Genomic DNA, 72089 nt, shown 5'->3' with positions numbered 1-72089 from the left:
AGGGTGAGGGTGAGTGAGGGTGAGGGTGAGTGAGGGTGAGGGTGAGTGAGGGTGAGGGTGAGTGAGGGTGAGTGGTTGAGGGTGAGTGAGGGTGAGGGTGAGTGAGGGTGAGGGTGAGTGAGGGTGAGTGAGGGTGAGGGTGAGTGAGGGTGAGTGAGTGGTTGAGGGTGAGTGAGGGTGAGGGTGAGTGAGGGTGAGGGGTTGAGGGTGAGTGAGGGTGAGTGAGGGTGAGGGGTTGAGGGTGAGTGAGGGTGAGTGAGGGTGAGGGGTTGAGGGTGAGTGAGGGTGAGTGAGGGTGAGGGGTTGAGGGTGAGTGAGGGTGAGTGAGGGTGAGGGGTTGAGGGTGAGTGAGGGTGAGGGTGAGGGTTGAGGGTGAGTGAGGGTGAGGGGTTGAGGGTGAGTGAGGGTGAGGGTGAGTGAGGGTGAGGGTGAGTGAGGGTGAGGGTGAGGGTTGAGGGTGAGTGAGGGTGAGGGGTTGAGGGTGGGTGAGGGTGAGTGAGGGTGAGGGTGAGTGAGGGTGAGGGAGGGTGAGGGTGAGTGAGGGTGAGTGAGGGTGAGTGAGGGTGAGGGTGGGTGAGGGTGAGTGAGGGTGAGGGGTTGAGGGTGAGTGAGGATGAGTGAGGGGTTGAGGGTGAGTGAGGGTGAGGGGTTTAAGGTGAGTGAGGGTGAGTGAGGGTGAGTGAGGGTGAGGGGTTTAAGGTGAGTGAGGGTGAGTGAGGGTGAGGGTGAGTGAGGGTGAGGGGTTTAAGGTGAGTGAGGGTGAGTGAGGGTGAGGGTGAGTGAGGGTGAGGGTGAGTGAGGGTGAGGGAGGGTGAGTGAGGGTGAGTGAGGGTGAGTGAGGGTGAGGGTGGTTGAGGGTGAGTGGTTGAGGGTGAGTGGTTGAGGGTGAGTGGTTGAGGGTGAGTGGTTGAGGGTGAGTGGTTGAGGGTGAGTGGTTGAGGGTGAGTGGTTGAGGGTGAGTGGTTGAGGGTGAGTGGTTGAGGGTGAGTGGTTGAGGGTGAGTGGTTGAGGGCGAGTGGTTGAGGGCGAGTGGTTGAGGGCGAGTGGTTGAGGGCGAGTGGTTGAGGGCGAGTGGTTGAGGGCGAGTGGTTGAGGGCGAGTGGTTGAGGGCGAGTGGTTGAGGGTGAGTGGTTGAGGGTGAGTGGTTGAGGGTGAGTGGTTGAGGGTGAGTGGTTGAGGGTGAGTGGTTGAGGGTGAGTGGTTGAGGGTGAGTGGTTGAGGGTGAGTGGTTGAGGGTGAGTGGTTGAGGGTGAGTGGTTGAGGGTGAGTGGTTGAGGGTGAGTGGTTGAGGGTGAGTGAGGGTGAGGGTGAGTGAGGGTGAGGGGTTGAGGGTGAGTGAGGGTGAGTGAGGGTGAGGGGTTGAGGGTGAGTGAGGGTGAGTGAGGGTGAGGGGTTGAGGGTGAGTGAGGGTGAGGGTGAGGGTTGAGGGTGAGTGAGGGTGAGGGGTTGAGGGTGAGTGAGGGTGAGGGTGAGTGAGGGTGAGTGAGGGTGAGGGAGGGTGAGGGTGAGTGAGGGTGAGTGAGGGTGAGTGAGGGTGAGTGAGGGTGAGGGGTTGAGGTTGAGGGTGAGGTGTTGAGGGTGAGTGAGGTGTTGAGGGTGAGTGAGGTGTTGAGGGTGAGGGAGAGTGAGGGTGAGGGGTTGAGAGTGAGTGAGGGTGGAGGGTGAGGGGGTGAGGGTGAGGGGGTGAGGGTGAGGGTGAGGGGGTGAGGGGGTGAGGGGTTGAGGGTGAGTGAGGGTGAGGGGTTGAGGGTGAGTGAGGATGAGTGCGGGGTTGAGGGTGAGGGGTTGAGGGTGAGGGGTTGAGGGTGAGTGAGGGTGAGGGTGAGGGATTGAGGGTGAGGGGTTGAGGGTGAGTGAGGGTGAGTGAGTGTGAGTGGTTGAGGGGGAGTGAGGGTGAGGGTGAGTGAGGATGAGGTGTTGAGGGTGGGTGAGGGTGAGTGAGGGTGAGTGAGGGTGAGGAGTTGAGGGTGAGTGAGGGTGAGTGAGGGTGAGGGTTTGAGGGTGAGTGAGGGTGAGGGGTTGAGGGTGGGTGAGGGTGAGTGAGGGTGAGGGGTTGAGGGTGAGTGAGGATGAGTGAGGGGTTGAGGGTGAGTGAGGGTGAGGGGTTTAAGGTGAGTGAGGGTGAGTGAGGGTGAGGGTGAGTGAGGGTGAGGGGTTTAAGGTGAGTGAGGGTGAGGGTGAGTGAGGGTGAGGGGTTTAAGGTGAGTGAGGGTGAGGGTGAGTGAGGGTGAGTGAGGGTGGGGGGTTGAGGGTGAGTGAGGGTGAGTGAGGGTGGGTGAGGGTGACTGAGGGTGAGGGTGAGTGAGGGTGAGGGGTTGAGGGTGAGTGGTTGATGGTGAGTGAGGGAGAGGGGTTGAGGGTGAGGGGTTGAGGGTGAGTGAGGGTGAGGGGTTGAGGGTGAGGGAGGGTAAGGGGTTGAGGGTGAGGGAGGGTAAGGGGTTGAGGGTGAGTGAGGGTGAGGGGTTGAGGGTGAGTGAGGGTGAGGGTTGAGGGTGAGTGAGGGTGAGGGGTTGAGGGTGAGTGAGGGTGAGGGGTTGAGGGTGAGTGAGGGTGAGGGGTTGAGGGTGAGTGAGGGTGAGTGAGGGTGAGTGAGGGTGAGGGGTTGAGGGTGAGTGAGGGTGAGTGAGGGTGAGGGGTTGAGGGTGAGTGAGGGTGAGGGGTTGAGGGTGAGTGAGGGTGAGTGAGGGTGAGGGGGTGAGGGTGAGTGAGGGTGAGTGAGGGTGAGTGAGGGTGAGTGAGGGTGAGTGAGGGTGAGTGAGGGTGAGTGAGGGTGAGGGGTTGAGGGTGAGTGAGAGTGAGGGTGAGTGAGGGGTTGAGGGTGAGGGGTTGAGGGTGAGGGGTTGAGGGTGAGTGAGGGTGAGGGGTTGAGGGTGAGTGAGGGTGAGGGTGAGGGGTTGAGGGTGAGGGGTTGAGGGTGAGTGAGGGTGAGGGGTTGAGGGTGAGTGAGGGTGAGGGTGAGTGAGGGTGAGGGTGAGTGAGGGTGAGGGGTTGAGGGTGAGGGGTTGAGGGTGAGGGGTTGAGGGTGAGTGAGGGTGAGGGTGAGGGGTTGAGGGTGAGTGAGGGTGAGTGAGGGTGAGTGAGGGTGAGGGGGTGAGGGTGAGTGAGGGTGAGTGAGGGAGGGTGAGGGGTTGAGGGGGAGGGGTAGAGGGGGAGGGGTCGAGGGTGAGTGAGGGTGAGGGGTTGAGGGTGAGGGGTTGAGGGTGAGGGGTTGAGGGTGAGTGAGGGTGAGTGAGGGTGAGGGGTTGAGGGTGAGTGAGGATGAGTGAGAGTGAGGGTGAGTGAGGGGTTGAGGGTGAGGGGTTGAGGGTGAGTGAGGGTGAGGTGTTGAGGGTGAGTGAGGGTGAGGGTGAGTGAGGGTGAGGGGTTGAGGGTGTGTGTGTGACAGTAACTTGTGTGTGTGAGGGCAGTGTGTGTCAATGCAACGGGGCTCATGTTATCGACCTCAGAAGCATTAAAAGTGTGTGTCTTGGAACGTCTGAGGGCAGCTCGTGTTACATGCTTGCTTTGAAGATGGTCATGCAGTGCTGGGAGTGGAGCAGATGGTCCTGTTTATGACCTGCAGAGCGCGTGTGAAGTGGGCGCGGAGGAAGTGACTGGGGGGTGAGGGGTGTGCAGCCTGGTGTGCTGAAGCCTGGCAGCAGAGGCGGCGCGCGCCAGCAGAGGCGGCGCCTGCATACAAATTGGCTAAGTGGCTAAGTGGCTGGTGGCAAATGGACGCACATCAAAGGAGCCGCGAAAGTAGCATGCAAGCAGAGGGCTTTTTTATTTATTTCCACTCATCTGTACTAGTGTTCGTGCTCAAATGACCCCAGATTACACGTAAATTATACATGATGAAAGGCCAAGAAATGATGTTGGGTTACTCCCACAATATATGTACAGTTCATGAATGTGCAATTTGTTGTTTGCTGATAGCTGGATTAATAAAGCTAGCTCAGAGGGTTAAAGCGCTGACGACCGATCTACCTGTGATATGCAGTTAACACGCTGGAGACCCTTAGGGCCGACGCAGCCTCTCATGTTTCTGCGGTCGATAAAATGAGCAGCTGGGTTTATGTGCACATATAAAATAAATTAGTCTCTATTTTCTTAGTATTATTACAGTTAAAGTGTAGGCTGTTTTTCTGCATTTAGTTCAATATACACTGCTATAACCAGTGTCGCACGTTTAGTTATAATGTTTCTGATTGTCAGTTAGTTTTCGGGTGGATTAACTTTCTTCTTTAATCCTTCAGTGTTGTCTTGTATTGTTTTATACGCATGTCAATGTTTGTTGGTGAGTTTAGTACACAAATTCGGTATGTCTGCATTTGCTACAGTTTTGGGTCTTTCGTGTTTTTTAGAAACGGATGGAAGGCTTCTTTGTGGTGATTGTGAGTTAAACAATTGCCCGTGCGACTGTTCCTTGTGCGTTGTTTCAGAGTCGTAAGAAAGGTAATTTAAAGGGAAAAAAGAAGGAAGAAAAAGAATTACGCATTGAGAGAAGGAAACTGTGGAGTACAGGGAAAGAAGAAGTAAGCCCTGAAGTGAGAGAAGGACTGTCATAGGGAGGATGAGGAAGACGAGGCAGACTGAGGCAGCTGGAGAATAATGGAACGTGAGAGAGTGATGCGTGGGCAGAGAGAAGGCAGGCGCTGGAGAGGGAGGGGGTGGGATGCCTGCGAAAGGGACGACACACAGAGCGAATAGAGGTTACAATGAGGATCAGAGAGAAGAAAGGTAATTTAAAGGGAAATATTAAAATAAAGAAAAATAATGAAGAAAACAGAGCACTAATTAAAAAGGGAGAGATGGGCGAATGAAAGAAACCGTGAAAAGAAATGGAAAGGAAGGAAGCAGTAAGTCGGCCGGCTGGGAAATGCTCTCGGCATTGCGATTTGCAGAAATAGAAGACAGACGCATTTTGTTGACAGTGGTGGGTGCGAAACAAAACCTCTAAAATGTAAAATGTAAGGACTGGAATCCGCAGTTGCACAAAAACAAGTAGGTTAAACACATCATAAGAAGTATTAAGACCTTAAGGTGTAGTAAACCTTTTTAAAGTGGAATTCCCAAAATCCCCAATGTGAACATGTTAAATAAAACACATGAGATAGTAAAAACGTCTGTTAATTATTTTAAAAAAACAACTAATCAGAGCGTAGTGAAACCCTTGTAAAGCATAACCCAAACATTTGGGTCCCCAGTATGAACATGTGAAAAAACATCACAGGGTGAAGTGAAAACAACTGTAAAGTGAAACAGAGACACTGAAGGCTCTCTCTGTAACACCAACATGTGTGATAAGCAAAGTCCCAGAGAGAAGACCTAATAGTAATCGCCTCAACATGAGATTTGCTGATAAGTGAGAGATTTTATAGGGATTATTGGGCATGTCTGAGATGTCAGAGAAGGGGATATTAGTACAAAAACCGCTCTTGGCAAAGTCAATATATCTCGCCCTTGCCCCAATTGACGTTGCTAAGATTGTAAGCCCTGTCGTACAGCATCCCGATTTTGTACAGCGCTTCTTTTTTTTTTTATAACAGGAAAAAGGGTACAAGCAGTCGGCTTTGTAATTTGTAGGCGCAAGCACCAAGCATGCATGCACCTACACACAGGCAGTTTTAAATAAAAAAGATTTTGCTTGCTCGTTTGAGTTTGACTGGTATAGAAAAACAAAACTGTGGAGCGGGAGGAGAGAGCAATAACAATGTGGGGGTTGTAAGGAATCAGAGACAGCATTTTGTAAAACCATATGAGGGCACGGGAGGGGGAAGGAACATAGGTGATGGGTGAAGAACACGTAGAAAGAGTAACGTGAGGGTGAGATCATGTACTGGATAATGGGAGGGTGAGATGCTGCACTGGATAATGTGAGGGTGAGATGCTGCAACTGACGTATTGAGCAGTTGTAGGAAGGGCTACAGCTGCCGTTTTTTGGAACTGTGGAACCAGGCTTTAGTCCTTGCGTCTGTTCAAAACCTGAGATTCTGGGCAAGTCACTTAATTTCCCCGTGCCTAAAGCAAAATGAACGTGCCCTTCTATTATATAAGTGTTGCTTTTGTAAAATCCTTCAATAGCTTCCACTCGAGCTCAGGTACATAGAAAACATAGAAAAAGAAGTAAACATCATGTGAAAACCGACTAAAAACACAGAATAGTTTAAACATACAGATATCACCTGCCACAAAAAGCCGACTCTCTAGTCAGCTAAGCATACCTGTGACTTAGAAGCTGCCCTTAAGAAGAGTGCCGAACAACTCACTCCAAATCAACGATAACAATAAAATACAACACACCAACCCCTCAACTCTGACTCACGCGCTGCACTGCTGGTAATGATTATTGGGCGGCTGGCGAGGCGCTCTACACAGTGTGTTTGCGTGCAGCACATGGTTCCTCCGGTCAGGCTGGAGTATATGTGTTCCTGGCTCTATGTGCGCCCTTTTTTGCAGTGCATTGTTGTGACTTTAAGGCAGCTGCTTATACCATGCCTACCTTCATTGGAGCTGCAGGAAGGGCGCTCTGGAGAAGCCCAAAGCCAGTCAAACAATGGGAGGGAGAACTAGCTTCGGTGGGAGGGGACTCTGAATGCTGGAGCCAGGACTTCTCCAGGAAGTGGTGGTCTGCTTTCCTGGCCGGTGTTTTGGCTCTGGAGCAAATGAATCTGAGGGAGGAGGAGCGCAAAAGGGGAGGCTGAAGCTAGCGGTGACAATGGAAAGCTGCATCTAGTCTCTAATACCTTCCTGTTCAGTATTAACAGAGTGTGGACGGGTTCTCGGTATCAGCTCTCCCCATTGAAAATTAAAAGGAAAAGTGAATGCCTTTGTGTTTTAAAAAAATGCCTTCAGCGGACCACGTTTGTTTTAGAGCCTAGACACACCAATAACCATGTGTTTCTCCCCAAAAAAATAAACGTAAATGCCGAGTGTGAAGAAAAGAGTGTGAAGAAAAAAAACTGCTGGAGCTGGATTGATTTCTAGCCAAGCCAATTAAAGTAAACTGTGTAAACAAAAAATGTTCTTGCGGATTAGCTCAACAAACTCACCCTAGGGATGTATGGAAATACAATTTTAAAAAGTGGACGGAGACACGTATTTGCTCAGTGAGAGTCACAAGAAAGCACGCAACAAATTACCTCAGCACAGAAAGACAGACACAACAACCTGGACAATGTTTGATAGAATTAAAGTTGGCTATTGTGCGCCGGGGTTTACACTACTTCAGTTAGGGCCGCACACTACATGTCAGAGATCCGTGTAACATCCTAACAGAGCAGTTGGTGAATCAATTGGGGCAGAAGTGTTCTAGAAACAAGTTAAACACGTTTTAAAAGTAGATACGGCCTCCGGCCGTGAATAATTAGGGGGTGAGAAATGCGCTGGGAGGGCTGCCTTTGATGTGGGAATGCGAGGCAGGCAGGCAGGCGGCTGGTGGCATTGTGCACGCGCTTCATGCACTGCAAGGAATCGCCAGCCAGTGGTGGTGTGGATAAAGACTGGATAAGCCCCTATAGAGCTTGCCAGCTGTGCTACGCACAACAGGCGAGCCCTAAAAAGACATAGCGTGTAACAACGGAAGTAAAAGGGCCAATCCTCATGAAGACAAGGCGGTACTAAGTAGGGACTAACAAGCTTATTAACAAATCAGAAGCTAGCATTTACGAAGGACAATGACACAAGCCAATGACAAATATTGGCGGAAAGTGGGAGGGGCTTCTATTCCATACTCCAATACAGCATGGCTCACAGAGCAGCGCATGCGCTGCCCAGGCTCGACCTAAAAAATCCAGAAGTCGTTTGAGATTGTGCCTGGAGATGTCTCACCGCCGAAGGTCACCCTCCTAACTACAAAGCAACGCAGTGAAGAGGTTGCACATAAATTCTTGCTTTTCAGCAACTAAAAGAGCCAGTGGTTAGCCATGCTCTGGTCCTAGCAGCTGAATTCCTGAATACTCTGGACACAAAAGAATATTATCCTCTGGGTGTTAACAATGACACGCCACTGTCCAAGAAAGACCCCACAGAAGAAAGAGAAGCTGGCAATTTAATTGTGAATCAATACCAACAATAAATCTTGACTTTCTCCTAAAAGTTTAACTGTTGCACTGATTGAATGAACGGGTACAAGGTCACACGAACCTTCTTTAGAAAAGGTGTGACCTGGATGAGAGCCCGGCTCTGAAAGGTGTGACTAGCCATGACCAAGTCACTGTGGAGAGAGCGTGACGTGTCAACACAAGGGCTTGTTTGTCATCTGGCTCACAGTTTCTTGTACTCCCTTGTAAGGCAGGATTCACCTGAGAAAGTATACAGGATGGACTCCAGTCTCCACCTTGAACACACACACAGACACACAGACACACACCCCTCAGTGAAATGCAAACCACTTGCTCACAGTAAAGACATGTGTCTAGCAAGTATGTGGAGCTGGCAGGTATTTGGAGCAGGGTCCCTTGGCAGGAGGACATGCGTCAGGGAATCAGATGTGTAAGCGAACGCGAGCTCCTGCCATACCTGTGCTCCCTGCCATACCTGTGCTCCCTGTCGTACCTGTGCTCCCTGTCATACCTGTGCTCTATGTCATACCTGTGCTCCCTGCCATACCTGTGCTCCCTGCCATACCTGTGCACCCTTCCATACCTGTGCTCCCTGTCGTACCTGTGCTCCCTGCCATACCTGTGCTCTCTGTCATACCTGTGCTCCCTGCCATACGGTGCTCCCTGCCATACCTGTGCTCCCTGTCGTACCTGTGCTCCCTGTCATAGCTGTGCTCCCTGTCATACCTGTGCTCTATGTCATACCTGTGCTCTATGTCATACCTGTGCTCCCTGCCATACCTGTGCTCCCTGCCATACCTGTGCACCCTTCCATACCTGTGCTCCCTGTCGTACCTGTGCTCCCTGCCATACCTGTGCTCTCTGTCATACCTGTGCTCCCTGCCATACCTGTGCTCCCTGCCATACCTGTGCTCCCTGTCGTACCTGTGCTCCCTGTCATACCTGTGCTCTATGTCATACCTGTGCTCCCTGCCATACCTGTGCTCCCTGCCATACCTGTGCACCCTTCCATACCTGTGCTCCCTGTCGTACCTGTGCTCCCTGCCATACCTGTGCTCTCTGTCATACCTGTGCTCCCTGCCATACGGTGCTCCCTGCCATACCTGTGCACCCTTCCATGCCTGTGCTCCCTGTCGTACCTGAGCTCCCTGCCATACCTGTGCTCCCTGTCATACCTGTGCTCCTTGTCATAACTTTGCTCTGGTCCATACCTGTGCTCCCTGCCATACCTGTGCTCCCTGTCATACCTGTGCTCCTTCTCATACCTGTGCTCCCTGTCATACCTGTGCTCCTTGTCATAACTTTGCTCTGGTCCATACCTGTGCTCCCTGCCATACCTGTGCTCCCTGTCATACCTGTGCTCCTTCTCATATCTGTGCTCCCTTTCATACCTGTGCTCCCTGCCATACCTGTGCTCCCTTCCATACCTGTGCTCCCTGCCATACCTGTGCTCCCTTTCATACCTGTGCTCCCTGCCATACCTGTGCTCCCTTCCATACCTGTGCTCCCTGCCATACCTGTGCTCTCTTTCATACCTGTGCTCCCTGCCATACCTGTGCCCCCTGTCATACCTGTGCTCCTTGTCATAACTTTGCTCTGGTCCATACCTGTGCTCCCTGCCATACCTGTGCTCCCTGTCATACCTGTGCTCCTTCTCATACCTGTGCTCCCTTTCATACCTATACTCCCTGCCATACCTGTGCTCCCTAAATAATCTCTTAAATTGTCAAAACATGCAGACCTGCACCGACACTTAAGAGAGAATTTAAAGACAGATAATGCAGCCTATATCCAGGCTACACTGTCCAATACTTCAACTAGAAATTCCACCAAAATCCACAAACTGCACAGCCTGTCCAGGGTTTTCCACAGAGAAAACCTTGCCTTTAACAGCAAAACCCTCTGGAATGATAGAGAGGAAGAAGTGGACAGACAAGCCCCATAGGCTGCCATTATGTGGCTCAAAACAGGATACTGTGCCTTTAAGACAACTTTCCAGAAGCCTCACAGTATCCCAGAATGCAGTGCAGGTCCCTTTCACCTTCAGTTCTTTTTTCCGGCTCCTGCTAGCAGGACCCTGGAGCATTAGCTCTTCTTTTTTGAGTTTTTTCTTTACAATTTTTGTGATAATTTTGGATTTTTGTAGCTTCACTCGACGTCTTTGGCCTTTATCTACATTCTGCTGTGTTTTTTTGGCAGAATTTCTGCAGTCTTCTTGTCTTTAGACTATTTCTAGTCTTACAAGTGCAGCTGAACTAAAGACCAAAGCTGAAGCTCACAGGGTTTGTACTCTGTGCTTGCCTGTGTTTTTTGACACCTGTCTTCTCTGTACCTTCTTTTCTAGGAGGCTTCGGCTCCCAGGTTTCAAACAGAGGAGTTTGAAGGCATCTTCAGCCTCTGGGTAAGGGAAGGGTAGGTCCTCTACCAAGTCCCATGCTGTGATCTCTGGGGTTCTCCCTAGTAAGGGCACGTCTGAGCTATGACGCGGTTCCGGTCTGCGGGGCCATCATGGAAGGCCTCGACGTCATGGAAGGCCTCGACGTCATGGAGGGCCTCGACGTCATGGAGGGCCTCGACGTCATGGGGTGCCTCAACGTCATGGGGTGCCTCGACGTCATGGAGTGCCTCGATGTCATGGAGTGCCTCGACGTCATGGGGTGCCTCGACGTCATGGGGTGCCTCGACGTCATGGGGTGCCTCAACTTCATGGGGTGCCTCGACGTCATGGGGTGCCTCGACGTCATGGGGTGCCTCAACGTCATGGAGTGCCTCGACGTCATGGAGTGCCTCGACGTCATGGAGTGCCTCGACGTCATGGGGTGTCTCGACGTCATGGGGTGCCTCGACGTCATGGAGCAGTGATGCTTGACGTCATTGAGCAGTGATGCTCGACGTCATGGAGCAGTGATGCTCGACGTCATGGAGCAGTGATGCTCGACGTCTTGGAGCAGTGATGCTCGACGTCATGGAGCAGGGATGCTCGACGTCATGGAGCAGGGATGCTCGACGTCATGGAGCAGGGATGCTCGTCGTCATGAAGCAGGGATGCTCGTCGTCATGGGACGGTGAGGCTCGACGTCATGGAGCGGTGAGGCTCGACGTCATGGAGCGGTGATGCTCAACGTCATGGAGCAGTGTTGCTCCTTTTGGGGCGTTGGTCGCTTGGGCTCTGCTCTCTTCCGTTGGATCCGGACGTCACCGTTAGGGATGGCTCGGCGTCTCCGTGTTTGACACCGTAGTGACATTTTGACGTCTGAGTGTTGGTTGTCGTAGATACAGTCACTGTCTTAGTGATGGTGACGTCGTAGTGAGGTCGACGTCATGGGTTACAGCCGCAGAATACTGCTGGCGCTTGACGCCTGGGTCTTTTTCCAGGCCTCGCTCCGTGGTGAGCCTCTCTTCATAGGAGGGGACTTTGTGTTCCCGGCACCGTCCACTCACGACGCAGAGCAGTTGCTCAGCGTCGAGGAACCTTTCTGATGGGGAGTTTGTGGCTACTCACCACGTGTAAGCGAGGGACGTTGGTCCTTTTGCTTAGTTTTGAGTATTTGCATACCTACTCGTCGGCTAGGTCGCCTCCTGCTCAACCACCACTGGTGAGACCACCGGGGATGTTTCGGAATTCTCTCAGTTCCCTCTCCCGCCCACCACCCCAGGGGCCTTTGGCCCCTCAGTCTGCGATCCCCCGTGCCTTGATGCCAGGGATGCGTCTTCCATGAGTACGGGGAGTCTCTCTCCGACTCTTAACTGGTTGGCAGGACTTAACTTTCGTCCACTACCACCTGACATGAGGTTCTGGCTCCGACCGTGCTCCTGACTTGGTCGCAGGGGTGGCGGCATGTAGACGTCATGCTGTGGCCCGCTGTTGCTGGGCCGTTGTGATGAGATCCCTCTGTGGGGGTGTTTTCTTCACCGATTTGTGGTTCCCCTGCCGAGAGACAGGAGGGAAGTCTTACAAGAGATGGTCTAATGGGCCTGATAGTTTCGGTCGGAGCGGAGTTTTCTCTATTGTGGGTTTGTACTGCGTTGCCATACTTTGTTTCGTCTGACGTCTCTGCAGCCTGCGGCTCAGCAGTGTGCTTCTACTCTCCCGTTCTTTGGGCAACCCTTGGGCTGCCATGAGAGTAGTGTGTGACTCGCATGAAGTCTGAATCGGAGGCTTTTGGACGGCTGTAGGTTTGGGGCGTGGAGAACGGCTTGATGCCTTCTGCCCTTTCTAGCGGCGTTTTTTCTCCCAGGATTTGCCTGTGGTCCCGGGCCGCCATTTAATGCTTTACAAGTATATGGTGCGCATACGCTGGAGAGCTTGTTGCTCCTCGGCGAACAAAGGCCGTCCGGGTCTAAGTCGGTCTTCTGTTCATCGGCCCTCCTCCAGCGATTCCTCCGGTCAGCTCGCGGTTTCAGCTGCGCGAGCTCCAAGCAGAGGCCGATATCTTGTTAAGGAAAAGGGCGATAGAGGACGTACCTCTGTCTCAAAGGGGAAGAGTTCTGTACTCCCGGTTCTTTCTGGTTCGCAAGGAGGACAAGAACGAGTTCAGGCCCATTCTGGATTTGCGACAAGCAAACAAGTGGATTCGCAGAGGGAATTTTGCATGCTGTCGTTGCGTCAGGTTTATACTCAGCTGCAACAGGGAGATTGGCTCTGTGCCATAGATCTACAGGATGCGTACTTCCATGTGCTCATTGCACACAAACACAGGAAGTTCCTGCGCTTCCAAGTCTGCGCCCATCATTATCAGTACACAGTACTGCCAGTCAGGCTGAAGTCTGCGCCCAGAACATTCTCGTAGTGCATGGCGGTGGTCGCTGCACGCCTGAGGAAAAACGAGGTGTTTTCTCTACCCGTACCTGGACGATTGGTTGATCAAGGCCTCCTCCTTCTCGGAAGCTCAGGCACACTTTCAGAGGACATGCGTTCTCTTGAACAAGCTGGGGTTGCACATCAACATGTCCAAGTCTGTTCCGACTCCGGTCCAGGGCGTACAGCACTTGGGAGCCTCCATCAATACGCTGTCAACAGGCGTGTCTCCTTCGGAGGAGAGACGATTTTCACTCCTTAGGAAGGCTCAGGTTCTTGTGACCGCCCCATCTACAACAGTGGGGACGGTGTCTTCTCTACTGGGGTCGATGGCCTCTTGTATCTTCCTCACGCAACACGCACGGCTGCTCATGAGACCTTTGCAGGAGTGCTTGGAGGATCAGTGGGATTAAAGGAAAGGATCTTGGGGCGACAAGATACGACTGTCTCTGCGTGCTCTTCAGTCTCTGAAGTGGTGGTGTTCAGCGGAGATTCTCCTCAGAGGGGTTCCCTTTCTCAAGGACATTTCCACACAGACTATTGTGACGGATGCGTCTCCCCACGGCTTGGGGGCGCTTTCCGAAGACTTGCAGATACAAGGAACGTGGTCCCAGATGGAGTCCACGTATCACATCATTTTCCGGGAACTCAGAGCTGTCCACTTGGCACTAAAGGCGTTTCTTCCGTCCTTCCAAACCAACTCTCTGCTTGTACAGACGGACAATACGACCACAATGTATTACCTCAACAAGTAGGGGGGTTTGCGATCACCCACTCTGTCGCAGGAGGCGTTGGCGATCTGGCGCTGGTTTCTAGCCAGAGGACTGACGATAACGGCTACCCATCTGCCAGGTGTACAGAATGTTCAGGCGGACGCACTGAGCAGACTGTTTCAAGAAAACCACAAATGGGTCATAAACGACGAGGTACTAGGAGAAGTCTTTGCAAGGTGGGGGACACCAGATGTAGATCTGTTCTCCACCGCCGAAAACAGCAAATGCCGAGACTTCGCCTCCAGGAACTACCAGCAGGGGACGCTGGGGAATGCGTTATGGATCAACTGGTCGAACAGCTTTCTGTACGTTTTTCCACCCTTTCCCCTGATTCCGGCGGTGCTCATCCAGCTGTCCCAGTCCAGGGCGCGGATGATCCTGATTGCCCCGGAATGGCCCAGACAGTGGTGGTTCACGGACCTGCTTCACCGGTCTCTCCTTCATCACATATGGCGGCCGTGTAGGCCGGACCTTCTCACGAAGTTCAGGGGGCAGGTGTTGCACCCCAACCTCTCGTCTTTGAGTTTGGCGGCATGGCTCCTGAGATGGTGCAATCTGGCCATTTGACTATACCAGAAGTTTGTATGGACATACTGATGGAGGCTAAGCAACCTTCCACTAGGACTTCTTATGCTTACAAGTGGAAGAGGTTTTGCATCTGGTGCGAGTCCAAGGACCATGACCTGACGACATGTAAGGAAGATGTCATCCTTCCGTACCTGCTACATCTGCCGCAGTCTGGCCTTAATGTCCATTCCATTAAGGTTCATCTTGCTGCGCCGACTGCCTACAGGAAATGCCCTTCACAGACTTCCTTCTTTCAGATCCCTGTGATCAAACATTTTTTGGAAGGCTTGAAGAAAGTGTTCCATCCTGTCCGGCTTCCTTCGCCTTCATGGGAATTGAACGTGGTGCTGTACAGACTGAGGAAGGAGCCTTTTGAACCTTTTCATAAGGCTTCGTTGCAGCACCTGTCCTGGAAGGCGGCGTCCCTCGTGGCCATTACATCGGCCCGCAGGGTGAGGGAAATTCCGGCGTTGTGTTGCTGAGAACCTTATACTGTATTTCATGCTGCTAAGGTTGTTATGCATACTCTCCCTATATTTCGTCCAAAGGTCATGTCTGATTTCCATGGTAACCAGACTATACATTACCTACGTTTTTTTCAGAATCCTTCATCTCCAGAGGAAAGGTCTCTGTTTTCCCTGGATGTTAGGAGGGTGTTGAAATTTTATCTTGATGAAATCAAAGATATTCGTAGGTCAGACCAATTGTTTATCAATTGTGGATCAGTCAGGACCGGTCTTGAGACCTCTAAACAGTCTATCTAGAGGTGGATTGTGTCCTGTATACGATTGTGTTGCCAAAAGGCTGATAAGACCTTAGGCGGTAAACCTAAGGCTCATTCCACCAGGGGCAAAGCTGCCACGACTGCTTTGCTGCGTAATGTTCCAATTGCAGAAATCTGCAAGGCGGCCACTTGGAAGTCGGTCCATACCTTTGTTAAGCATTACTGTCTGGACACTGATGCCAGGGCAGATGCTCAGGTTGGGCAGGCTTCGCTGCAAAATCTGTTCGCACAGTAGTGGTGTTATTTCTTGGTTCTCCACCGCCGCTTTGGTGTGGGGATGTGCTTGCCATTCTATTCACTAGATTATGACTATACACAGAGATCCCCTACTACAGAAGGAGTAGTTTCTGTCCTGTAACTCCAGTTCTGTAGTAGGGGTATCTCTGTTATAGTCATAAGCGCCCGCCCTCCTCCCCGGTGGAGAGAGATATTTACGTAAGGAATGCTACAGGTCTGGCGTGTTACGCCTTCAAAAAGAACTGAAGGTGAAAGGGACCTGCACTGCATTCTGGGATACTGTGAGGCTTCTGGAAGGTTCTCTTAAAGGCACAGTATCCTGTTTTGAGCCACATAATGGCAGTCTATGGGCCTTGTCTGTCCACTTCTTCCTCTCTATCATTCCAGAGGGTTTTGCTGTTAAAGGCAAGGTTTTCTCTGTGGAAAACCCTGAACAGGCTGTGCTGTTTGTGGATTTTGGTGGAATTTCTAGTTGAAGTATTGAACAGTGTAGCCTGTGGATATAGGCTGCATTATCTGTCTTTAAATTCTCTCTTAAGTGTCGGTGCAGGTCTGCATGTTTTGACAATTTAAGAGATTATTTTTGATTGCTCCGGGGTCGGCGCACATGGGCTGGACTATTCACTAGATTATGACTATAACAGCGATACCCCTACTACAGAACTGGAGTTACAGGACAGAAACTACTCCTTCTGCCTCCTATCACCCCGGAAATCTAGAATGAAACAGGCAAAGATCTTACGCACCCATAAAATACCAATGTCATTGGATGCAAAGCAAACACAAGGAGATGATGGACGGAGGGCTGAAACTTTTCAGACACTCACCCCCAGTCACAGATCTGGGTTTAATCCATCGTTCTTTAGCTCACTCGCCACCCCAGATCAGACCCAGCCATATGCAAATCAGTCTTGACCCTGTGCTTCATGGGAACACGCTACCCCTGGTATAATTCAAGACTCCAACATTGATGTTGACGCACAGATTCTGTAGTAGCAAAATATTGGTGGAAATATAATGGAGTCCGAATGTACAACCTGTATTTAACAATTTTTATGTTTTACTTCTTCTGTCTCTAGTCTCAATTGTGCAGGCCATAAGTTGATTGTTTTGTTTCGTTTTATGTATTTTAGATTAGGGCATTAGATTAGTTAGCCCTACATTATTGCTTTTATTTCAATGTATTCATAATAAATGATCTTTTAACTTTCAATCTTTGGTGTATAATATGATTGTACTCTTTGTATTTTGAGGTATGTTTATGTAAACCTGTATTTATTTTGACTCAAGGGAACTCTTGTAATTCCCCTTCATGGGAACAGTCCAACCCGAACTGCCAAGCCATGTCTTCCCTGGACCGGAAACGAGCATCCTGGGACCGGTTTCTGGGTAATACCCCTCATCAGCCAGGCTAGCTTGAATCCAGTAGCAAAGTGAACAAGGGACCCGCATCAGGGCATACCCTGCCAACTTAGGGTGAACAAAGCAAACACAAGGAGATGATGAACGGAGCACTGAAACTTCAGATACTCACCCTCAGTCACAGATCCGGGTTGTCATCAGATGAACACAATTGGATCCTCCGTGTAGCATCCAGACGCAGCATGGAGCTCCAGAAGTCTAGTGCAGATCCCTATGGGCCTTCAGAGTGCCATGCCCTACAGTTTAGCACCCGACATACATTTTGATTTATTTATTGAGGTACTCCAAAAGAGCAGTCTAACTGTGAAATATCAGAACACTGTACAAAGAACAGTTCACACACTTAGCAGAACAAGGATCAATAAATAATGGTAGAGTAGGGGCTTATTGGTTTGCATTCAGCCTTAAAAGGAGGTCTTATATGTGCGTGTATTCATTAAGCATCTTTTTTGCTTGTGAAGAGTCTGCAGAATAACAATTTCTTATTTTTGTGTATGCAAAATTTCCACGTCTTTTCCTCCAAAAACTGGTCAGATTGAACAAGATCTTTCCACTTCTGGACTGCCTTTTGCTAGCAGCAGTTAGGATTTAAAACTTTCGCCAGAGGAATAACCATGTTAGGACTCACGGGCTTTCAGGTGTCGCTTTGCAGGCTAGGTGTTAATCCTCGCTCACAGTGGGGTTCGAATTAGAAGTGTCCCCATCTGTTCCGTGAATCATATAAGTGTCCCTCAATAACGGGTGGAGAAGAAAGACGGTAGACACTGAGGGACAAGCTCTAGTACAAAACTGAAGACCATCAGGTCGCCAGTAGATATGTGGGATGTACCACAAGACTCGGTAACACAACAGCATAAGACAGAAAGCCTCAAGGCAGATAGGGAGTTTCCTAGAGTAGCTGATTAGGGATATGAGATTAGGGATATGCGATAAACAATACTTGGGGTTTATGTTGTGTTCATTGGGAGAAATTATTTATTTATTTGAAAAGGTTTATAAAGCACGAACATGACCTGTACAGGTCTCAGAGCGCTGTACAAAGGAGTGGAAAAGGAGGTGAATGCATGAATACAACACCATAAACGACCGTAACAAGCACAAATACAAAAACAAGAGCAACAACTCATCTTGTGGGACATGTAAAGTACCAGAAGAGCAATAATTCTTATGGAGCACGTGGAGAAGCAAATTTGTAACGCTGAAAGAAGTATCAAAGAGTATCAACAGGAAATAAAAGTTATTTAGTATGGTAATCATTTCACACATACTGTCCTTTGTTAGAGTAACAGTACTGATGAATAGGATATGTATTGGATTAGCATATTATAATAGCTGATTATCGCATACTGCCAAGGTTTGTGACGAAGGTTTGTGTTTTTCCCGATTTCGAGTGAATGTGGTGGGTTAGTGGTAGGAAGGACTCTGAAGTATGTTTCCTTAATTATACGCAACACCCCCCACTGTCTTGTGAGTATTTCCCAATGGAGGGGATGGGACTTACCTGTTAATTGTCCTTTTCTCTGCAGAGGCCAAGGTTGTGTACACTGCTCTGGGGACTAAAGAAATCTGTAGGCATAGGGTGGACCATCTAAAATGAAGAGGTTCATAACACTAGGATTGGGCAATTATCTATTGAATCCCAGTCAACAGGGGCAGTCTTAAGACTTTTGTGAAATGGAAGTCTGATTTCTTCCAGCAGAGCATACAACATTCTTGGGTGCCACATAAGACAATGCTTGATTGAAAGTTTTGTCTTTAGCAGTTCATTGTTCCTCAAGTAGGATCCAAGATTCATAGCTTTTTCTCGGTCCACCTGTAGTAGTTAGTTGTCTCTATAGTTTGGCTGAGCCTTTGTTAGAATTTGGGGTTACTGTTTGGCACAGGTATGCACGTGTGACAAGCAGGGACCCTCTCCTCTAGTCAGGGCAAGGGACCTACTCCTAGAAATAACCCCTGCTCACCCTCTAGGTGGCGTGGCGCGACAAGGCTAATCCCCAGAGCGTTCAGAGTTAAACATTTGTAATAACACACACAGTAACCAGTTGACACACTACAGATCGACACAAGGCTGGCTTTATGTAAAAATATACTTATTTTATATGCAGGCTTAAGTAGGCTTAATGACAAGTTCAATAACTTCAAAAGGTTCCACAATACTAGTTGGCAATAATTAGTTCTTTGGCAATGCTTGTTTAACAGTCTGTGCGCGTCGTAACGCTCCTGTGCGGTGTGTGCGTTGCGAACACGAAGGCCTTGCCAAGTCTCACGTGCCTCGCGGACACTCCTGTCCGAGGTGCGGTGCGTGGTACGAGGCGTACAGCGATGCAGGTTACACAGGGGTGCGAGTCGTAGCACTCCTGTGCGACTCGCACCTCGTTGCGAAGAAAGGCTTGACCAAATTATGCGCGCCTCACGGACACTTCAGTCCGGGGCGTGGCGCACAGTACGGAGCGTTTTGCGCAGTACCATGGTTCTTTGTGAGTTCGAGGCGGACGATGCGTAGGCCGGTCAGACGTCCCACGTCGCGGTGCCTTCCTTGTGTTGCGAGCTACAGCGCGGGGGCTCAGCAGTCACGGTACGTTGGGCAGCGATGCGTTGTGGGGCAAAGGCTCTTCTTGGCAGAGTCCGCTTGGGTCCTGTAGGAGGGAGGTGCGGAAGGTGATGCAAGTGGCGGTGCGATCCTAAGATACGGGACGTACCCAGCCGCACTACGCGCCGCAGCTGCTTCACTTACAGCGGCGGGGTGCTTCGAGCAGGTCGCCTCACGGGGGAAGCGAACACAGGGCAAGTCCGTCTTTAGGTAGCGAGCTACGGCTCGGGGGCCACAGAATCGCGGTGCTTGGACCGGACAGGTCCGTTCTCATGTTGCGAGCTATGGCTCGGCGGGGCAACAGTCACGATGCTCGGGCCAGGCTTGGCTGGTCCTTACTTTGCGAGCTGTGGTGGGGCCAGGCAGAAGTCGCGTTGCTCGGCGGGACAGGTGTGCCCAGGCTCACGGAGTGCGCAACGAAGGTTCACAGCGCACTCAGCTTTCCTCGGTCAGCGCTGCAGGGCCAGGCAGCACCCTCAGTAGTTTTTCCTTCAGGGGGGTAGAGCCCAATGCTCCTGGGGCTCAGTTCAGGGGGCAAGCTCACACGCAAGCCCTTGGAGATCTTTTTCAGAGATTGCACAGGGTTGAAATAAAAAGTCTTTCTCAGTCTTTTCTTCTCTCCTTCTTGCAGCAAGGCACCCACCACAGGCCAGTCTCCCAGGTCAGAGACAGCAGTCCTCCATGCAGCTTTTCCAGGTCCTTCTCTTCGGGCAGAGTTTCTTCTTGGCACAAACAGGATCTAATTTCTTAGGAGCAGGGCTCCTACTTTTATACACCAAATCCTTTGTTCAGGCCAGGAGGGCCTTTGCCTAATCCAGTCCAGTTCCTGAGCACTTTGTTTTGAAGACTCTGGCTTCTCCTTTCAGTGTGCAGGGCAGAGACATCAGACGCTCTCCAGGGGGTGGAGCCAGCATTGAGGTGGCAGAGCACAGCCCTATTCAGAGTCAAGGGGCACTCCTCCCACCCATCCTGGTGTAATCTCTCTATTTACCACCTGGCAGCCCAGACTGTCTCCTGGAATCCCCCAGCCCTGTCACTCACAGAAACCAGACAGCAGATACACATCCTAGCAGAGGCGGGCCGAAATGGTTAGGCAAGCAAATGGTAACTTTCTAAAAGTAGCATTTGCAAACACAGGATATTAAAATAAACTTTACTAAAAGAAGTATTTTATTATTCTGAGTTCAGGCATACTAAACTTGACTTTCTACCATGCTCTCTGAGTCTGTTAGGATTATAGAGTGTAATAATTCCAGCAGCCCATTCTGGCCTATGGAGAGCAGGCAGCCTTACAATAGTGAAAAACGAAAATGACTGTAATTTACTATTAGGACATGCCACACACATCAGGGCTTGTCCTACCTTATGCGTACAATGCACCCTGCCCTTGGGCCTACCATAAGGGTGACTAATATGAAGTTGAGGGAAGGTTTAGGGACTGGCAAGTAGGTGCACTTGCGCAGTCAGCATGACAGTACCAGACTGCACGCAAGTTCTGCAATGGCAGACCTTAGACATATTTTACCAGGCCGCTTCTGTGGGTGGCACAACCAGTGCTGCAAGCCCACCAGCAGCATTTGTATTTACAAGCCCTGGCACTTCTGGTGCACTTTACTGGGCACTGACAGTAAACCAAATAAGCCAATCAAGGAAACCAATCAATGTATACACTTTTCATAGGGAGCACTTGCACTGTGGCACTGATTGGCAGTGGCACAGTGCCCTGAGCAGCTAACACTAGCAAAACAAATGAGGCACATCAGCAAAAAGTGGAAGGGAAACTCACGCTAAGGTGCCAGGTCTAACAGCCTTTTAAATTGATTTATAGGAAATAGAACAGGTATTGAAAGCCATGCATGTTTCAAGGTGAAGCCGCAGGAATCTGACTTCAATTGGTGCTATGTGATTAAGTTATTTGGATCCTCTAAGAGTAAAATGCCACCTGGTACTGGTGGAGGGATCTAAAAAGTTGCTGGGCTCTCAATGTCCCTACACAAAAGCTGTTGGTGAAGAGAGGATGCCACCTGTACTAAACAAGATGCCATTGGCACACCATTCATGGTGGCACAGGCTCACTGGATGGAGAAAAAGCATCGGATGTACCAACTCTCTCAAGCCTGCTACTTTTCTCATTACTTCTAACACATTGCCAGACTGTTAATTATGTCTCCCACTCTCATATCCTGCTCTTGAAGGGCAGATTCCAAAATCTTTTTTTTGATAGGTAAATGTCTCTCACCCTCACTTAAGCTCAGTCGTGATGTTTTAACTTCCATTCCTTCTCCTTTTTCCCCACTTCAGCTATCGAATACTTAGTTTCATCCACAAACCCCGCTTCTCATACTCCAAATTTCACCAATATTCATCCAGTATTCATTTGCTCCTCTTTTCTTCTCCCCAGCTGACTTCCATGCTTCTCTATTCCCCTTTCCTCATTCTCTCTGTTGTTAATACCTCCCATGTTGCTTGTGACCCCCTTACCCTTTGCTCACACTGTTCTGATCACTGCTTCACTTCCATCCACATTGAATCTTCTTTTGCTCTCCCAAAGGGATATGCAAATTCACACACAGGTTTTGTCAAGTTCATGATGTTTTTTAAACTTGCTAGCTTCCCAATGTTGACAAAATTGGAAAAGAAGGTAGGTGTCAAATCCAGTAAAGATTAGATTTTCTTTAGGGAAAAAACATGTGAATCCTCCTCGCAGGTGATTTTTTATCAAGTTTAAAAATTATGTAACACTTCATTTGCAAAAGGATAATGTCCCACACTTAAAGTTTTTTAACACACTATTTCCTTCTTCTGTTGTAATCTTGATTCGGGGGAAATTGGATTCTTTGTTCAAAACAATGATAGAACATATGCAGACGAACTTGCAGTGCACATCAAGTTCACATTTCATCAGGAAAAATCAGGTAAAGTTCCCAGAAAGAAGCAAAATATGTGGAAATTGATGATCAGATCAAAGGACCAGATTTACTATTTTTTCACGCAGTGAGGCAACCAGATTTACGGAACTGCATTACGCAAGAGGGAAAAAACAGCGGAGATCTATATCTACTTGGGGTGGCCTGCAGTTGATGTCTTCCCCGAGCTGCCACTCTAATAAGTCTGCCTTGCTTGATGTATAAGCTTGTGCCATGATCCATAGGTAGTCTGCTCTGTTTAGCATAGGATTTGTACTGGATGTATACATTATCAGTACATATTGCTATGCCAAGAGAACCTCAAGATGATTTAATGCATTGAATGTGTACTGTGCTTGAGCACACATGCAATGCATGGGTTTTGTTTGAGAAATTAACACATATCCCCTTCCTAATATCTGGTTCAAGGAGGTGTTACTTTTTAAATCAAAGCCCCATATGTCTATCTCAGCAGATCAATGCTTGCGTGAAAACATGTGTGTTTGTGTATGCCCCCTCAACACAAAGTAACACACAGCAATTCAAATCTCTTTTTTTGCTGGAAATATGAAACCTTTCCAGCATAAAATACCCTTTGTAATTGGAGAAGTGTAATCTTGATCCCATCTGAGGTACTGTAGGAGTGCATCATAATTAAGGCTCTCGGTTTCATGGTATTTTTTTATTTTTTTATTTCTGTCTGCATTTATCCATATTTGGCCATTTTATCTATATTTATCCATACATATGTTGTGTTTTGCATGTAAATGTAGTTGTAAAACTGTACATTTACATATTTATTTAAATGATAGATGCGCACTCATACTTTGATGTCTGACGTGTTTTAGCAATTTAAGTTGCCAAATATTACATAACAGTACATCTACTGGGAAATATTATCATTATACCACAAATGTATGTTGTCACATGCAGTTATTTAATGAAATGTTATCCTGTTTTTTAATTTCCCACGCTGTCCATCTGCTCAGCTCTTGGGCTATAATTAATGTTACTAAGGAGAATGGAGTATTGCATATTTAAAATATTCCACATGAAGTATTTGTTTATAGAACATGATTATTAAAGGTCGATTTAACATTAATATATTAATGGGGTGGAAGAAGTTAACATAAACCATGTCCCATTGTGAGCTTACCTAATTAGAATTTGTATGTGTAAACTAATGTTTAAACATTTATATGTGTAACAAGAATTAATTTCATCAAGGTGCATTTAGAATGACATTTTCATAATTCTTTACAATTTATACCTGTATTAAGAAGCTGAATTTAGTATGTGTGTAGAAATGTGCACGCATTCTGTAACCTTGTGCACTTTTAAAGTTGACTAGAGTTGGCCCCGGGAAATCAGTTCAGTTCATGGCCACGTATAGAGTCTAAAATATAATTCATATTTAACCTTCAATGCAGAATTCATGTGCTTGTATTTGTGCAGGTATGAACAGAGCCTCATTAGTTAGCATAGAAAGGTTTGTTTTCTTTAGATAGCAAGGTACGAGAAGACGAAGTTGGCAGGCAGAAGCGCGGTAACGAGCAAGGAGGCGAGTTCTCATGGGAGAGGAGAGGAATGACCAAGGACGAACAAAGTTACAACTTATCGATCTGGCAAAGGTTGTACAAGTATCCAGTTGTTCCAGAGCCACAGAAAACTACCAAGGATCGCATGGGATTATTTACTCTGAATGCAATTGATATTTTATGCTGAACCTAGTGAGGGACAAGAGAGTCTCCTTAGGTTTTCACAGAGAGCAGGCCTATGCTTCTGTGGCTTTATGATACTCGACCCATGACTGGAGTGCTGAAGACTCCAACAGCTGACTCCTCTTTGATTTCACCTTTACTAAATGCTTTTTAGTTTAGGGTTGCCCTGTTAAGGTAGAGTAGGGAAAGACAGCTTGCTCATGCATTCTTGCAGAATCATCTGATGCAATTTAATTCTCTGTTCTTTTACCTGATCATCTGTATCATCATCATTGAGTTAGTTGTCTGCTTTATATTACATAGGTTAAATCGCTTCAGGAGATTTGAACTCATCTTGGTCTTTCTGTATTTCTTTATGATTATGTTGAGATTGGTCTACATTGATTTGTTTCTAAATTTATAATTAAACCCTACTTACCTCAGAGCAAGTTGTTGAGAGGGTTATTGTGTGGCCACATTTGGTTACACTGCATTGAGATGATAACAAGTGATAGTTTTCTTCCTTTTCCTCATGCTGTTATAAAGGTCGCCACTCTGGAAATAAATGTTTGAGTGGGCCTAAGCTCCAGCATGCTGTAAAGTATATAATGCATAGCTACGCACGCTGCACTAGTTGTATTTACTGGATGTTCTAATACTCCAGCAAAAAACATGGGACTCAGATTAAGCCCCTCAACTTGCTGAAGAGTCCAAAAGGTGCTACACAAAACTATGAGAGGTAAATAGAAAGTGGCGTAATAAGGGCACCTTTTATCCTAATGCAAGGACAGAAAATGGCCCCCAATCCTACTTAAGTAGTAAAGCACGCCATACTTTGGTTGCAGTGAACCCCTCACACCTATGGGCCCGGTGCCAGGGCATTAGCTGCACCAATGGTAGCGATGCCACCCCAAAGAAACACATTTCATAACACTTTTTCTTGTTTTTCATTAAACAGGACTAAGTTGGTCAAAAATACTGATCTTGAGGTAACAAGTGTGCAATTACTTGAACGCTTAAACGTGGAAATATTTGTTCATATGTTTTATTAGAAATTGTCCTGCCCTCTCAAGTGGAGGAGATATGCCAATGGCCTAGGCACGGTCACTTCTCAGTTGGTGTCGCAGGTGCAGGACTCGCCATAGATACATCTTCTTCCTTCTTCTTTTCTGCTGCGCTCAGTTCCTGATGGAACTTCTTGGCGATGTAGGTCAGGAAGGTGATGTACTCAGAGAAGTCGATCAGGCCATTCTTGCGAGTGTCGATGATATCGATGACCTCAAGGCATTCTGCCTCAGTCACATTTTTCTGCCGTGAAGAGAAAGCAAGATGAGGCAAGTTAAAAAATCAGACTCAGGCATGAAGCCAAAGAGAGGAACCACATTGCATAAACTCAGCGCTTGATTAGTGATGAAATAAGTGCCAGGGCCCTCGTCATGAGGCCACCGCAGCTTGCACCACGCATTGCCCCTGCCAGCGCTGCCAATGATAGTACCAGCACAACTACTAACCATCACACCGCTACAAGAGTGACGGTTCAGACTATTCCAGGTCCCAAAGCTATAAGAAAGGCTTGAGCGGCAGATAATAGTAAATTTTATTGTATATTGAATTAATAAACAACTGCAGGTGTGCTTATCTCTAAATTAGTCAAACACTGCCTCCCTGTGGCAGACTATCAGATTTGCCTGTTTTGACAATAAGCACCGGTGCCAAGCATACTAGTACAAATTAAGCACTGCATAAACTTTGCACTGGTGCAAACATGTAGGGAATGGGCCAAGCATAATGTGCTTTGGTCAATTTTTCAATTTTGGGGGGAAACCTTAGGTCTCTGGCCTTTGTTTTATGCTAAATTAGAAGGTAAAACTGTGTATCACATTTTCTGACTGTACATCAGGCTTTATTAACTGGGGCCGTGCCTTGAAGAGCTGAACTGGCTCGGTGCAAAGCTGAGACCCAGCTAGTATGCAGTTGAGGTGGGTAAAGTTCATACATATAACTCGGAATCTATCTGATTTAATGGATGAAATGCAGACAGTGCTAGTTGGAAAAAATGAGGTATGGACTGTAGTCTGGGGCTGCAGATGTCTACAAGAGCGTACACAAGAACATCTCAGGCACTTATTTTATCAATTCTAAGATGAAATCTGACTGCAGCGGCATGCTTAAAAAGTCAACTTTTGCTTTGCACCAATGGGAAAATCTAAAAAAAAAAACTGACATAGAAGCGAAAATATATCTATGAATCTTGCAAAGTAGAGAGGAGGTGAAGTACCCTTCAGTAGCGGTCACTTGTACAGCGTAGTAGTGTGGCGGGGGCAGGGAGAAATCAAGCAAAATATCTTAAATTGCACTTACGTGCTCTGACGGCTTCCGCCTTGGTCCCCGATCCTCGTTTTTTGCACATACAGGAACTGCTGCACACTGCTCAGGCTCCCAGGTGCCAATCCCAGTGCTGCTCTCATGCTGGGAATACTATTCCCAGCATGAGAGCAGCGCTGGGATTGGTCTGAGCACCCTGATTCGGGACTCAGACAAGGACTGGGAGGATGTGTTGGTTCTCCACCCGGCTGTACAACAGAGCCAGGTGGAGAAAGGCTAAGTGCATGTGATGAGGGGGCCGGCCCCAGGGGGCCGGCAAAACCGTCATGCGCACTTAGCACTGCCCAGCACTCCCCCTCCTCCCTGGTGCTGCAGGACAAAAAATAAAATGATAATAAAAATGTTTTCTCATCATTTACTTTTGTTGTTTGCCACTGCTGGCTTTCAGCAGGCGAGGCAACGCTCATCCCCCATAACGAGGAGCCGCCCCTGGTGATCTTCTTGACTCTGGAAGATGTGGGCACTGTGTACCATGGAGGGCGTGAGGGATACTCCTGCACATGACGAAAGGGGTGCTGAGAGCATGTCAGGGAAGGCGTGGATGAAAAAGCAATACGTGCGTGCCATGGAGGGGTGATGTGGTAGTAGAGCACAGGATTAAAGGGCGATGCGACCGTGGCTGAGATGGTGTGGGGGGCAGCCCGGGTACAGGAAGGAGGAGGAGCTACAAGCAGAGGCCGAGGATAGCAGAAGCGAGAGGAAGTAAGACAAATGACGTGGGTAGACATAGAACGTGGAAGTACCTCCATGGTGTGGTGCTAGGACTGGAGAGAACGAGTAGTACCCAGGTGAATGGTAGGGACAGGCTGAGGGGAAGAAGGGAGCGTGGAAAGATTAAGGGTATGTGCCCGGTGGGTGGTCAGGCAGAGTCATGCGGGAGGAAACAATGAGGGTAGGAGCGAAATGATATGACACGGACTGTGAGATGGAATAACCAACGTAAAAGGGTAGGAGGAAAATGCGGTGCTAAGGACCATGGAAGGCCACATGCACTATGGCATGGTGACGGCAGTGAGTGGACAGGGCAGAGGGAGCAGTCACGGTAGAACGACAAACTGAAACAGAATAAGGGAGTAGGTCTGAGCGACAGGCTGGGAGGAGATAGAAGCAATAGTGCCAGGACAATTTGCAGGGGAGGTGGCCGGGCAATAAACGTGACCTCACTAAATGCAGTGATAGTTGGTTGAAAGCTTTATTTCGATATGCAGAGATATCTTAAAAGCATTACATACATATAAAACTGCAGATCGATAATACGAATGTGTCAAGAATTAAAAAGAGTAAAAAGTACCTTTTATACATACAATACATTAGTTAAAAGTAGATTAAATTGAGATAGACAATCTATTGCAGCTAATCAACCATGTCCATTTTAAAAATTTGGAGATACCAATGCAGTGATAGTAGAAAAGCAGGATACTTCCTAAAGAGTAAGTGTATACTAAGTGGACACACATCATCATTGGAATGGGAGCACTGTGGATGGTCTAATGGTATAAATGTAGGGCTAAATGTAGTGTGGTAAGGTAGGGTCTCCTCCAAATGATCGCACTCTATCGCAGCCTTCACCAGTGATTGGTCTACGTCAATATCGCAAACACTATGCTTCGGACACTAACCTTATGGCAAAGATTTTAGGCCATCTCAACATGAGATTGAAGGCCCAGGCTCAACCTTAAACCAGCGGCAGATGCCCAAACATGATAAGGTAGGTCTCTGCACTAAAGCACTTGCTTGCCACACCAAGTCGCGCGCAGCGGGCGTGCCGATTGTGTGCCGAAGGCGCGCCAAAGGTAAGCCCGTCTGCGCCCGTCCGCGACCGGATCGCGACCAGCGCCAGGACCCCTGGCCCCCGAAGACCCCGACCGACCCGCCTGACGTACTCCGCCGCCACCCTCATCGCTCTCAACTCCGGCCGACTCCCAGAATGCCATCAAGCCACACCACGACGCACCCACGGACCTTTCAGCTGCCACGCCTGCAAGTTCTCCTGCATCCGGACCAGCCTCGCACCAGCACCCGCCAAGCCGAACACCAGCAGCACCCACCTCAAGTGCATCCTGTTCAACACCCGCTCCGTCCACAGACACGCCATCGAACTCTGGAACCTTCTAGACGCCACAGCCCCTGACGTTGCCTTCCTCACGGAGACCTGGATGAACGCCTCCTCAGCTCCCGACATCGCCATCGCTATCCCAGAGGGCTACAAGATCGTCCGGAGGGACCGAAACGCCAACCAGATGGGAGGAGGCATCGCCATCATCCACAGGAACACCATCCGTCTCACGACCAGCACCGACAACACCCTGACCAGCGCCGAACACCTGCATTTCCAGATCCACACCAACCCGAACACCACCCTCAGAGGCACCCTGATCTACCGACCCCCTGGACCACGCACACAATTCAGCGAGGACATCGCCGACTTCGTCAGCCCGCATGCCCTCCCCTCCGCCGACTACATCCTCCTGGGAGACCTCAACTTCCATCTGGAGAACAACAACGACCACAACACCAGCACCCTGCTCGACAACCTCGCCAACCTGGGACTGAAGCAACTGGTGTCCACCCCCACCCACCTCGCCGGACACACACTCGACGCAGTCTTCTCTTCCAGCACAGACATCGACTTCAGCCACGCCACAGAGCTTCAATGGACGGACCACAGCTGCGTCCACTTCACCTTCAAGAGAACGACGACCCACCACCACCAACAACAGGCCGCCCGCAGAAGCTGGAACAAGATCACAGCAGACCAGCTCGCCACCTCCCTGAGCCAGCACCCTCCTGCCAGCTCAGCGGACCCCAGCTAGGCCGCCGACAACCTCACAAAGTGGATCAGCAACTGCGCGGACGAACTCGCCCCACTGAGGACCCCGCCTAGCAGACCCGGCAGCAAGAAGGCTCCATGGTTCACCGACGAACTCAAGAGCTCCAAGAAGAACTGCCGAGCCCTCGAGAAAGTCTGGAGAAGGGAACCAACACCGGACAACAGGACCTCCTTCAAGCTGGCCACCCGGAAACACCACCAGCTGATCCGCGTCGCCAAGAAAACAGCATTCAAGGACAGGTTGGACAACAACGCACACAACTGCAAGGAACTCTTCAACATCGTGAAAGAGCTTTCCAACCCCAGCGCAGGAAACAACGACATCACCCCATCGCAAGACCTCTGCAACTCCCTGGCTTCATACTTCCACAACAAGATCGCGGACATACACAACAGCTTCAACAACCAACCAACGCACACCATGACCGAACAACCACCCCCCACCACCACCCTCCACGCCTGGACCCCGATCAGCACCGAAGACACCATCCGCACGATGAACTCCATCCACTCCGGATCACCGACCGACCCCTGCCCTCACCACGTCTTCAACAAGGCCGACGCTGTCATCGCACCCCACCTGCGAGACATCATCAACACATCCTTCGACACCACCATCTTCCCTGAGAGCTGGAAACACGCCGAACTCAGCGCTCTACTCAAGAAACCAACAGCGGACCCCACCGACCTCAAGAACTACCGCCCCATCTCACTCCTCCCGTTTCCAGCCAAAGTCATCGAGAAGACCGTCAACAAGCAGATGGCCGCCTTCCTCGAGACGAACGGATCCCTCGACCCCTCACAGTCCGGCTTCCGAGCCAATCACAGCACCGAGACCGCCCTCATCGCCGCCACCGATGACATCCGAGCCCTGATGGACAATGGAGAAACAGCGGCCCTCATCCTCCTAGACCTCTCCGCGGCATTCGACACGGTGTGCCACCGCACCCTAGTACGGCGCCTCAGCAACATCGGAATCCAGGACAAGGCGCTGGAATGGATCATCTCCTTCCTCGACGGAAGAACACAGAGAGTCCGCCTACCACCGTACAAGTCAGAGGCCTCCGAAGTCATCTGTGGCGTCCCTCAAGGATCATCTCTGAGCCCCACCCTCTTCAACGTCTACATGAGCCCCCTCGCGGCCATCGTACGCAAACACAACCTCAGCATAATCTCCTACGCCGACGACACCCAGCTGATCCTCTCCCTGACCAACGACCCCACCGCCGCCAGAGCCAACCTGCACGAAGGGATGAAAGAGGTAGCCGAGTGGATGACGACCAGCCGCCTGAAACTGAACTCGGACAAGACGGAGGTCCTCATTCTGGGCCCCTCACCCTCCGCCTGGGACGACTCCTGGTGGCCTCCCGCCCTGGGCACCGCACCCAAACCGACAGACCATGCACGCAACCTGGGCTTCATCCTGGACTCCTCCCTCTCCATGACCAGGCAAGTCAACAACGTCTCCTCGGCGTGCTTCAACATCCTACGCATGCTACGGAAGATCTTCTGGTGGATCCCCACCGAGACCAGGAAGATCGTCACCCAGGCCCTCGTCACCAGCCGACTGGACTACGGCAACGCCCTCTACGCCGGTACCACCGCCAAGCTCCAGAAGAGACTCCAGCGGATCCAGAACGCCTCAGCCAGACTCATCCTCGACATCCCACGAACCAGTCACATCTCCGGACATCTGAGAGACCTTCACTGGCTCCCCGTCAACAAAAGAATCACCTTCCGCCTCCTCACCCACGCACACAAAGCCCTACACGACCAAGGCCCGAGCTACCTCAACAGCCGAGTCAACTTCTACGCTCCCAAACGCCACCTCCGATCAGCCAACCACGCCCTCGCCGCCGTCCCCCGCATCCGAAGAGCGACTACAGGAGGAAGGTCCTTCTCCTACCTGCCTGCCAAGACCTGGAACTCCCTCCCGACCGACCTGCGCCTGACCCAAGACCACCTCTCCTTCAGGAAGAAGCTGAAGACCTGGCTGTTCGAGCAGTAGCCCCCCCCCCCCCCCCCCCACCCCCCCCAGCGCCTTGAGACCCTACGGGTATGTAGAGCGCTTTACAAGTGTCATTGATTGATTGATTGACCATACAGTGTCTCAAAAACAAGCAAAGAGCATGAATACTCCAGTTCAACAACCTAAGGTGCATAGAACACTATTGATCATACAGGAAATTGAATGAAGCACAGTGCTTCTCATCGAGAGAGCAGTGTTAATTCAGAAGGTGAAACCCTTGATCAGAAATACATTTCCACTAGGGCAACCGTCCCAGGGTAGCATTTTGTTGTGCAGAAAGGATACTCCAAAATACGGTTATCACAGGCTTTTATATACTTTACATCCACATTCACTACTAGCATTTGTAGGTGGTATTCAGCAATGTTTTTGCATGCTTTAATGCAATTTGGTCCTGGCGATGATGTGGGAAAAATGTATAATAATATGGTTTTAAGAATGACATCACACTGTGAACAAATGTTAATACACACTGATGTCGGGTCAATATGCATACTGCTCAGCATTTTTTAAAGTGCCATTATCTATGAGGGATGATAAGTAGCATAACTGGACATGCCTGTTGAAGTGGTTACCCTAATATTAGGGGGGAAACAAACTTCATGGTCTAGGTGAAGATAGAATCCTCTGTAGTCACACACTGTAGTGATATAAAATAGTAACGTAAAGATAATCATTTTTTCCACTGAAGAAAATACGAATAGCAAAACTTGTTTAGCATGGTTATTATTCTGATAAGACATCTCTAATTTGGAAGGGTCATTGTTATTGGTAGGCCCTCAACATCTCACATGCAAACCCCATATCAACAGGAAAGTTAGTGGTGATAAGATGGGGGAGCTCTATGTAAAACTGGCAGGACATGTGTATTTTTGATATATAGACAGAAGACTGCCCTTAACATAAATGCTGTGGCTCACACAACAACTTCAAACAACCATATTGCCACCTTATTGATGTTAGTAAAGATAGTATGCTGGTCCCTTCTCAAGGAAGTGATCTACTGATCTTTTCAAAGGACAGTACCTCTGGTGGCCTTTCAAAGGAGGGAGGATTGAATGTTGACTTAGGTCTAAGTCTGGTATTCTTCTCTAATGGTTCAGCCACAGGTTATTTTCCAAAGAAAACGTTCAATCAGATCTTCCGTAGGAATTCTGTTCTCTCCATTTTAAGTTGGAAGATGTTTTCCTAGGGTGTGGGTACAAACCCAATGCCCTTATTGAGAACACTGTGTTGCACTTTGGTAAGAGTTTCTTCACTGTAATTAATGGTGATATCCGGTGTGGGCATTAGGTTGTGCTTGTGCCTGGTATTGCATCCCTCACTGCGGGGGTCCCTTGAGATGTCTCTGTATTTTGACACGTCATTCTTTGATTTTTCCTTTTTCGTCTTCCTCTCCCTCTTTCTAAATTACAAAACACCACAAGAGTATATGTTGGATTGCGCTCAAAATACCCTTAAACATAATTATTTTGAATATTATGGTGAATTATTCCTTCAAGTACACAAGACATCAATGGGGAGTACATTAACTCCAAGTTTTGCGCATTTATATGTACCTGCCTTTGAAACAGAATATGTCCTACACATGTCAAATCCTTTTATAAACCACATTAAGTTGTGGAAATAATATATGGACGATATTCTATTGATCTGGCAAAGCAATGAAGACAAGGCTCTGATCTTTTTGAGATGGCTCAGCTTACTTGATACTTTCTGAACATTCTCTATTACAATGGAGAAAGCAAAGTTGTATCTTCTTAACTTGCTGATTAGTGCTCAGAACGGCTGTCTAAAGACTGAAGCGTTCTGCAAATAAACTGACAGAAAGAATCTCCTTCAGTTTGAAAGTTTTCACCCATGATGCCTAAAGAGCTGGGGTGGACTGCGGATGTAAAGATGAGAATCCTACCCCTAATAACTAACAGGGAAACGCCATACAGGGGTTTTTTAGTCAGGCATCTGGAGCCACTTGTTTCTTGATATTAAAGTCTCAATAAGGGCCTAATAGGGTTGTTACGAGGAACTTTCAGGAACACAGGGTAATAGTTGATGACCTGGGCTGAGACAAATGCAAGGCCATTGAGGACAGTATAATGATGATTGTTAATTGTCTCTCATACTGTGACAATAAAGGTGTGACAGATGTCACACTAAAACACAACACAAGCATTACACATCAGCTAAATAAAAACATGGCAAGTTAATGGCATCTATAGTAATTTCCAATGGTGATTACCCTGTTAGGGAATTAAAGTGTTGTGGGTCTATAACACCTGCCACACCTCCTGTTTGTGGTTTAAAAGCAGTGTTCATTTTAGGTCTGTTGACAAGCAAGCCATTTTGATTTAATCAAATTATATATGTATAACATTCTTACTTATAGAGGCGTTCAGCCAGCACTCTTCACCTATTAGGCTGTTGTTGTGTCATTCATATTTTTCTTCCGCCCACTGCAGCATTCAGCAGGGCTAATGAGTCCGCCTAATTCAGAAACTGACTAACCTGATGGTGAATGACAGCATTCTGCTCTTTTACAAGGACTACATCCACACACAAACTAGTTCATTTCAGTTCCATGGACGGCAACGGCAAAGCATGCTTTGTGATGCCAAAAGCGTATGTTTGCTTTAAGCCAATGTTTATTGTGTAAATTGGCAAGGGCCCGGAAGCTTAAAAAAAGTTTTTTCAAACTTAAGGCGAAACAATACAAGCACTGAAAAAGCATAAAGGGCTGCCATTCAATGCCAGTCCTACTGTGTGTCCTCTTGTAATGCTTTAACTCATTGATTAATCCCAAGGTATCACTTTAATTAAGTCCTTATTATATATCACTGACTGTTCTATTATAATATGAATATTATTCAAACAACTGTAAACCAACAGCTGCCCTGCATAATTGAACATTTGCCTGGCAATTAAATGAGAAAAATGTGGGGCCAGAATAAATCCTCCCTGCCAACAACTCATATCTTGGTTGACATAACTGGAGTTATTATAATTTCTCTGGTTCCAAAGTAAACAAGTGACCTAAGACCTGAATAACGTCAGGAAACTCTTCACAAAAGGGCAAACTAACAAAGACATGTGGGGGCATATTAGCAAGAACCTCGTTAAAATTATCGCCGTTTTAGCTAATATGCGTTATAGAATTCCAAAAGAAGCCCAGGTTAGATGTCCTGCACATCTAACTGCGATCATTTTAACGAGGTTCTTGCTAATATGCCCCGTGGTTCATTGACACTTGGGGTAGCAATGTAGCAACTCCGGTCCATGCACCACCTTTTATGGTTTTAGACAATGAAAGATTGTGTGAGACTTCTGCTTTTCGGACACTTGGCTGCTGGCTGACTTTCCCCATGCTGCATGACTTCTAATACATTTTCTCTTTCATCATTTGTGCTGACGGAGTTTACATTAATGTTTACGTAGGATTCTATACTGCCACTGCCACTTCAACACCGCCTTGCCAAGCTAGCATACTTGGTGACAGCTTCAAATCAAGAGTGACATGACTGGAGCATATCTCCTGCCTCCAAGTACCACACATACTCTTCTCACCCAGGTCGCCTTCCGCCACACACCTCATTAACCCAGTATGCAGATTAAGGCCTGTAACTACTTCACATGTGCCAACAATGCTACAATACCACACCTTTGGCAATTGAATGCTTCACAAGCACTAGAAAACATAATACAAGCAATGACATCCACACGCAAGAATTGTTCTACATGAGCACCTCTTCAATCTAAGGTCATGGACATCACATTTATGAGGTCAGGGAGGGTAGTCACTGCTGCCTTTCACATTTTCTTTGGGGCTCTTGATTTTCTCTTTCTTCCCTAAGGTCTAACCGCCAGATTCATCAAAGAAAATAGCGCTCGCAAAGGGCCAGATTCTGAGAATCTGGCCCTTTGCGAGAGCGATTTTTGCATTTGGGATTCAGCATCCCAAATGTAAAAATCGCTAATTGCGATCTCGCAATTTTGCGAGGAATTACATTTAAGGAATCTCTATTTGAGATTCCTTAAATGCAATTCAACATCCAATTTCATTTTGCGAATTCGCAATTTCTTGCCGCAATTTACCGCGAGGTCAGACCTCGTGGTAAATTGCGAAAACTCAGAAAAATGCATTTAAATGCATTGTTCTGAGTTGCATGTTACACACACACAAGTCCTTTGGACATGTGTGTGTGCAACACATGTGTAAAGTTTCATTTGAGGGGTGCTACAGGGTGTCCTTTGGACACCCCTGGCACCCTTCAAATCGCTATCTTATTTGCGATTAGCAAATTGCTAATCGCAAATAAGGAATACTCCCCATTCATTCCTATGGGCCTTTTGGCCCATAGGAATGAATGGCGAGTTATTCCTTATTTGCGATTAGCAATTTGCTAATCGCAAATAAGGAATATGTAGGAATCGCATTTCTTCATGCAATTTCTACATGAATCCCGTTTTGCGAGTCCTTAATAGCGATTCGCTATGAATCGCTATTAGGGCCTCGCAAAACGGGAGTATGATGAATCAGGCTGCTTGAGCTCAAAAAGGCAGCACCAGGGATATGAAGTAAACTATGAACCCTTCTTAGGTCTGTCAAGAGAGAGTTTTGTTTCATTGTCAGAGCTCAAATAGAAAAAAAGAGAAGACAGTGTAGACTAAAGAGGGACTTTTTCTCTGTTCCTTAATTTGCCTTTGTCAGCATGGGAATCAGCTAATGGTACCTCCAGTGCACTGGGTATTGCTTCTAATGACTGGTTATTTTCTATTTTCCCACTCGTTGCTCTGCCTTATCCACTCAGCAGCAAAAAGGAGGCTGTAAAGGGGAAAAGTGGACCAACAGACCAGCCGTTTCATATGACCAGATGTGTGAAGTCACATCTGCCACATTGAGCATTTGGTGAAACAATGGCCATGTCTGAAACAACCTAGGGCTACTGCCTGCTCTTAAAAGATGAAACAGAAATGTTTTCTTTTTCTTTTTTAAATGAATCCCATTTTCTTTTAAGGAAAATGGGCTGCATTTAAAACAAGCATTGGCATAGCCAATAGGTCTCGCTTTTGGGACCTTATAAGTATTTAGTTATGCAGCACAAGATCCTTGGTGCAACAACATCAACTGTTGCATGTCTTAACACTTATAAGGTCCCGAAGGCGAGACCTATTGGCTATGCCAATGCTTGTTATTTTTTGTTCTTGGGGGAAACCAAGCTAATGCCAGGAGGGTCAAGGGTGAGTGCCAGGGAGGTGAGGAGTGAATGCCAGGAGGGACAAGGCTGACAGTCAGGCCAGGGGGGTGAAGGGTGAGTGCCAGAGAGGTGAGGAGTGAGTGCCAAGGAGATGAGACGTAAGAGTCAGGAGGGTCAAGGGTGAGTGCAGAGAAGGGGAAGTATGAGTGCCAGGGGTGAGTGGTAGCTGCCAGGCCAGGGGGGTGAAGGGCTAGAGCCAGGTTAGGGGGATGAAGGGTGAATGCCAGGGAGACGGAGGGTGAGTGCCAGGGAGATGAAGGTTGAGTGCCATGGAGGTGAGACGTAACAATCAAGAGGGTCAAGGGTGAGTGCCAGGGAGGGGAACGGTGAGTGCAAGGGGCGAAGGGTAGCTGCCAGGTCAGGGGGGGTGAAGGGCTAGTGCCATGGAGGTGAAGGATGAGTGCCAAGGGGGCGAGTAGTGAATGCCAGGAGGGACATGGGTGAGTGGTTGGCAGGAGGAGAGGTCCTATCAAGTGTGATTTATGAAAAAATGGTTCTGTTGGGTAAAACAAAATGATTTAACCATGCTAATAATGCAATCCAAGATTAACGTTCTCCCAAAAACACAGCTCTAGAAATAGATACTCAACAAATAAGTCATGAAGTCAAGAGATTGTACTATGTATTTATAACAGAATTGCTTCATTCAGTGTTCATATACATAGCACGAATAGACTGTCACAATCAATATTAAAGTGCAATTCAGTGACATCTGTGGAAAAAGTGCTCAATGGGTGAGGAATATATACAGTGCGAACAATTTCCTATATACAGATATATATAAACACAAGTGTTTTTATGGTGGCCAGACACCGATTTGGAGCTAAAGATTCCCTTTCTTCCTAATGGAATCCTGGTGGTACTGGACCAGTGAATAGCGTCGACTTTTCGACCCTGATGTTTCCCAATGGGTGGTCACGGCGGGTCTTTCTAAAGACAGAAGCGTAATGGGGCTGAACAGTATAATGGAGGCCAGGCAACCTCAGCCAAAAACTGCAGGGCACAATGGCCAGGGTATCCGTGAATGGAGTGAATCCGACTTGAGGAGCAGACGATGGTGCATAGTCCCATCCGTCTTCCCGAGAATGATGGAGGCTCTCAAGTGTGAAAACGCATGAGCGCATCGAAAAGCAGGGAGGTGACTGCTGAAGGGAGACGTATATGGGCACAGAGAGGCGGAGCGAGGCGCGCACACTTGTGAGAGTGAGAGGAAAGCCAGATGGCGCCTCCGCTTGTGCCTGTGCGCGTAACCGGGGTGGAGAGAGGTTGGGAGGGAGTGAGAGCAGGAGGGAGAGCAGGCGGGAAGGAGAGAGGCAGGGAAGGGGAGGGATGGAGTGAGGGATGGATGGAGTGAGGGAGGGAGGGATGCGGGAGGGAGGGAGGGACGGAGAGAGGAAAGGATGTAGGGAGGGAATGAGAAAAGGAAGGAAAGAGGAAGGTACGGAGAGAGGGAGAGAGTGAGGCAGGGGGGGAGAGAGAGAGAGGGAGGGAGGTGGGGAGATAGGGAGGAACAGAGAGAGGAAAGGAAGGAGAGATGGACGAAGGGAGAGAAAAGGAGGGAGAGAGGGAGGGATGGAGAGAAGGAGGGACGTAGAAAGGCAGGGAGGGAGAGGGAGGTGCGGAAAGAGGGATTGATGGAGAGAGGGACGGACAGAGAGAGGAAAAGAAGTAAGGAGGGAGGCAGGGGTGGGGAGAGGGTGGGAGGGAGAGAGGTAGGGAGATAGAGAGGGTGGGAGGTGGGGCGAGAGGGAGGAGCAGAAAGAGGAAGGGAGAGAGAGAAGAGACGGAGGAAGGGAGGGAGGGAGAGAGGAATGGACAGAGAGAGGGAAGGAGGGAGAGAGGAAGGAAGAGGGGGAGAGAGGAAGAGAAAGAGAGAGTAAGACACTGTAATGAACACTGGGGCGCAGGCAAGAAATTCACAGATTCGCGTTTTTTATTACCACAGCGTAACAAGTTTTCTCACTCAATTCAGATGGGTAATGCAGAACTTGGAACCAGGTCGAGGAAGCGTTGGAGGAGATATGGATGGAGAGCTTCAGGTTCTCTTCAAATCAGTTGGCAAAACTCCAGGAAGTTCTCTTGGTCAATGGTCATGGATGATTGAACTCGAAGCAGCAAATTTTGATCCAGGGGCCAATGGGCACAAGGCTGGATTAAATCACTTAGTGATGAGGAAGAAGCCTGTTGAATTAGAAGAGGTTAACCAATGTCTTCTAGAAATTTGCCAATGGACTTGTTGCCTTTGCTCGTCAGCTGTGTTTCACACCAGTATGTGCTGGGAGGAAGCCAATTTTATGCGACCTACCAGCTAGTAAGTAGCATGCATTTAACGATCCTGGCTAATAGGCAGAGAACATCGCCATGGTTTCCAACGTTAACATAGGATTAACTGAAAAAAGTGGCACCGCCTTACAATGGGGTGCTTTAATTTACCATGATATGAGACTGCGAGGGGCAGAGCAAAATGTTTTGGTACATGCCTTTTTAAAATAAAAAAAAACATGAACCTGATATAGGTGTTCGCACAAAAAAAGAAAGCCATGAATATGACCTACCCTGATAGCTGAGGCAAGTAAAGAAATGATTTTAAAAGTAGGTTGTTGACATTCTTGCGTGTAAAAGTGGGGTTATGTAACTGTATGTCTTATCGTGTGTGCGTGAAAGTGATACTCAAACGTGTGATGTCACTTCTATCCCTCATATTTTGTTGACTTGACGTCCATGCATTTTTGCCTGCAGTCTCACACTTTTTGTTGCAGTTACATGTGCTTGTGTGAATAAACAACGTTGCCATTATGTTAAGTATTCATGTCCGCCGAGTAATAGGTTATTTATTACCTTTGTTCAGCGTAGAGAAGGGACTATGACTCACAAGTAGCAAAGCCTGCAGGGGGTCAATCTGCGTCAACATCCATCTACAACGGGGATAATAACATACATCTCTATGTATGGTTTATGTCACACTATTATGTTACAAACAGGTATGTAAGTCAATTGAAAGCACAATCTCACTGCATGGTTGCCTTGTGTGAAAACGCGATGAAGTAGCATCCAGAAGTCCAGAAGATGCAGGTCTGGTATGCTAAGTGATGGCGAGTTTTCGATGATTTTTTGAATATTGGGGTATTTTCAGTGGTCTGTGGGGTTAAAGGAAGTGCGTCGCAAAAAGAAGTGACTTCTCCAGCAGCACTTATCTGCGCCCATCACCCCATGCAGGCTGTTTCAAATGCCACATTTAAACATGACGTGCAGGCTCCAACCTAACAACAAGCATTGGCCGTGAAAGTAAAGTGAAGGTGATCACGCGCACACCAAGACGAGAGAGGAAAACCAGATGGCTCCTCTGCTCGTCATTGTGCGAAGGATGAAAGAATGTGCTCAGAACTCCCCAGAGACAAGCATTGGATGGGTGGGTAGGGGGGGCCGAATTGCAAGGCGGAGAGAGGCACGCAAGGCTTAATGAGCCTTGACAGAAACACATGGCGGCTGCGCGCGTGCACACGCGCGTGAAGGCAAGCTTGAGGCCAGCAAGCCTCTGGTAGCACTTTTGAAAACCCCTTACTAAAAGTCGAGCAGCAGCGCATGCGCTGCTCTAGGCTCGACCTAAAAAATACTGCTTTATTACTTTATTGAAAAAGCAGTCAGAAACATGGTGGTCTGCTGACCCCAGCATGCCACCATCCCTGTGAGTGCTGGCCATTCCTAATGGGTCACAAATTGTGACCTGCCTCATGAATATTGATGAGGCAAGTAATTTGGGACCCCATAAGGAAATCGCAAACGGTATCTGAGACACTGTTGTACATTCCATTTTGCGAGTAGCAAAACGTCGCAATTTGCGACTCGAAAAATAGAATTGTCGAACATCCAGCCAGTGCTTCTGTCCTCTCTTGGTGTTTGGGTAGTGGGGCCTTACAGTACTCACCCCACAGAAGATGGGCAGTTCCGTCTGGATCATCCTCACGGCCTCTTTTGTGCTAAGGGTGGTTTTATCACTGTCCGTGTCTGCGTACTTCCGATAGGTGTCAATTAGGAACAAGAGAGCATCTTCCAGGACGACTTTTGACATCTCGACTGTCTCCTGAAAGACAAACAACAAAATATTTTGGGTGAAGGAGATACTAAACGGTAGTGGGTGAACCAGTCTTGTCATTTGTGGTCTAGAACCCAAAGTGGAAAGGTACAAAATAGTCTTATCTGATCTCTGCCTCTCTTTTTTTTTAATCTTAACGGGATGTTTCTGTACCATATTTATGTCTCCTCTTCAAGGGCTGTGGGGGACCAAATGCTGATGAGTGCGAGAAAGCAGGATGGATACGACAAGAGGGCGAAAGAAGAATTGAGCTGGAAGGAGGAGTGAGGACGAAGGAGAAGGTAGAATGACGTTTCATCACGACGGGAACACATCAACATGTTAAAATGATATAATATGTCCTACGGGCCTTATAAACAACTACATTTTATTTACCACAAAGCCTCAGAGGTCACCTGAGTTCCACTATTGCTTTTTTCTCTTGAATGAGTTCAATATTTCGTTCAACTATTTGCCAGTTCCAGAATGTTTTTTTGCATTTAAAGCAGGGAGCTTTTTAGGTTTCACTGAAAGAAAGCTTTTAGCTGCCTGTTGTTGAAAAATCTCTACCAAAACATGCAGCTGGTTGGAGGTAGTGGGCTGCATGGCATTAGCTGGCTTTCTTGCCGCTCTCATTTACTTCCTTCCTATTCAGTGGCTTCCCTTCCACATCCTGTGTTTGTCCCTCCCCTGGAGCATAGCTTCTTTATCATCCTTTTGATTATCCTTCCACAGGTGACACTCCAAGGGAGTGCAGGCGTTTTCTTGCTCTCTCTGTTGTGTGCTGCTTTCCCTCGCTGCAAATGCCCACTCACCCCTCCCTGCCCATTCCATGTTTCTCCCTCCTCCCCACCACCCCAGTTCATTCTTTGCTTTCCTCAGAGAGTTTTTTATTTAAATGCATTTTGTGTCCCTCTGTTGTTCTCCGTCCCACTCACATTTGCTTCCCCCCACCCTCGCCTCACTAACTTGTTATATGCAGTGAGGGGATTAGGGTGACTAAAAATGCCAGGGTAGGTTTTGGGTTCCAGTCTGGCCCTGCGCATGGCCCTGTTTGTCCCTCCTCACAGCAGCCACAGAGCCCATCTTTGGAATCTGGAGAAGGAGCATGAGATTTGTCAAAGGTCCATCCCGCCCTCCATCCCAAGATAGGCTGCTACATGAGGGCAAGGACTGCTATACCGTCATGCCTGGCATGCATCCCACACATACCCCCAGGCAGCGACAGCTCCTCCGCTAAGGCGGATGAGCGTCGCCCCACTGCTATTCAGTGGTGCAAAAATGGAAAACAAAAATGATAATAACATGATGTTATTTTAATTGTATTTTTCCCTGCTAGGGCAGTTTTAAGGGGCGGGCTGGGCTGCTCACGGAGACAGGGGAGAGGAAGTTGAGGCACTTTCTAAGTGCGCATCACAGTTTAGCCGGCCGTCTTGGGCCAGTCTTGCACACTTAGTATGTTCTCCACTGGGCTGTATTGCACACCCTGGGTGGAGAACATGAACAGGCTTCCAGTCCTTGCCTGAGCACCGAACCACGACGCTCAGAGCAATCACGTTGCTGCTACGATCATGCTGGTGACAGCAGTGTTGTGATTGGCTATGGGGAGCTTGTGTGCTCCCTGCTTCTGTTCCAGGACTCATCAGGAAGAGAAGAGGAGGAGAGACCCAGCGGAGAAGAGGTAAGTGTATTTTATTTCTTCAACCTCCCACCCCACCACCCCTGATTCGTGTCCGCCGTCCCTGCACTGCCCTCAGGGGCCTGTAAAAGAGTGCAGTGCTGGTGGTCATTGCACCCACCTTCTATGCCTGGTAGGGCCAGTCCATGCCTGGCCGTGCAGTGCCTGGTGGCAGGAGCATTGGTCAAGCTCACTTGATCACTGCACTCCCTGGTTGCGCACAGTAGAGGGCAGTGGTGTAGCAAGGGGGATGCGGGAGCTGTCCGCCCCTGGCAGCATGAGTTTTCAGGGCGTCAGCCTCCCCACGCTCTTACTTGCAGTTCATGGGGCGGCAATCCGGACTTCAATTAGCTGCAGAGGGGTGGCAAATGGAAAAAAATCCCACCAGCACCCCCGCTCTTTCATTTGGCCGCAGCAGGCTGGCAAACATGGGGACCGCCACGGGCAGCCAAACTGCTTGCTACGCCACTGGTAGGTGGGTAGTCAGATCAAAATTGCCAAGAATGCTCTTGATTCCCATTTTGACCCAGACCCACTCAGAGTTTACTGATTTACTGCTTGTCCACCCCACCTCCTCAACACTTGCTTGCCCAATGGGAGGGCGAGGTCGCACTACGCACTGCTATAATAGACACTGTTACAGAAAGTGCTTACAGGGTCGGTAAAGTTACAATGCCAGGACCCTGAAGATGTTAAAAACTGCAGAAGGCGTGGAGAGCAGCTTCGCAGCTGTCCTCTGTTCTCACCCTGGGAGAGCTTGCATGTTTATACTGGAAGGAAGAGGTTGCTAGTCATGACCAGAAGAATTTGCTTTGTGCAGAAACCCTGCCAGTGCTTCAATGCAAAAGACAGATTTGTTGTTTTAAACTCTTGATGTTCCCTTCAAGATACACAGCGCGATAAAACCTGGCCACTATTCAGTGTGTTTGATTTTGTTTATAAATGTGTGCTTTCGGTGTGGGGATGGTAGGGGTCCTTGGGTTGGCTCCTTTTCTGTTCTGAGCCCAGATGCACAGGGCCTGGATAGAATGTAGAGGAGCTAGCAACTAAATCTGTGCAGGAATGTTTACACTGAGCAAGCCCCTGCCAGCATGTATGCTTTACAAACATTTGTCCTCAAACCCCGCTTTTCCACCTCTGGCCCTCATTAGGTCGAGCCTGGCGTCCACAGCGCGAAGCGCTGTCGCCAGCGAGACTTATTGTTGTGGACTTGCCTCGAAAGTGGGACAGGAGATGGGCACGCGCAGAGCTTTTGGCGATTTGAGCAGGTGTACGCGCACGTACAGCCACGCGCTGTGCACATCTCCTGTCCCACTTCCGAGGCAAGTCAGCCTCCTGCAATAGCATTTTTTTTAATGCTCAAGCGCGCCGCTTTCGAGGCAAGTCAGCCTCCTGCAATAGCATTTTTTTAATGCTCACACGTGCTCCACACGCCCCACTTACCGGCTCTTGTGGGGACTCTGCTCTACTCCCCGGCTGGTCTCCTCGTGGCAGGGGGCCTCTTTTCCGGTCACTGGTGCAGAAACATGCGGGGCTCTGTCATGCACACAGGAGCCCCGCAGCAGCATTCACAAAGGAGCGGTAGGCTCCCGTCGGACTTCTCTCTGCGGGTGGGCTCCTTCACGCGGGCTGCAACATGTGGGGCTCCCTCTGCTCACGGGAGCCCCGGACACTGCCACGCGGTCCGTGCCCCAGGCAAGGTTGCCCGCATGCCTGCTCAGTACGTAAGAAATGCATATGTGTTTCTGTGAATACGCGCATCGCGCGCTTTCAGTTTCCTTAAACCCGTCGTCTTGTTTACAGTAGCGATCGCGAACGCTTGTTCTAATGCTAGTTTCGGCACGTGTCTAAAAAAAGTGGATGGGTCTGAACTTATCGTTTTATGTCTGTGCGTATTATGAATCTGTAATGTCGATAAATAGAAACCAAAGCGAGCTGCCCAGTGCTGTCTCACTCCATCATACCTTTCTTTTTTTATAATTTCTCCATCAGCTAGGCTTAACGCAAATGATTTGTTTACACCTTTTAAGCCACGCCCGAGATTACGAACGCCATGCATTTTGCAAATTATAGTCGCGCTTCTTTGGCCCCGCCCCCTTCAGACACCCCTCTCTCACTCACACTCTTTTCACCCCGCATAAAGCCGTGTGATGCTGTATACTTTTCAAGTCCATTGCCTACAGAAAGCGAAGTATTGTTATTCAGACGCCAACAGGTAGGGAATTTGTTGTAACCATAAAATGTGCAGGGTGTCATGTGACTTTTGAGACACTCTTACCCTTAGGCGTTGCTGCCCTGTTTACTCTGTCTGCAGCAAGCATTGTCACAAAAATGTGACTGTCTACTACTATAACTTAGCAACACATAGCTGCCAAGTTGAAGAGCAATCTCAGTTTCAGGAAGGGGCTGGGCCTCGAAGCGGGAGGGGACTCGTGCCTAGAAGTACTTAGAAGGCACTTTTGAACCCCACCCTGCCCCAAGCCCCCTGCTTCAACACAAAAAACGTACAGAGGCTGGAGCCGATATCCTGGGGTGTTTTCACGCCCTTAAAGGCCGTCAGCAGTTCAAAGCCGATTGTAAACGAACTTGAAAACCACTATTTACAGTGGTTTCATCTTGTTTTCCCTGCCATAGTGTGATATCGGCTCCTCACCAGGTGATGGGAGCCAATATCATGTGTCATACTGTGGCTCCAATTGAGTTAGCTGGTTTGACAACAGCACTGACATGTCTGTTGCAACACTATAGTTGCACCACGACTACAGCTAGTTAGCCGTAACACTATTTAATCTACTTATACAGCACTTATTCTACCATGCTTCAACAAGCATTTGCAATGCAATAGGTCTCGCATTTACGTGAGTTTGAGCTATTGGCATTGTAAATGACAATGCCTTTTATTTATGTGTTTTTTTCTAAAACATAAATAAAAGGCATGGTCATTTACAATGCCAATAGCTCAAACTTGCGTAGTTGCGAGACCTATTGCATTGCAAATGCTTGTTCATTCTTGTCCTCTCAGAGATTGTGGCCTAGGGTGGGCGACCTCAAATCTGCAGAACCGGGTTTGTGTCTCTGCTCAACATCCTCGGATTCTGGGCAAATTACTTAATCTCCCCGTGCCTAATAAAAACAAAAACAAATGTGTGTGTCTGTAACAAAACTGGTTCTCATGAAAAGCGCTCCGATACCCGATACCTTCGGGTCAAGTTCACGCTATATAAAACTCCCAAAAATAAATCATAAAAACAGGCCAAACATCATTTGGTCAGGAAAAACATTCCCAAGCTTATTTATATTAGTGCCACATGGGTAGGAATAATATAAGGGAGATCTGGGTGTTCAGTGCCTTGTTAAATTAATAGCTTACACTCATCCTGAAAACCAAGCTGGAGCCACCAGAACTACCCATATTGTGTGTTATTTTGTACTGTTTTGCCATGTTAGATAAATATTTATGAATTACCTCACTAGGAGCACAATGCCAAAGTTTCATGAAAGGCAGGTATGTTCAACCCAGGTGAAACTATGCCAGAGATGTGAAAATATATTTTAAGATCCTTCACTTACAATAAGAACTTTTTAAGACAGGGAAGAAGGTGGAATCAGCAAAAAAATATGCAATTTGTTGCCAAGTGCGGTTGCGTTGTATAGTAATCATGTATCAAAGGATGTGGGAAAAATGTTGCTCAACAGTCCTTTGGGACATAGCCATCAAAACATTTATTGTTTCTACAAGGGAATACTTAAGAAGCCAGTTGGCAAAGCTGGTAATAGGTGTCTTTGCCATTGCAGTTCCAATGTCTTCCCCAGTAGGAGCTGCTAAAAAACAAGTGCTCATGCTTGTCACTGGCCAGATTTCAACTGGTCCAATTTACTACCCCATTGCTGACCTTGTGCTAAAACAATTCACGCCAGGAAAGGCAGCAAGCAAAGTTGCTACACTGCATTGCATGCACAGGAGAGAGCTGAACAGTGTTATATCTATTAAGATATGGCATTCTTCAGCTCTCTACCTGCGCTGTCGTATTTTTTGCTGCTTAGTGCCAATGCTGGCAACCTTGCCTACAATAGTAGCCTGACTGCTGTAGTTTAAACCCTTTTTGATGGGTAAACATTTCCCTTTGAATTATTACAAAGTAACCTTATGTAGGTTTTGTAGCCCACAAGGTAGGGTCCATGGTATTTTAAAGTGGAACATATAGAAAATTAGTGTTACATATCCCTACAGTGCCAAGTCCCGAAAAGCTATTTTCACTGTAGCAGGCCTAGCTTTCCTATGTAGAAAAGCAGAGTACAGAGTGAAATACTAACACTGTATCTTGGTAAAGGAAACAGCTAGAAAATAATTATACAACTATTTTTAATAGTTATTAAAATCCAATTCAATGGTGAAGTCAGATTTTATATAAACATTTAGGAACAGTAACTTTAGAAAAGTCCCCCATTCCCTGCCTGAAAGTTCCTTAAATGATTAACAACCACAGGGGCTGTCCACAAAACCCCGAACCCGGTACAAGCAATCAATACATCTAACAAAAAGGTTCAGGCGAAAGAGCAATGAAAACTGAATATAATCTCAAAAGAAAGAATTAGGAGAAAAAAAAGGAAGTTAAATGATGCTTAGAGAGACCCTTTAAAACAGAATTATTGGTATCAAAATTCCATATGTATTACATAGTACAACAATAATTCTAAAAACCACAAATGTTATGTTATGTTATGTTATATGTACTTATATGGCGCGCGGCTGCTCCAGCAAAGGGGCGTCCCGGCGCAGACTGTTCGTACCTATGAGGGTGGTTGCTGCTGATGGAATATTGCAGAAGACATAACATGATTAACAGAAGAGGTGGGTTTTTATGGCCTTTCTGAAGGACAGCAAGTCGTTTAGTCCGCGTATCTGGGCTGGAAGTTTATTCCAGAGCCTAGCTGCTAGGAATCTGAGAGAGCGACCGCCCATCAGGGCTAGTTTGATGCGGGGGACAATGGCTCAAGACAAAAGTGCTGGTGTACATAAAAGAAAACATATATCACAAACCAGACAGGTGGCAAACAAAAACAATTACATGTTAGAATAAAGGAACAACATAAACACATGTGTTGTGTCCTTAAATCAATTTGGGCCACTAATTGATTTAAGGACAACTGGAGCCTGCTGTTGGCTTTTGCCTGACATTTGACAGTCTCTGAGTCTCTAAGTGCCTCCCCTAGGCAGTGGTGCTGGAACCATTTTCAGACTGGGAGTGCTGCCATCCATTTTAATCACTAAACCCAGGGGGTTCCGAAAAATGCAGGCATCACACAAAGAACAGGGGTTGTAAATGAGTCACGTCTATTCAGCACGAGAGTGGTAAGAGTGTAGTATGTAGCTGCTGTTGCATTTAGGAGAACATTTAGATTAGATTAGTAAAGTAGTACTTATGCAGCGTGAGGTAGAGCACTGTCATTTATATATAGCACATTTTCCCTTGGAATAACCACTAAATTTGCACAGAGATACGGCTTTACTGATAAAACTATTACACACAGAAAGGATAATGCGTGGAAACTGATTTTTCGAAAATATGTATCATTTGCACATCGCCAAGTAAACTGTCTTGATCACTTTTGATCCAATTAAAATATTTGCTTCCATCACACTTCAGAATAGGAAAACAAAGTTCTTCATTTGGGGTTCCTTTTTATTTATTTTCTCATACTTGTAAACACCAATATCCACGTTAAAAGAATCAGCTGCAATTTGTCAGAAGACATACCCTAGTCTTTGACCTCTGCCTTTGCACACACAGAAAATTTGACAAGATAAAAACTAAATTTAAAGAGCCAGTTATTGCTCATTCACCCTCTAAAATGCAGCATGGGTATTTTATGGGGCGCTGCAACACCCCAGCACCGAAACGAGCACCTACGCCCTTGAGGCCCTGTGGGCCTTAGAAGTGTACTGCTGCAGTTGGTTGAGACTCAGAGGGCTAAATCAGAAGGAAAATCTTTGACCAGGACAAACAGGGTTGATGTATCCAACCAGTGCTCCATCATGGTCAGCCTCATAATGTGCCTAGGTCCCAGTCTGTCACCACCATTGATTACAATAGGCGCTTTGTCCATTTGTGCACTATTTTAATGCAAACATTTTAAAAACATCTCTGGCTCCCCTTATTGGATTTTTCACATCATGGTGTTATTTTGTTTATTAAATTGTACTCTGATTTTGTCATTCGATTTGGGATTTTTATTGCATGCTGTTTCTACTCCATTACAGTTTTGGGACTGCATGAATACTTTGGACATTGCCCTACATTAAGCCTGCCTGCTCTGTGCCAAAGCTACCAAGGGTTGAGCTCTGGTTAATTCACTGACTTTGAGAGTTCTTTCTGACAAGAGCTGTGATACTCATGGAGGTGAGCAGTCACCCACCACAAACAATAATCCACATTCTTACACTGTAGAATTGTCTTCAAGTCTCCAGTTTTTCAGACCTCTGTCCTCCTGATCTTCTATCATCCCGCTTCAAAGTGCTATGTCACCTGATCTTTAGTTCTTGAGTCTGGCTGACTTTAGAAGCCTTGCACTTTGGGAAATTTGCAAAGTTTTGTAAACTTTGTGTAACTTTGCTTGTGAGTAAAATTTCTTGCGAGAACAGTTTTTGCGGAAGACTTGTCTCTCCAATACCAAAGCAAGAGCAGTTCTGGCTACAAGTGGCCAGAAGGATGCTAATCTTGTTAAGTGATAATAGTAGGCACTCACCCTTCAATGGTCCAACTACTCTAAAACCGTAAAGACAAATGAACAGAAAAATACACAAAAGGGAGTGCCTCAATAGTCAAACAATTTTACTGTAGAGCTTTACCCCTCTTGTCCTTCAGAAAAAACACATTATTTAATGGTGTCGGGATCAATATACTTTTCTCCTTGATCAAAAAAACATGGGAGCCTTAGTGTGAAGTCTCAAAACAGATCTCTATATTATTCTTCAAAACATCAATGATTCAGTCCGGCCAACGCGTTTCATCCTCCGAGAGGTCTTCATCACGGTTTCTTAGCTGTGGTGCTGCGTCGTATTATCCAGTCGGAGTTTACAGAATCCAATGGGGTGTGGATATTTAGCTGATATTTTGATATGGCCTTCCGTTATATTCCTACGATATAAAATGAGCAATATGCATGTACCAAGAATATTTTGGGAAAACTGATTCCCTTACACTTAGACACTGATGGGATATTGATGCAAAGAAATACATACACACTGATGAAAACCTCTCAGAGGACGAAATAATTTGGCCAGGCAGAATCATTGATGTTTTGAAGAATAATAAAGAGAACTGTTTTGAGACTCCACACAATGGTTCCCATGTTATTTTGATCTTGGACGAGAGTATAGTGATACTGACACTGTCCTGTGATGTGTTTTTCCTGAAGAAAAAACGAGAACAGGCTCTACAGTAATATTGTTGGACTATTGAGGCACTCTGTTTTGTGTATTTTTCTGTCTCACAAAAACCTTTTGCGTGAATATTTTCTAAGATTAAAGGAGAATTTATTCTATGAAACCTATCATTTTTATTGATTTTGTTCTCAAAATGAAGAATTTTCATTCTTTACAAAGTTTTTTAAAATTTGTGACGTTTTATAGAAAAGAATTAAAAACTTTGAGGAGTATATCACATCTTCACACACAGTATCTTCATCACTGTCTTCATCTTCTTCTGCCCATCTGGCCACTTTGTTCCCACCCACCAGATGATAAGGATTTTTAGTCCTTCTCTGTTCTGTTGTCCTTACTTTTTGTCACACTGTCATCTTCCATTTTTCCAGATTCTGTCAGTATCTCTTATCCTCTTCAAGCCGTTGTTTTTTTAACCTTAGTTCAATTTATCCCTCTGTCTCTTTTTTTCCAACATTCATTTTGTGGCCTCTCTTCTTTTCTTTAAGTAGCTTTGTAACTTGTGGCAGCCTTAGCTATGCTGTTATGTGTCCTTCTGTCTGATAGCCCCCCTTAACTCCCACATGCTTCTCAGGTATCTGTTATCATTACAAACACAACTGAAAGAAAAAGATTTGCAACAAAATGTTTATATTGAAATTGATTTTCTAAATACGAATGCTCCTACATCTAAATCTGATTAATAGGTATAAAAAATGCAAGTTTTCTACAGATAAGGGTTTTCGATTTGATGCTGTTTAAATACTGGATTCTGCAGGTGAAGGAATTTACTTAAACCTGCTTAAGAAAATAACTTTCTGTAGGTGAGCTGCAAAACTGGAAAGGGTGCAGCTGGCTATTAAGGATACCGAAAGGGGCATTCCGAGCCAACGCCCCAAAGCAAACTGAAAAGGGCAGAGGGAACCAGCAAAAACCAGATGTAAGCCTCAGCAGAGCAGCACACAGGCGAGTTCCACCCCTTTCTTTCTGCTGAAGCTTTGACCATTGATGTACATGAACCTCTTACTGTGCAGCTTTTTGTAAAACACAAGTCAAACCATTGTCAATTAATGCATGGTGAAAATGTGTTTTGCATCAGACATTCATATTTCATCACGGGATTCACCCCACGTAAAAATAAAATGTAAGGTCTGGTCATGAAACTTTGTAGTGAGCATGACTTTAGAAAGCAAGAAACCAGGCAATAAAATGGTCTTGCTCAATACTCTTATCCGAGGACTCTTGGAATTCATTTCTGGCCTGCAGAACAAGGAAAGCGAGGAACTGGGAAAAATACCCACTAAGTAACTCTCTCCAAGGCCTGCACAAATCCCAGTTCTTCCACAAAGGGAGCATGGGCCACATCAGGATTGTACAAGGGGCGTAACGCAGGCCCCTACACCGCAGGGGCCCCCTCCACATCAAGGCCCCAGCTGTTTAGGGCGACCCCAGTCAGCCCGCAGCCAAATAATATTTCTGTGATGAATGGGAGACTCGGGGTTCCCCTCCCCATTTTGAGGGGGGGAACTTCATTTTGTGTTACGTCATTGGATAATTATACTTGGCACTCTAAAGTGCACAACATGGGTTTTGGCCTGAACATTTTGCATCAGGAATAAAACGGATGTAAAATGTGCATGCAAACATCCATATAGTGATTTTAGCGCGCCTCAAAGGGGGTTTGAAATCTAATGGTGGGGTAACTCCACTTGGGCTACTTTTATAAATCGCGTCATAAGAATATGATATTTTACTTAATTGCCCTTCAATACGGATGAAATTCACCCTGTGAAACATGCAACAGGAAACAATACCACACTTCAGCGACATATATATCTATATATATCTATATATCTATATATATATTATATGTGTATGTGTGTTTCCTGTCTTCTTACGTATCGCAACAAACCGCAGACATCAACAGAGTGCTCCTCAGATTGATTTATTTTATTTTAAAGTGATATTCGTGCTCCTGCCTTGCTCGCAAACAAAGGCACCATGTTTCATATATATATATATATATACACCCACATACATATGCGTGGGAGTGTGCATGTATATACACACCACTTTCTGGCCAACATATAGGGAACAATGAGGTATTGGCTGATTGCAGAATAGTGACATTTAGCTAAACAGTAGGATACTCCTGCTGCCACTGTCATTATCATATATCCCAGACCCTCCTTCTGATGGTCACTGCAGTATTCGGCTGCTCAGACACAAAAAAAATGTCCGCTCACCCAGGAAAAGATGAACTGACTCCAGACTAATAGACCTAATCAACAACAAATTTAATATTTAACCTCATGCCAATTAATATATTTGTCAATGTCTGTGTACCTGTTCTATATGATTTGGGATTCATTGACCAAGTGGTACAACTTCTCATCAACTACCTTTACTGAAATGCTTTATTATTTTTTAGAATGAAAAAAGCGTATATATTTGGAATATCTGAATATTAAGTAATTTGGTCCAGTAAAAGAATTGTCATAAACTCTACAGAAACTGTTTTATCCTGGGGCAAAACCATGTTGGCATGATGAGAGGGAGGGAGACGGCCAGTCCCTGGCATGCACAGGGGGATGATGATACCCTGGAACAGATATTTGTTTTCTGCCCTCAGTACAGAAGCCTTCATGCAGACTGGATTCTGCCCCTCGGCAAGATCCTGGGCACCAGAAGTCACTAGGTTGCCTTTAGACTTCTGAGAACAAGTACAAGCAGACTCCATGTATTTGGTGTGGCAACATGTATTATGGCCTTCTGGTTCAGGCGTATCATGTGCCAATGAAATGATGTGGACGTGGGGTTGTTGTGACTTGGACCTGTTGCTTTTATATGTCATGTGAAGATTATTTTAGTGAGTCATTATGCTGCTTTCAGTCTGCAGGAAGAGCTGCTTCTTTTAATCCTTAATATTCATGATTTGTTATCCCTTGGTATGTTTTAAATTCTCTATTTCCCTGTCAACACCTGGTTTGTTTTCATTCATGTATTTTGCATTTATATTTTTTTCTGTGCTTTGATGATCTTTGCGATGTAAATAAAGTATTTGTGTGTACGAATCAAAACCGTGTTGAAACTTTTCAGTACTTAAAAAAAAAATCCTAATTTTACAAAAAAAAAAATCCTCTCATTGGTCTATGGTCTTTGAGGGCCCTGCAGCAAATTGTATGAGTCTGATCTTTTGCTATGACCAAGTACTTTTCTGTTGGAAAAAGTACTTTGGATGACTTAACATTTAGAGAAGCTGATGCAGTAAAATGAAGAGGGTTTTCACTGGGAATTGTGTTTTGTGTGTGTGTTTAGAATGCTTTATTTAGATTATATGAAAATAACAATACAGAATATACATATAATATTAACTGTGAATTTGGTTTGATACCATGGACTGCACACACACCAGGCTTGGCTAAAAGTCTACCTATGAGCCCACACATCAAGGCCATTATGATGCAGGGCATAATTGACATGTATTCAGACATTTTTGAAAATATATGCCCAAGAGTAACACAAGAGATTTTATGTCCCTTCACTTTCAATAAAAGCATTTGGGGGAGTATCACATATTAATCGTGGCTTGCATGTGACCTTTGGAGTTATGGAGATTTTTCCTAAGTGTGTCACATAGTATTGCAGATGTGTGTTAAAAAACGATATTAACATTTCATGGGACAGTGACCTACCACAAAACTATATTGTTCGCCTCAAAATGTATACAATCCAAACACATTTTGTGATCAGTTCACAAAGCTCTCCGTGTCATTGCATTGCCAGTGTTGAATGAATTGCCCAGGGTCAGGTGATACCGCTTGCAAGCTCCTCTAAGGCCTGGTGTCCTGTCAGTCTAATGCTCAATCTTAATGCTGATCTTGGTCCATCATAAGCACCAGCGAACATATGTAATACACTAAAATGAGCACGCGGGTATCTGGACCCTGTGCGTGAACAAAATTGAAAGTCAAAGTCTTAGAAAAGCAACGTTTTTAAGAGATATCTTAAGACATTATTGCTACAAAGGATGACATTTCCCTATCCACGGGAATTACTCATTCTGAGAATTTCACTATACATCACAGTGTGCCAGTTGGATGTTTTTTGCACCACTCTGTCTGCTGCCCTACTGATGCATTTGCTTAAATTTGCCTCTTTCTTTACCTGATGATCTACCACGTTTTGCATTGATTTCAATCCTATTTCTTATCACCCACCGATATTATATCAGTCCTCCTGTGTCAAAATCTCCTGATGATAGTCATCCAATGGGCAGGTCTCCTGTCCGCCAGCCTGTTGACTTGATGCCTCCGAGTCTCCTGATTTCGAATGTTTGGTCTACCAATTTCCTTTTTCCAAGTTCCCTAGATTCTACTATATGGTCTCCACTTCTCTTGATCATCCATCGACCTTTTTCCAAGTACGTGCCCATGTGATCACACCCTCCTATGAACTAGTCATCTGTTCTCCGGGTCTAGCGCTTCTCTCCATCCTCCCCTTTCCAAGACTCTGTCTCCTGTCTTCCCGATTGTCTGTTCTCATACCACTTGCCCAGCCTTTATTCTCCCCTCTATAAATCTCCTGTTTCCTGTCCTTATTCTTTTCTTTACTTCTGTCTCTAAGTCTCCTGTCTTCAAGACTACAGCCTTTTTGTCTTCCATCCCTTATCCTCAAGGGTACATCTGAAATCTTCTATCCTCTTTCTCTTCTGCCCCGTGTCTTTGCTCTTTTTTCGCCTCATGGTGAGTTCACTTTGTCTTCTATCCTCTGGTCTCCAAAATGCATGCCTTCAGTTCTGTTCTCTAGTTTCAATGTCTCTTGACCAACATAACTTCTGCTAGTGCCCAGCCTCCATTAAATATCTTTCAATTGCCTGTCTCCTGATCGTGTGAGCTATGTTTATTTTATGTGGTCTGATTTATGACTATTTTAGTTTAGATGTCCTCTGGCATGTTATCCCAACAAACCTTAGAATACGAGAAACGTTTGTAAATATCCTCTAGACTATTCTCTACCTATAAGTAGATTTGTAAATGTCATCAATACATTGGACTACCTTAAAATATTTAAATGTGCGTGCACGCAAAATCATAATATATGACTGTCCAACTGGAAAACATATAGCACCTGCATTTTATGCGCAGTAGGTGTTTTCCATTTGCTGACTCATTTTGAAAGAAATGGAGTTTCCCAGGTGAAAGGTGCTACATTCCAGCTTTACTTGAACAATGAAGATATGCAGAAAAAACAGAAAATAATCACAGCTTACCCAAGTGACACAAATGGAACAGGTTCAGCAGGCTGAAGAAGGCATCGATAGAGGAGATGTATAGAGTACTTATAGAAGACATTCCAAGGCAACGCCCACCAGTAATCCTCATTATGAACGACGAGGTCAGCAAAAACCTGATCTATCCCTCAAGAGAGCAAGCACACTCCCTAGCCCCAGGCCCAACCTCTGCTCAGACTAAGATAATCACTGCTTTGCTGAATTAATGACTCTTCCTGCATGATTCTTAAAATGTACATATCTCACCGTTTCTAAGACATCTCTCAGAATAACAGTAAAACATGGGGGGCAAAGATTTTAGAAAAACATTTTCTGAAGCTGTGCACTTTTATGTCGTAGTTCTGATCCAGAGATGGGCTGTTCTATCACAGACTTAACAGTTGAAAATCAAAGCTACAATTCCACGGCTCACCATGTTCGTCCCCCCAAAGATTGAATGATATGATCATGGAAATGTAATGTTTTCCACCCAATGCTAGATGCCTTGGTGGATACAAGTTCCCTCACCTGTGACAGGAACGTAACTAATTCTTTAAGTTTAATTAGCTGTGGTCTCTAAGGGGATTATTAGCAAGAACCTCGTTAAAATTATCGCCGTTTTAGCGGCAGGAAACTGACGCTAAAACTGCGATAATGGTCTTGCTAATATGCGTTATAGAATTCCAATAGAAGCCCAGGTTAGATGTGCAGGACATCTAACCTGGGCTTCTATTGGAATTCTATAACGCATATTAGCAAGCCCATTATCGCCGTTAGCAAGCCCATTACCGCTGTTTTAGCAGCAGGAACGGCGATAATTTTAACGAGGTTCTTTCTAATATGCCCCTAAGTTCTTAATATCCGGAAAGAACCCTCTTAAGGGGTGAGGGGTAAGACGTGATAACCAAATGGAGACAAATGAATTCCACAACTGTTTAATTTCATATTCGAGTGACATGAGTGTATATCTAGTTATATCCTTTATACTTTGAATCTGAAAGAAAGCCATTCGCTAAAACCCTGAGCAAGAAGCTATTAATGGCAGCGGCTACTAACTTGAAAAAGTACCATATATTACAATTTCTGAAAAGCGTTGTTCCACATGAGCTTTGAGCAGAGCCTTTTTACAGAAATCTTTAGAAGAAGAAGATCAGATTTCCACACTCTACTGACCATCTTAGCAGTCAAGTCAAAACCATCCAAAACTTATCTTTCTTCCCACTTTGAACAAGATCAGTGGATAGAACTGCACAATCTTTACCAGTAAAATAACAACATATGGCAAAAAACCCAACCCCGGTCCATCTACTGTACATCATTTATGATCAAACATTTGCCTAATCTTTTATGTTTAATTTGTTATCTTTTCAAACCCCCCAAAACAATTGCCTATCCGTTAGAGATTTAAGAGTTTTTCTCCAAACTTGGTCAACACCTGTTCACCTACTGTAGAACATATAAGAGCTGTAGTAGAGGAAAGATGTGGGGTTGTTTGGTGACATGTCGTTGAGTCTTGCTCATTGTTGTGGTAGAGATATTTCTTGGATGGATGGCACCGTATCTAATAGATATGGCACATTCCTGCCATTTTCTTTTGCCATAGTGCTGCTCTATGTCAAAAAACCCATAAACGAGGCCCTAAATACTTTGATGAGGTGTTGCATTAATTTTGGCTCAACTGCAGAAAAAGATTGTTGCCTTCAGTAGAGCCACTGTAGCACTAGCTCTACTAAAGGCACAGAAAACCCTGCCTGATACACAGGGATCTCTAAAGCTTAAGACCAGACCACTGTCAGGGGAGTAGAGGTCATAGCCTCTGCTCACCTGGCAGGACGTAAGGAAGTCCGCCAGACTCTAAATTATGCCCTTAGAAAGAGACGTGTACGAGCCTGTGGCTGCAAGTTTACTGTGTGATTATGGATTTTCTGTATTTGCTAGATAATTTGCATATGTGACAAAAATGTTATTCTATCTCAAATGAACGAGAATAACACTGCTAGAGACTACGGGGCATATTATCAAGAATGGCGATACAATTAGCGGCAAGAAACTGCAGCTAAAGCGGCGATAATGGGCTTGATAATATGTCCTTGTGAATTCCCATAGCAGCCCAGGTTCTGGTTATTTTTTAGGGGCCCAAAACCGGCACCCACCCGTGCGGCGCACCGGGTGATTGCCCGGTGCCCGCTATGGCCAGTCCGGCCCTGGATAGATGGATTTTCAGAGTGTAATTTAATGTGTGTGGGGAGGGGTCAGGAGTCACGTGAGGCGAAGCCTAAAGTTGGTCATGATGCCGTCCTCTTCATCCACAGTGGTAAGAAATATATATATATTTTTTTTAAATTGTACCTTTATTCACAAGCAAGAGATTCTTACAACAGGGCGAGTCGCCTGCAGCCCAATAGGGTGGCATTCTTGTACAAAGTAACACTACAAGCGATCAGCAACCATATGACACAGCCTGAATGCCGACATCCCGGAGGCTCGGCGGCGAATAATGTAAGCACAATCCATTGTCGATTTAAACTAATTCCATATATTGTTGATGTAAATGCTGTGCACAGCAAGTGTCAACAAAATACTGAGTGTGTATGAATAGGTATCAGTGCTGAACAAGGGGGAAATAGGCACGACTCCACCCCGTATCGTAAGGGAGAAAAAGAAGGAAAGGAAAGAAAAGACTAATTCCTACCCCAACTACCCCCCGCCGAAACATCGCCATCTGTGATCTTGACCTATATACAACCTTACTATTACTTGGTTAAACACAGCGCTGCTCAACTAAGAAAGGGAAAGTTTTGTGCTCCGCCTAACGGCATGAGCAGCTCCCAGCCCAAAGCCCCACCGCCCGCCATGATCTCACTACAGTCTCCTGGTGGCATCAGCCGCACACTATCCTGCATTCCCTACCCAGGCCCTACTCTATATCCTCAGGCGCAATCAGTACATCAACCTCCCCACCTTGCTCCGGTTCCTCCTCCTCCCCAGCACCGCTAACATATGCCCGGTACAATGTCCAAAAGTTCTTGGGCCTACTCATGGGAGGAAGCAATTCGCTATATATCTCAGACTGCGTGCAGCAGTACAACATATCCTTCGCCCATCTTTTCTTTGTGGGCAACGGTCCTCTCATCCAGCAAGCAGCTACCACCCTTCGGGCTATCAACAGGGCCATATCTGCCAACCGTCTCAGGGCTACAGGCAAGGGCTTTGAATATCCCAGCAATGCCAACGCAGGGTCAGCCTCGATCTCCACCTCTAGGATCAAGCTCAGCTCCGCAAACACTTCCCCCAGAATTTGCTGACTCCCGGGCAGACCCAGGCCATATGGAAGAAATCGGCTGACAGCGCATGGCAACGTTCACATTCCGGGGATTGCCGCAAGCCGTATCTGTGCAGCCTCTCCGGGGTATAATATACGCGCTGGAGAAATTTGAAATGGACCAATCTATGCCGTCCATTCAACGACAGCCTCTTCGTACTGAGGCAACAGTATCGCCACATGTCATCCTTTATCTGCATTTGCAGATCGCGCTGCCACTCCGTTCTAGCTTTGGAGGGCTGGGGCTGCCTATGCCGGGGTCCCAGTTTATTAATGTTCGTCACCAACTTACGGGCAGACACAGTTTTGATCACATAGGTGAGTTCCGGCACTTCCGTAGGCTCCTGCAAATCCGGGCCCAGGAGCTCCCTCAGTGCCCCACGGACCCTGTGGTATTGAAAGCGGGACAGTAGTGAAACATCCGCCTGTGGGGGGGACAACTGGTCCCACGTCTTCACCACACCGTCCGTGAACAAATCCTCAAGTGTGTTCACTCCCAGCTTCTGCAAAGTTCTCGTGACCCCCTTTTCCCTGAGCAAGGGGATCCAAACCGCCCATTCAATTCTCATAAGCGGGGAATACAGGAGAACGCAGCTCTGTGCCCCTGCCAACTCATGCCATGCGTGATTCGTGGCTTTTATGGAGTCCAGTCTACCTATGTTTCGGTCCTCTGGCAGGCACACTGTGGCAGGCAGCGGCAGCGGTTCCGCAAATAGGCGTTTGAGTATAACATGCGGGATCATCGGGGATCCGTGAATCCAGGAATGAAGGTGCGCAGCCTGCGCCACTCTGTAATATCTCTCCATGTCCGGGACGCCCAGGCCTCCCATTTCATAGGGTAATGTCAGAGTCTGCCATTGTACCCTGGGGTGCCCCCCCCCCACGCCAGGCGTGTGAGTGCCTGAGTCATTTCTTTGAAAAAAGCCTTGGAGAGGACGACTGGGATGTTTGTGAATAAGAACAAAAATCTGGGCAGCACCTCCATTTTCATAATAGAGATTCTGCCCATTAGGGAAAGGGGGAGTTTGCACCATATCTCTATGTCATCTACCAGTCTGGAAAAAGCTGTTCCGTAGTTCTCCCGGATCAAGATATCAGGGTCCACATGTAACATAATCCCCAGATACCGGACTGGATCCGAGGACCACTGGAGGGGGAACTCCATCTCAAAAGGCGTGGTGACTGGAGTCAATGGGAACGCCACAGATTTGCTCCAGTTGACTTTGAGGGCTGATAGCACCCCAAACCTCACCACCTCTCTGAGTACTGACTGGAGATTCTTCTCCGGGTCGCGGACATATAGCAGAGTGTCATCCGCATATGTCGATATACCTATTTTATACGTCGGGAAACTGACGCCCTCCGCAGCATGGTATTCCCGAAACGCGCAGGCCAGGGGTTCCGCCACTAGGGCATATAGTAAGGGAGAGAGAGGGCAGCCCTGTCTTGTCCCTCTGCTGATTGCGAAGGGGTCAGTGACAGTGTTCCCTATTCGTAATCTGGCTGTGGGTTTATAATACAATGCTCCTAGCATTTGCAGGAAGGGTTCACCCAGACCAAGCTTTCGCAACACTCGCAGTATGAAGGGCCATTCGACTGAATCAAAAGCTTTTTCCATATCAAGAAATATGGCTAGGGCCTTGTTTTCTTGTCGGACATGCTGCATTGTACCCAACGCCGTTCTAATGTTATATGTCAGATTCCGTTCCGGGACAAACCCAGCCTGCTCCGGCGCCACAAGATCCGGGACCAGGAGCGCCAACCGTGTAGCTAGAACTTTGGCATACAGTTTAGCATCAACGTTTAAAAGAGACAGCGGCCGGTATGAGCTGCAAAGCTCCGGTGGCTTACCCGGCTTCAGTATCGTTATCAACAGGGCCTCACTCATGGTGGGAGACAACGACCCTTCTGCACAAATCTCATCAAAGAGTGTAATTAGGTGGGGCATGAGTATGTCCAGAAATACCTTGTAGAATCCTACAGTAAGACCGTCGGCACCAGGGGCACTACCCGTTCTCATCCCTCCAAACGCTTCCCGTATCTCATCCTCCTGCACCGGTGCCGCAAGGAACTCCCTCATGGAGTCCGGCAGGAAGGGCATTCTTATGTAGCTAAGGTAGTCCTCTATCTCCTCTTCCATGTGAGAGGATTTGGATTGATAAAGGTCCGAGTAATAATTTTGAAGGGACGCAATAATCTCTGTTTCGTCCGTAAGGGAACGCCCTGTTGGAGAAGTCAGTTCATCTATTACCAAAGGTTTCCGTTCCTGCCTCATGATACGGGCCAGCACTGAGCCGGGCCTATCCCCCTCCCCATATACTCTCGCCGTAGCGTACTTTCCCATGTGTTGAATCTCACGGTCAGCCTCCTCATGAAATTCAGCCAGTAGCAATTTTAGACGTTCCGTGGTGTCCGAGTCAGGGCAGGCGCTTTGCTTCTCCTCCAGCTCTTTCAGTTGGGATTCTAGAGTCCGCAACCTCTGCCTGATGGCCCTAAGCGTACTGGAATGTTTGGCCATGGCCATCCCTCTAATGTAAGCCTTAAAAGCATCCCACAGTGTTAGGAAGCTGTCCACAGAGCCCAGGTTCGTTTCGAAGAAAGACTCAATGTCATCAGCAAGGTCACCCCTAAATGCCTCATCGAGGAGCACATAGGGGGGGAACCTCCAAGTGAAAGGGGGGATTCTTTTAGTCGAGGCGACCAGTCGCAGCAGCAAGGGGGAATGATCCGAGAGCGTGCGGGGCAGCACCTCACAGCTGCGGACACCCGCGATCAACTGTTGGGAGGCAAGGAAATAATCAATGCGTGTATGTATGTCATGGTAGGCAGAGTAGTGCGTGAACCCTCCCTGCGTGGGGTGCTTAGTGCGCCAGACATCTACCAGGTCTAGTTTCAACATTTCAGCCTGCATGAGAAGGGCCGCGGCCGCCGGGCAGCGCGCCGGCCCCCTGGACCTGTCCTTATCAGGGTCATAGACAAAGTTAAAGTCTCCCCCCATAACATCCTGGAAGCCTCATAGGGCCGGCTACGTGCTGCTAGCTCCGCATAAAACTCCGGGTGATCATAGTTGGGCCCATAAACATTAACCACCACAAGATCCAACCCTTTGCCTAAACAACGCGCAATCAAAAAGCGCCCTTCGGGGTCTGCCTCAATTAAGGACAGTCGCAGCTGCGAGCGAGGATTAGCCCATGTGAGTACTCCCCTCGAATGTGTGGTGAATCCCGCTGCGAGACAGCAACCCCTTAGACCTGAAGTATCAAGCATCTTGCTCTTGGGAGGGAGATGCGTCTCCTGAATAAGTGCAAGATCCACATGGTGTCTCTGTAAGTAGTGCAATAGTTTTCTAAGCTTGCGGTGATCATTCAGACCCCTCACATTCCAAGTTAAGACAGTCAATGAATCAGGCCCACCAACATTCGTTCTGTTACCTACATCAGCCATTGTCGATGTGAGTGCAGTATGACAGCCAACAGTATTCCCCTTTTGCTTTTAGATATTGTCCATAGACACATTAGAAGAGCAACAGTCCTTATGAAAAAACAGTCAGTGAGCAGTTTGCATGGCAAATCTCCTAGAACTCCCCAAAAACAACCATCACCCCCATAAACCTGAGCCACCCTCCTCCCACAGCAGACCTCCCCCAACCTGGCCTGACAGGGTCCCGACCCATCTTCAAAGTACAAGAACATAGAACCATTCTGAAGCTACCCAGTTACAGTCCATCTGGGTCAGTTCGAGCTATGCGCGCTGGGGCAGAGGTCGCTAGGGTAAACACACAAGAGCACCACATTTATAGAACAAGCTGTCGCCGCCCCAGGCGCCACCACCTTACGCTATGTCCATCTACGGAATGAAGGTGTAGAAAAAGAACTGAAAACATACACCATGCTGCCTGCAGGAATGTCCCAACACAGTCTCATGTCGCAGTCTTGCGCTCAAACAACAGGGAGAGGGGAAATGGAAGCGGGTAACTACAAAGAAACAAGAGCGATCTCACCCAATCGTCGAGTCTGGAATGCCATGCCTGGCGACTCTGCCGCAGACCTCAGAGTTCAAACCGCATGAAGTCTCTGCCTCGCAGCAACACCACGCCACTGCGCCGTGCAGCATCCAGACGACACCAACGTGCACCTCCAAGATGCCAGCTGCGGCGTCATTCCTGTTCATCCAGCCTGCTACTGTCCGCTAGGTCGTCGGATTCTCTGTTAGGGCTGGCCTTCTGCTCCTTGGACCATTCCTTAAGCGATTTCTGGAGTGCCTTTGGATCGGTGAAAAAATTTGAATGTCCTCCCCTGTTAATTCGCAATTTCGCAGGGTATAGTATTGTATAATCAAGCCCCATTTCCCGTAGTTGTCTTTTGTAGGGTGCAAAGCGCCTCCTCTCTTCTTGGACTTTCGCTGTAAAGTCCGGGTACAGGGAAACCTCCATGCCTTCGTACTGCAGCTTCCCTTTCTCTCCGGCGACCCTTAGCGCGGTGTCCCGGTCTCTGTAGTTCAGCAGTTTCGCTATAATGGGCCTGGGGGCGGCCCCCGTGGGCGGTCGCTGTGCCAAGGTCCGGTGTGCCCTCTCCACAACGAACATCGGGGAGAAGATATCATCCCCAAACAAAGTGACTAGCAATTTCTCCACAAATAGTTCCATCCTGCCAGTATTTGTTGTCTCCGAAATTCCAGTGATGCGGATATTGGAGCGTCTCGAGCGCGCCTCCATATCCTCCGACTTCTCCTGGATAACTTGTTGGAGCCTGTAGAATTGCTTACGATCCTTGTCCCATTCAGTTTGGGCCTCCTCCACCTCTGTGATGCGCCTTTCCGACTCTCCGCATGCTTGTCAACTCTTTCCGCCATGCGGTCCATGCGGTAGGTGAGAGCGTCTATCTTCATACCTATGGACGCCATACTTTCCTGCAGCCCCCGTTCCATGGATACTAGCATGTCTTTGATGCCGGTATAGAGCGTGTTTTCAGAGCCCGCAGCCTTTGCCGGGGGGTCCGGCTGTTGCTCTTCAGGTGATTTTGACTTGCGTTGGTCAAAGGCAGTTTGGACTGCGTTCTGTCTGTTTTCCCCATGATTGGCCGTCCGCAGCGTTAGAGGCCGCTCAGCCCGGCCCTAGAACTCGTCCTATTCAGGCGCCAGGAGAAGGCAACAGGACACTGAACCTCGCTGGTCCGACACCCGTTGACCTGTCCGCTGACCCCTCTGCTGTTTCGCCCCTGCGTCTTCTCAATGACGAGTGCGTCGTAGTCCGAGGTGCCAGGGCCCACTGCGCATTAATCTCGAGGGCCGTCCGATCCCGCTGCGCAATCCACTCTCGCGCCGGACCCCGGCAGCGGCTGCGTCAGTATGTACCCAGCTCCCCTCACAGCAGGCGGCTCCCCGTGGGTATCTCCAGATTCCACGTGCACCTATGCACAACACTAAGCATCCAACCGGTTGTCCTTGATCCGCCCTTCAGGTGCAGCAGTTATGGATTGCGCAGTGCTTCAAACACGGCTCAGCGCTCCGTAGTATCCCCACAAGTGAGACGGGGGCCTGAAGGGGCGTGAGTGTTGCTGCACGTAGATATAGATGAGGTGGTCCAGGTCTCCGCTGGGGCAGGATGACTTATCTGCTCCGCCGCACAACTCGCATAGCGCTAGTACCAGCGCCTTGATGCACCCGTAGCACACCCCCCGGGGTCCCTGGCGCAGAGCCGAACCAATGCTGACCTCTCTTCGGCGGCACCCAGCCGCCCGCAGAACAGCGCACTGGGGGTGCGGGGGGGGGGCACACCAATGTACCCCCCAAATGGGAAAGCCCACACCAGACACCGCACCGGGCCTCAGCGCCAGGCCCTGCTCGCTACACACGTGGTCCTAGGCCGGCCGCCCCTGTTATCTCCCGTATGACTGTCTCAGCCTCGGTCCGCCCGCACACCTCTCCGCACCAGGGCAGGGTCAGCCTCCGTGGACGTGCGCCGGGCAACCCAGCCGACAGGCCAACACACGAAGTCCGACTCCCGGGGCCAAGGTCGCAACTCGTTCCGCGGGGGCTTTGTTGTCCTCTGGCCGCACGTCGCAGCACGTACGCCGGCCCCGCTCAAAGGAAAGTCCGCTGCTTTGGGGCCTGGGTCCGTCCCGCCTCCTCCTCCCCGTCCCGCCTCAGCTCTCTGCAATTACGTTTCGGGAAGGCAGCCGAGAGATGCATACAGTCTCCCCCGACAACTGCGCACGTTGATGGCAGCAAAAGTTCAGTAATTGGAGGATTAATGGTCGGATTTTGTCGGTGTTGGCGCGGAGCACAGCGCTCACGCGTCCGGCATCGGCGCCTGCAAGCTCCGCCCCGTGGTAAGAAATATTGTATTCATCGGATCTGCATGTACTGCTTATGCTGCACAGTTTTTCATGTGTAGCAGTAACAAGCAAAGGTATTTAACCTACACCAGAACATAAGATGCTAAATCTGTGCTGGGAGATAAAATGACAATAACTATGTGACTATGGCTCTCTATGCAAAGGAATTAGAAGAAAACGTCTTCTGTACTGGCACCCAATTTGTAGCCCTTAGCAGAGACCACAACAATTCAGTCATATAATACTTTTGCACCATTATTCCAGCATTTAATAAAGTATGAAACTGGGATAAAGAAGACTTTCTTATGTCCCTAGTGCATTCCTAAAAACATCCACTAAAAGAGAGAATAAACTTTGTAAACAAATAAGACACGTCTCCCTACTGGCAATACAAGTTCAAAAATGGAGTATGCATTAAAAATGCAATAAAAAGAAAAGGTGAGCAAATAACGTGAGTAACATGGGCAGCCCTGCCAAGTTTCCCATGTCCACTTGTGATGTGCTGCGCCAGTCCAAATTCTTTCTTTGAACTCTGGAACATGTGGTCCTGCTTATTCGTCATTAAACAGGACTACAGCTCTCAGGAGTTAAAGAAATAAAACCTGGACTGGAGTAGCACATCACGCATGGACCTGGAAAACTTGGCAGCTATGCCCGGGGGCCCTGTCATGAACATTGACCAACCACTAGTATTTATCATTATTGGTATTCAGGGAAGAAGAGGGGGTAGAAGTTCCAAACCGAGGGACGGATATACTAAGTAGATATTGCAGGCGTAAACACTGCAATTCTCAAGCACCACAGCGTTTGAGACCACAACATGCCTTTTCGAATGTATTAACTCCATTTTGCAACTTGGAAACATTTTTCCAAATCACAAAATGGGTTTTCCAATACCTACCGAATGACTTTTGGGAAGGGACATGTTTTTGGCTTACCTTGCAAACTGCGAGTAGGTAAGATATGTATGAATGATTTGCAAAAGTAATTCTGGTCGCAAACCATTGATCAGATACCAACTCCCAAAGTTGGGCTGGTGATGGATTATGCAAATGGGAAGGTGTCCACTTTGCACCACTTCTGCTTTGGAAATCAGAGTGGCAACTTTGCAAAGACTAAGCAGGGGTCTAGGCATCCGCTCTCAACTCTCATTGCAGTTTTTCAAAATAGACTTTTTTTTAAAGCAGACCCATTTCTGTTAAGTCAATAAGGCTGCTTTAAAAATTGAATGTTTTACATTTTGAAACAGGGATGGTGGCCTGCTGTCCCTTACAAGCCACAATCCCTGTGTTTAAGCCAATCGCATGAGGTCATAAAATACCACTTGACTAATGAATAATAATTAGGCAGGTTGCTTTATGACCCGCCCCTCGCGACTACCTATTTTGCAAAGAGACCTTTTAATATACAGGTTGGTCCTCAAAATCAGGTTGGATTTGTCAAGTCAAGTCAAGTCAAGTCATACCATTTATATAGCGCACTACATACCCAGAGGGTTTCAAGGCGCTAGGAAGGGGGGTAGGATTAAATGTCGAATATCCACGTTTTGAGCTGCTTTCTGAACGCTAGGTGATTCTGGGTGAGGCGAAGGTAAGCGGGGAGTGAGTTCCATGTTTTGGCAGCCAGGTAGGAGAAGGATCTGCCTCCCATGGTGGTCTTGTTGATGCGAGGTACAGTGGCGAAGGCTTGGCTGGAAGAGCGAAGTTGGCGGGAGGGGGTGTAAAAGGACAGTCGGGAGTTGAGGCACTCTGGTCCGATGTCGTAGAGTGATTTGTGTGCGTGGGTAAGCAGTCGGAAAGTAATCCTCTTATTGACGGGTAGCCAGTGGAGGTCTTTAAGGTGACCAGAGATGTGTTCGTTGCGTGGGATGTCTAATATGAGCCTGGCTGAGGCGTTTTGGATTCGTTGTAGTTTCTTCTGGAGTTTTGCGGTAGTACCTGCGTAAAGGGTGTTTCCATAGTCCAGTCGGCTCGTGACCAGAGCGTGGGTGACTATTTTCCTTGTTTCGGAGGGGATCCAGCGAAATGTTTTTCTGAGCATGCGAAGAATGTTAAAGCAGGAAGAGGATACGGCGTTGACCTGTCTGTTCATTGATAGTGAAGAATCCAGAATGACGCCTAGGTTTCGTGCGTGGTCTGTCGGGATGGGTGCTTTTCCGAGGGCTTCCGGCCACCAAGAGTCGTCCCATGCGGAAGGGGATTTGCCTAGGATGAGGACTTCTGTTTTGTCTGAGTTTAGTTTCAGACGGCTTTGTTTCATCCATTCGGCGACTTCTTTCATTCCCTCGTGTAGGTTAGTTTTGGCGGTGCTGGGGTCCTTGGTGAGAGATAGGATCAGTTGAGTGTCATCCGCGTAAGAGATGATGTTGAGGTTGTGTTGGCGTGCGATGGCCGCGAGGGGGCTCATGTATACGTTGAAGAGGGTGGGACTGAGTGAGGATCCTTGTGGTACGCCGCAGATGATTTCTGAGGCCTCTGACTTGAATGGTGGGAGGCGGACTCTCTGGGTTCTTCCAGTGAGGAACGAGGTGATCCATTCCAGTGCCTTTCCTTGGATTCCGATGTTTCTGAGGCGTTGTAAAAGGGTGCTATGGCAGACTGTGTCGAAGGCTGCAGAGAGGTCGAGGAGGATGAGGGCGACTGTATCTCCATTGTCCAGTAGAGTTCGAATGTCGTCTGTTGCTGCGATGAGGGCGGTCTCAGTGCTGTGTTTGGCTCGGAAGCCAGATTGTGAGGAGTCGAGTGATTTGTTGGCTTCGAGGAAGGCGGCGAGTTGGTTGTTGACAGCTTTCTCGATGACTTTGGCCGGGAATGGGAGGAGCGAGATGGGGCGGTAGTTTTTGAGTTCGGTGGGGTCTGCTGTTGGTTTTTTCAGAAGGGCGGTGAGTTCAGCGTGTTTCCAGTCTTCTGGGAAGGTGGCGGAGTTGAAGGAGCAGTTGATGACGTCTCGGAGGTGTGGAGCTATGACGGAGTCTGCTTTGTTGAAGATGTGGTGAGGGCATGGGTCTGTGGGGGATCCAGAGTGGATGGAATTCATCAGGCGGATGGTGTCCTCAGTGGAGATTGGGTTCCAGGCGTTAAGGGTGTTAACGGGGGGAAGATGGTCAGCTGATGGTGGGGTGGGTTGGCTTCCGGGTTGGTTGTCAAAGCTGTTGTGGATGTCAGCAATCTTGTTGTGGAAAAAAGAGGCTAGGGAATCGCAGAGGGTTTGAGAGGGGGTGATGTCGTTGGAGTTGGCCGAGGGGTTGGAAAATTCCTTGACGATGTTGAAAAGTTCCTTGCTGTTGTGGGCGTTGTTGTCAAGTCGATCTTTGAATGCTGTTTTCTTGGCTTTTCGGATCAGTTGGTGGTGAGTACGGGTGGCGTTTTTGAAGGCGTCCTTGTTGCTGATGGATGGGTCTTTTTTCCAGGCCTTTTCTAAGGAGCGGCACAGTTTCTTGGACTTCTTGAGGTCGTCGTTGAACCATGAGGCCTTCTTGATGCCAAGTTTGTGTTGACGTTTTTTCAGTGGTGCTAAGTTGTCGGCGGTGTTGGATAACCAAAGGGTGAGGTTGGAGGCGGCTTCGTTGGCGTTAGAAGAGAGGGCTGGGGAGGTTTGAAGGAGCGATGTGGAGATCTGTTCTGTGGTGATTTTGTTCCAGTTTCTTTGCAGAGTTGGTTGGGGGTGGATGATGGGTTTCGGCTTGTTGTAGGTGAAGTGAACGCAACTGTGGTCAGTCCAGAGGAGATCCGTAGTGTGGCTGAAGGAGACATGGTTGCTGGAGGTGAAGATGGGGTCGAGAGTGTGACCTGCGATGTGGGTGGGGGAAGTGACCAGTTGTTTAAGTCCGAGGTTGGCGAGGTTGTCCAAGATGGTGGAGGTGTTGCGGTCGTTGATCTTTTCAAGGTGGAAGTTGAGGTCTCCCAGAAGGATGTAGTCTTTGGAGGGGAGTGCGTGTGGAGTGATGAAGTCCGTGATGTCCTCACTAAATTGTGCGCGGGGTCCTGGTGGCCTGTAAAGGAGGGTGCCTCTGAGTGTGGTCTTGGGGTCGATGTGGATCTGGAAGTGAAGGTGTTCGGAGTTGGCGAGGTTGGCATCAGAGCTGGTTGAGATGCGGATAGTTTTCTTATGGACGATAGCGATTCCTCCTCCTGTATGGTCGGTGCGGTCCTTATTAAACTTACTCAGTGGACTATCTAACCTTTTTTAGCACACCACCCATCCACATCTACACTTTTCCCTAGGGCCCTCACACCCACGGCACCATACGGCAGGAACAAAAGATCTCCACCAAAGAGCCCCTTTATGGGTGCCCGTCCGGTATTGCACCGCCGATCTGACGAGGAGCAAACCCATATGATGAAGCATGACATCTAGCTTGCTGGGTGTGTGAGGGTTTTAGTTCCGAAAGGGAGCATCCCCCTTAGTTGTGCCTTCATCCACTGTTTTGGTTCTCTCTCCCCTTCCACTTTTTAGTCTCCCCCACTGGGGAACTGCGCACCCTTCTTTGTTTATCATACCTGAAGTATTTCTCATGAAACTGACAATCTGATATCTGCACTTAAAACCAGTTTCTTTCATGTTCCACATATTTTTCTCCAGTCCGTTTTCGCTGGCTTGTACTGGATCCTTTGTGTGGGTGTGGTTATTATGCTAAACTGCTGTTTGTGCAAGTCGCAGTTCCTCACCATAGCAGAAAGGTACTATGAATACACTTGCAACAAACATTAAAGTGATGAAAGGAATGCTTAAATGAATCTCAGCCACTGTGATCGCCCAGGCCACATTCCATTGTTTTTCATCCACGGTGCCACTCTAGGCAGTGGCGAGCCACATGAAAGTATTCTTAATCCTTTTCCAATAGCAACAGCCCAGCCCAGCCTCATCTGTGAGGTACAGCTTAATTCCTATGGCAAAGTGAACACAAGATCCACGTCTGGGCATACCTGTTACACTTAGGGTGTCTGCTACAAGAAACAACAAACTGATGCACGGAATGCTTCAACTAATCTTAGCCAATGCCATGCGTTTGGTTTGCATTCCATTCCATCATTTTTCACCCACTTTATCACTTTAGACAAGGACCACCCACTCTTAGGCCTGACGCAACACAAGCATGCCAGCCGCCAAACCAAGTCAGGTTCGCTCCAGGTAGAAAAACAAGTTTGATAACTGCAGCCTAGTGGTTGGCATGCTGAGGTCTAAATGATGAAAGTTACCTTGGGGGGGTTGGGCGAGACATTTTGCAATTCTGTTTGTATTCTTAAATGTCAGCCAAATATTTGATCGAATATGTGGCATCTCTCCCTAAATTGCAGAAGCATTTTAGCTGCTGATGTACTGCAGAAATTGCAAGTAACCAAAGACATGACTCTTCAGACCCTTTGTTTGCTGACATACATAGCAGTCTCTGAAAAGTGTGTGCAAGTTCTGTGATTACATCAGAGCATGCAGTTGTCTTGCCAAACAGGAGCAGGCGGCCATTTTCCTCTTAATATCTTGCTTTAGAATCGTTTTACAAAATGGAGGGCAGCTGGGCGTGGCGGCAGCTGTACCTCGACGCCTTGATGCCAGGTTGCACCCTTTTTCTCACTGCAGCGTAGGACGCCTGAAAGGTACGGGGTTTCTAGCCCATGGGCACACAGAAGTTGACATGTTGCTGGACTGGTGCCACTTGGCAGGGAGTGGTGCCCCGAGGTTGCTATCACAATGTCATGGAGCGGTGACTCACTGCACAGCCCTAAGCTGCATAACCTGAGCAGTGAGCCGTTACAGAGCGAGGAACTGGCAAGAATACAATTTTTGCTACTAGGCTTCTTTTTAAAATATAAACTTGATGTACAGCCGCGATAACCTGCAGTCATTTTACGGTAGTGTCATAAGAGGGTTGGCACCCCCCCAAAATAAGCACTTTGAACGTTAGTGACCCTTCTGTTTCGACTCCAGGCACCAACAGCTGTACTTCTACTGTGATGATGGGTTCAACGTTGGCCACTAGCACCGCCCTTATTCTCCCTGTCGTTTGTTCCCAAGACATCTGTCGCCATATATGTCCACTCAGGAGTGGCGTATCTTCTGCTAGGTACACGTACTCGCCTTGACCTTCTAGGACCTGCTGCTTCTGCGCCCAGAGCACCTTCGTTCGGATCTGAGTCTTCGGATATGGGAGCAAGAGTCCTCTCTGGAGTTGACCTCAGGCTTGACCTTCTCCTCTGCGGCCAGCTAGCCTCTCTACGCCTTGCCCCTCCGCTCCTGGTCCTTCTGCTTCGCTCGGGCTCACTTTCAGCTTGGCCCGCGTCTTATTCGTACTCCCAGCTACTTCCTCCTTCTGTGGCGTCGTCGGTTTCACTGTTGTACTGACCGTCCTCAGCTTGGTCAGACATACTCCCAGCTTCTTCTTGCACCTCTACAGCTTGGCTGGCCCCCTCTGTGGCTTCTCTGTCCGCAGCTGGACGTACATCCGAGAGAGGAGCTGTTTCTTCCAGAGGTGCTGGAACTCTCCGCGTGTGAGACGCTTGGATCCAATTGGGCAGCCCTCCCACTTTCACAGCAGTGTTCGTTATTAGGATGATCTGGTAGGGCCCCCTCCACCGGGCATCTAGGCAGCTTCTTCTGACGTGCTTTTTTATCAGCACCCAATCTCCAGGGCACAGGTCATGACACAAGTCCTGGCTCGACGGGACCTCGGCAGCCTGCACCTGAAGGGACACAGAATGAATGGCGTCAGACAGACCCTTACAATAGTCCAGGATCATATCATCTGTGATATTTAACAAGGCTGCAGTCGGTACTGATGGCAATCTCATTGCCCTCCCCATTAACACCTCGTGTGGCGATAGTCCTGTTCTTCTGTCTGGGGTACTACGGATGCTCATAAGAACTAGTGGCAAGGCATCAGGCCAACTTAGAGACGTTGATGAACACATTTTTGCAATTCGGGATTTGATGGTGCCGTTTATCTGCTCCACAATCCCCGAAGCTTCTGGTCGATAGCTACAATGCAATTTCTGGTCTATGTTCAGGGCTGCACAGATCATCTTCACAAGCTCGCTGTTGAAATGCGTTCCCCTATCTGATTCCAAAGAGGCCGGTACCCCGAAGCGCGGAATGAGCTCCCTAAGCAATAACTTGGCTACTGTGAGGGTGTCACACCTGCGTGTAGGGTATGCCTCGACCCATCTGGAAAATATGCAAACAACCACCAGCACGTATCGAAGGCGGTTGCACCTTGGCATTTCAATGAAATCAATTTGCATTCTATTGAATGGACCTCCAGACCTCCCTATGTGACTCAATGCAACTGGTGTTCTTTTCCCTATGTTTAGCTGCTGACAGGTCACACAACGCTGGCACACTGCTTCTGCTGCTACTCTGAACTTGGGGTTGTACCAGGTTTGTCTGAATACTCTCAGCATGGCGTCCCTCCCCAAGTGTACTGGACCATGAATCTGCCTGGCCATTGGGCTCACCAACTCATTTGGCAACACTGCCCTTCCATCTGCTGAAACCCAAAAGTTTGTCTCGCCTATCACACATCCTGCAGTTTCCCATGTTCTTTTCTCAAAATCGGGTGCATTTTCTTGTATATCTTTTAACTCGTCCCATGTATCTACAGTTTCCAATATCATAGCTAATTCAGTCCTTACATTGATTCCACCCACTTCCACCTCCGTGAAAGAGTACCCTTGTTCGG

At 47.7% G+C, this 72089-nt stretch overlaps 1 protein-coding gene across 1 annotated transcript; it reads right to left on the bottom strand.

Moving 5' to 3' along the window:
- Positions 1-24848: 24848 nt before the first annotated feature.
- LOC147673644 (protein S100-A6-like) lies at positions 24849-54862 on the bottom strand. The gene is made up of 3 exons (XM_086946387.1): positions 54761-54862; positions 40241-40396; positions 24849-25127 (listed from the first exon to the last, which is right to left on the bottom strand). The coding sequence occupies exons 2-3, from the start codon at positions 40382-40384 to the stop codon at positions 24924-24926; spliced, it is 348 nt and encodes a 115-aa protein (XP_086802513.1). The 5' UTR covers positions 40385-40396; positions 54761-54862; the 3' UTR covers positions 24849-24923.
- Between the last annotated feature and the right edge of the window lie 17227 nt (positions 54863-72089).

The sequence above is a fragment of the Lissotriton vulgaris genome, chromosome 12 (assembly GCF_964263255.1).
Source record: "Lissotriton vulgaris chromosome 12, aLisVul1.2, whole genome shotgun sequence".
NCBI classification, from domain to species: domain Eukaryota; kingdom Metazoa; phylum Chordata; class Amphibia; order Caudata; family Salamandridae; genus Lissotriton; species Lissotriton vulgaris.
Note: the sequence above shows the minus strand (reverse complement) of the source record. Positions and strands in the feature narration are given on the sequence as shown.

What these genes read in the sequence shown, in the direction of transcription:
- LOC147673644 (XM_086946387.1), bottom strand. Translation starts at nt 40,384, where the DNA reads ATGTCAAAAGTCGTCCTGGAAGATGCTCTCTTGTTCCTAATTGACACC. An exon ending in AACTGCCCATCTTCTGTGGG is followed by an intron (nt 25,128 to 40,240) that starts GTGAGTACTGTA and finishes TCTTCACGGCAG; the next exon opens with AAAAATGTGACTGAGGCAGA.